The sequence below is a fragment of the Chamaea fasciata genome, unplaced genomic scaffold (genome assembly GCF_029207755.1).
Source record: "Chamaea fasciata isolate MVZ Bird 193981 ecotype frontalis unplaced genomic scaffold, bChaFas1.0.hap1 SCAF_1, whole genome shotgun sequence".
Classification (NCBI taxonomy): Eukaryota; Metazoa; Chordata; class Aves; order Passeriformes; family Sylviidae; genus Chamaea; species Chamaea fasciata.
This window is the reverse complement of record NW_027094086.1, coordinates 123,876,347-123,931,943: the sequence shown is the minus strand read 5'-3', so window position 1 is coordinate 123,931,943 and position 55,597 is coordinate 123,876,347. Positions and strand designations below refer to the sequence as shown.

At 39.2% G+C, this 55,597-nt stretch overlaps 1 protein-coding gene across 1 annotated transcript; it reads right to left on the bottom strand.

Moving 5' to 3' along the window:
* Positions 1-24,348: 24,348 nt before the first annotated feature.
* AGR3 (anterior gradient 3, protein disulphide isomerase family member) lies at positions 24,349-33,130 on the bottom strand. The gene is made up of 8 exons (XM_066183283.1): positions 33,099-33,130; positions 31,267-31,396; positions 28,975-29,038; positions 27,649-27,701; positions 26,923-26,999; positions 26,600-26,663; positions 25,536-25,619; positions 24,349-24,771 (listed from the first exon to the last, which is right to left on the bottom strand). The coding sequence occupies exons 2-8, from the start codon at positions 31,370-31,372 to the stop codon at positions 24,722-24,724; spliced, it is 498 nt and encodes a 165-aa protein (XP_066039380.1). The 5' UTR covers positions 31,373-31,396; positions 33,099-33,130; the 3' UTR covers positions 24,349-24,721.
* Positions 33,131-55,597: the final 22,467 nt, after the last annotated feature.

Below are 55,597 nucleotides of genomic sequence, written 5' to 3'. Positions count from 1 at the left end.
AAAGTTAAATTGATGACTCAGAACTGTGGATGTTAATTAGATGAATAACTATGCACATTATACAGATATTTGTGCACACATTCACATATAACAGCACATAGAATTGTAATCAGACCTAAAAAAAGTTGTAAAGGTCTCCAGAAAAATATATTTGGAAGCTATAATAAAAAACCTGTGTTAATAAGCAGAGATCTAAGCCAACATTTAATTAAAATTCCTTGATTAATTGGTGGTGTGGACATTTATTTTTAACTACAACATGAATTCCAATCATCTTAGGTTTCAAATAGACATATAATACACAGCAATACCCAGGAAAATGAGACCTGGATGGTCGTTTCCACTGCTGCACTGACTGCACATAGCTCTTCCACAGAGGTCAATGCAATATATGTTGAAACTATGGTATGTTCTCCTTGCTGCATGCCTCATATATTTCAGTGAGATTAAAATCACGAGTTCATGGGCAGTGAATGCTTAAAATTACTCAGCTGGGTAGATGAAATCCATCAGATATGGATTTTCCTGTTTGAAATTCACAGTGCTGCCTGATGGCTGTTTAAAGCACCCATTTGTTACAAATATACTTAAGAGAATTAAGACCTTTGGATCTTAGTGCGGATTTGGTTTGTTTTTTGTTTTTTTTTTTCATGAATAATAATTAGGAAAACAAAGTGCAGTAACAAGATGGTGAACTCAAGCAAAAAAATTTAGTGAGTTCTACCATGCTTTGCTTAGCTGCTTGATGTATTAGGAGAGTGAAACCAAAGCTCTCAGGCATGTTGGTTGTTTTAACTGCCTTTTCTGTATGTTTCATGAAATAAGTATGTTTGCCTGAGAGAATTTGCATATAAATTTCTTCTTCTCCTCCAGCACTTATCCCTGAAGATTTAGAGATGTAATTTGTTTGCTCCTATGTTGTCTGTCTAGACTACATCCACTCAGATTTTCTTCCAAAACATACACAAGTCTCCAAGGTCCATATTTGGACATGGGACCACTCACTTTGGACAATTTAGGTTACATTCTAAATCCATTCAGTGCAGATGTGGAAGTTAACCTTGTGTACCAATGTTGGTCTCAACTTGGACAATTCATAATTGTAATTTAACACGCTTTTGCTGACTCTCTTCTAAGGTCACACTTAAGAGCATTTGGCAGTATTAAAGCCCATAAAAGAAGTTCTAATTGCTCTCTGGTGCTGTGCAGAGATAAGCAGGTGGGTTCTCACCCTCACACCTTATAAAAAAAATTGGGTTTTGTCTAAAAATGCGACATCCCCAAAGCTAAACCCCTCCGTGCTCCTGGCGCCAGCCATAGATGTCTCTCCATTTCATCTGCACCTTTGCTTTCTCCTGTTTTCAGGGGATGCATTTATCTTAGCCTGTGTCCACGTAGTCTTGTTCTACTCTGACACAACTGTTTCCTAGAAGAGTCTCAGTAATTCAAATACAGCTACTCACAGGGGCTTCCCTGTCAGCTCAAACCCAGGGACCTCGATGCAGATAGTCAGATTTATCTCCAAACCAGTTTGGGCCTTGTGAATGAAGAGAGGGGGGAGCTCAATCTTTCCCACAGCTCCCTTCTAGGGCCCTGAGACTGAGCAGTACACAGCAGCTAAGTTTTCTTCTGGCCTTTAATAATGGGCTACTTTCTCTGCCTCAGTGTCTAAACCCTGCAGAAACTGCCCCAGAGAACTTCAAACCAAATGGGACTATTCCAGAACGTTTTTCCTCTTTTTCTATAAAGATCTGGTAGAGCCTATTACTGTTAATATTTAACATCTTTACAAAACTAGCCATTGGATTTTTAATATAATTTTGGTTTCCCTGCTCTGAGGTGCCTTTGTTCATTATGTTATACAGAAATTTGCACAGCTTCAGGTGGCTGATGTTACACCTGTTCTGAAGACATTCTCTGACCTGCTTTGTTTTTTCTTGTATTTTATAATACATAAGTTTTAGAATTCAGGCATTTCTCCTAATTTCATAATAAACACATTTCCAAGTCTTATGATCTACTGCTTAGAATTAATATCAGAAATTTACATGGGAGGAATGAGAAGTAATGAAGGAGATGTGTAGTCAGTCCCACACTAGCAGTGCTCTGAGTCAAAGCCAGAAACAGACAGATCTGGAAATTATCAATCTTCCAGTGCTCTTAAAGTAGTAGCATATTGTAAGACATTGTGGTTCAAAGCAAACAAAATTTATTTGAAAACTGGTCAAATTTCTGTTCTCAGTGCTTTAACTCCATACAGGTTTTTAATCACCTGAAAGGTCTTCGGATGAAATACAACTAAAATTTTCCAGAAAACCTTATACCCCAGCATTTAGGAGCTGAGACACTGTCTTACACCTATGACAGATGCAGGCTCCATTTTGTTTCCTTCTTGCCCTGAAATAGTTCAAATCTTTCTCATGAATATGACAGGTAGGTGCTACCTGAGTTGGGATATGCCACGATGATCCACATCCCCGGTCACACATGCCAGGACTGTTTATTTGTGCAATAGGCATTGATGCTGGAGCAGGCACTGAATCCTGGTGATCTGTTAGGTAAGAAAGTGCTTTTTCTCACATTGGCTTGGGAAATATTTGCTAACACTTGGAAATGGAAAGCATTACTAAAGGAGAAACTGGTGTCTTATAAGTGGGCCTGACATTCTCTTGGGAGTTGGAAGGCCATGGTTCAACCATCCCCTGACTACTTTCTATTCATTACAAAGCCACATTTCAATATATGGCTGGAAAGACGTAAGTTCAGCAGATTTCTATTGCTGAACATTTAAAGTGGGTAACTGAAGCTCAGGTAGATTTTTTCTAGGAATCTGATGATTTGTCCTGAAAGATGATGGTTTTCCAAAATATGTTAGTCCAACATCTACCTCTTTTCAGTTGAATAAATTACTCAAATAACTTGCAGTACCTGCAGTTTATTGGTAATATTTTTCAAATCAGCTAGCAGAAGAGATGCTAAGGATTTAAAATATGATAATCTGACTCTTTAATTGCTCTTTTGTTTTGCAAGCAGTAATCTGTGAGGATTTTGACATCTCTGGAGGCTTTTTTTTCCATTCACATGTGGATGTTTATGTTTATATACAGATCACCACCACTTGATACAGGCTGTCATGAAAAGCATGGAGCATCCCTTACATAGTTTTAGATGAAGATGTGGGTTTGTCATGTAACCAGTTCTTATCCCATATTTTGTTTTGAATCTTGATGTGATGAGATGTCTGGAAGGCATTGCTGAATGACATGTTTTAAAATTACTAAGTCATTTGAAGACGCACATTAAATGTACTTGCTCTTGTATTGTTTAATGCCCTTTTCCCAACAATAAGGAAACTGTCATGGTCTATTACACCAAGGAATTTCAAGGTTTTCAGCATATGTGGAACTTCATTTCTCAGTTGTGTTTGGTAAAAGAAAGCCTGCTCCTGGTAGCATTTAGATTTAACTTTGAAATTTTTTTTTCCATCCCAAAGGGAGGCAGCCAATGAGTGAAGAGGAGTTCTGTGATGAGAGGGACTGGGAAGCTAGGGCTGTACCACAGCCTGTGAAGAAGGCTGTTTATCTGGTCTTCTTAACTGGGCAAGTCAGTTACAATCAGCAGTGCTTCATGTCTGAAATTCTTGTACTGAAGTAATGCATTTTAATAAATTAAAATAGCTTGCTCTGTCTAAAGCCAGAAAATTTGCTGATGACATAATTGAAGCAAATGACTCCTTCCCTGTCTGAGTAACTGATATCCAATTTTCAGTATAACTAGAAATCTGTAAGCCATCAGTTCCTTATTTTGTTATACAGTAATATTTGAGAACTATGGGGAAAACATTTATGTTTTGAACAGCTTGTTTTTGTACTTAGTGTCACATGGGCATTTTTAAACTAGCTCGTTTCTGTTAATTAAGCCCCCTTCTGCTTCTAGGCCTCCCTTGGTCCTTGGATGCTAAACTCTATTACAGGCAAGTAGCTGAGCCACCATGTTCATAATTCAGCCAGTCTCCCAGAGCTGCCACCTTGCTGTGATCTCTCTGTAGGCCTCCTTTCTATTCATTGTTCTTATTTCAAATTTATGCCTGTTTATCTGTAACCCAGATCCTCATAGTTTTCCTAATGCTTTGCCTCAAAGATCAGAAACCTTTGGCTTCTAGTGAGTATGAGTGACGTGGTGTCCCAGATCTGACTCCAGAATTCATGGTCCTTAAGTAATAATGGATGGAACTCTCTTTACTCTCTTTATTCTTCCTAACTTACCAAAAAGTTTGCAAAGATAAAGAAGGATTCCATCCTGTTCTTTTAAATTCTTTTTCAATGTGCAGTAAACACATCTCAGTGAAATTCTAGATGAAACCAATGACACAACTGCTTGCTTAGCCCCACTGTTACTTGTGTACTAATGTCTTTTTTTTAACATTACTTTTGCTTTGGGGCCAATATCCTGATCAGCAAGACTTCTGCAATGAAGTGTATGCATTTGTTCTGCAAAGTTTCTCTCTTTCCTGGTAGTGCTGGTTTTTGTCTCCAAGCTGTGCAGGCTCTCATGGGGTTGACACTCTCTGGCCTGCAGATGTTCTCCACAGAACTCCCCATCTTCTCCCAAGTTCTAGACATTGTCTTGGCTTGTGTATTCATCACACAACGTGCAGTTTTAGTCAGCCACACAGACTGCATAGATTTAGTAGCCTCCAGTGCTGAGTCCTTTCTGCAGCAGCTCTCACAGCTGCCATAGATGTTCCCCCACATCCTCACTGTGCCCATGCCATGGAACCGTTTCCATTTCTCTGCCTCAATCGGAACTGGGTGGGAGTCTTTGCTTGGGCAGTTCTGGTTGCCTTGTCAAGGTTAAATCTAGGATTTAGGTGTCTCATTTCTGAGCTGGATTTTCCAGATCCTGAAAATCATACTTTTATCTGGGTCTCAGCCACAAAGTTGTAAAACTAACTCACCAAATGTAGACCAAGTATAAAACCCTCTATGTTTTCACTTCTTATTTTGCTTTTTTTTCCCCCCTTACTTTTTCTTTTTTTGTGGGAGGAGTGTAGGGATGGTTTTTTCATCTTTGTGAGGAGAATAGTTTACCACTGGCACAAGTTACCCAGAGAAGTGATGGGAAAACTCTTCTGTCAGGTTTCAAAGAGTTGTTTGACAAAGTTCTTGCTTGATTATTAATGCCACTATTCAGTGATCATGCACGGGGATGGGGTTGGAAAGAGTACTTTTATCCTGCCTGACCTTCAACTGTTAGTAACATGAACTTTGAAATAACATAGCACCCAGTTCCAGCTGCTTCATGCTGTGAGGTGCTTCCTAATGCAGAATGTTGAATGTACTTCTGAAAGCTTCTCACTACAATCCTTGTCTTCAAATATTGACATAATTTAATTTCTTTTGTTATACAGTATTCTAATGACGTGTTGAGACCACTGCATTACCAGCAGGACAAATAAAGTGAGGTCACATCCACAGTGCTAGGTGACTGTTCAGCTGCAGAAGAGATGGCTCAGGGGGTCTCATCAGCATGTATCAATACCTGATTGTGGGGGCCTCCTTGTCCAGAGGAAGGTCACAGAGATGATTGGAAGGCTGGACCATGTCTTCAAGAGACTGATTTGGGATTTTAGCCTGGAGAAAGCTCTCGGGAGGCCTTACAGCATCTTCCAGTACCTAAAGGGGGGCTACAAAAAAGCTGGAGAGGGTCTTCTTTCAAAATTGTGTAGGAATAGGAAAAGGGGTAATGGCTGTAAGCTGAATGGGAGTAGATTCAGATTAGATATTAGAAAGAAATTCTTTAAAAGGGTGGTAAAGCTATGGGACATGCTGTCCAGAGACAAGCTGTAGATGTCTCATCCCTGGAAGTGTTCAAGGCCAGGTTGAATAGGGCTTCAAGCAGCCTGGTCTAGTCGAAGGTGCCCCTGCCCATATCAGGAGGGTTGGAACTAGAAGGTTTTTAAAGTCCCTTCCAACTCAAACCATTTTATGATTCTTTAAGAAGGGAAAGCCAGACTCTTCTCTGACATCAAGTGACAGGATGAGAGTCAATTGAAATTCAGAAAATTATGTGTAAATATAAAGTAGATTTTTTTTTCCCCTTTTGTAATGTAGAGATGATTGAAGACTGTAACAGGCTGTCCAGAAAAGTTGTGGAATCCCCATCCTTGGACATATTCAAAACTCAGCTGGGTATAGCCCTGAGCAGCCTGCTGTAGGTGACTCTGCTTTGAGCCGGGGACTTGGACAAGACAGTCTCCAGATATGCCTGCCAAATTCAAGAGTTCTCTTATTTGGTGAATCTACATTTACAGCATGTATAAAAGAAAGATTAAATAGTAAAAAGGTGAACTTACAACTGAACCCACACATATCCTACTCTCAGCTACGCCTGATCTGTTGCTCAGTATAAGCTAAATTAATGGAAAAATGCCATACTATGGTCACAGGTTAGAATATTATTGCTGGAATAGTAATGAATGGTTATTAACTTTTGCCCATGAGGTGCTCATGTTTCACCATGGTGTGGATCATACACTGTACAAATACAGTTGTAATGTCCCTATCAGAGTAGCTACATGGCTGTTCAAGACAATGGGAGTGACTTTAGGCAACGTGTACTTAAATTTTTGTTTAAACATCATGGCCTGGAAATGGTAAGCACACCCCCACAGGTGGTGACACTAAACAAGCAGTATCAGTCACAGGGAGCTGATAGAGGATGGGTGTTCCCAACTCCTGGTACAGTTCCATCTGATGACTTGATGATAACGTGGCTCTATCTTTGCATTCAAATGCAAAACGCTCATTTAAAATTGCTCTTTTAAATTTTTTTTTTTTTTGGAGGCGGCATAAGGAATGCTATCCCAAATCTTGTGAAATAGTGGTCAAAAGGCTGATGTGTTTCAGCTGTGCTTAGCGCAGAGGCGCAGGAGCAGAGCAGCCGTATCTCATTTGCCCTCCCTCTCCACAAGGTCATTCCAGCAGCTGACAATGACTGAAAGAGAAGCAAGCTTAAGCAGCGTGGTCTTTTTGCATCCAGCTGTTCCCTGTATCTACCCGTATCACTTGGAGATTCCCTGGAAGGCAGGGAATTCCCACATAGTCAAGTCAAAAGTAGTCTAATCTCTGGCTGCCAAAAAAATTGTGTGAAAAAAGATGGAGATGTGAGCATGATCTGAAAGCAGATCACTTAAAAGTAGACCCCTTCATGAGGAGTCATACATAAGTAAAAATGCACATATTAGTGTTCCTGTATCAATTATCTGTTAGGAGCCATTTCTGCTTTTAGCATGTCTGAATGAGAAGAAAAAAATAAGGTGTAATTTCTTGTTTTAGGTTGAGAGACCTGTAGGTATCCTACTGTAGCTAGCTGGGTTTTCAGAGTTGAATGCATTGAGTCATTACAAACACTGGCAGGTTGGGATTTCAGTTCCTGCCCTCCTGTTTCGTATCATGCAGCTGCTGGAGCTGCAGAGCAAACAGGCAGCTGGTGGAGAGCTGCCTGCAACAGCAGCCTCCTACATTCTGCACGTGTTGCTGGGCAGAAGTAACTGAGGACCAGCTGGTAGCACCCTCCTCCTTTCTGGGATGAGTGGGGGGAATATAAATCAGCAGCACAGGAAGAATGGAGGAAATGCTTGTCTTTGTCTGGCTATTGTGGGGCTCTGCTGTTTGCTGCTTTGGTGGGTTGGTTAGCAGGGCTGAATCCAAGCTGCTAGTTCAGGACACAGTGCTGATCCCTCCAGTGAGCCGAAATCTTAAATGTCAAATATCTTGTTAAAAAGCAAACTGAAGGTAATGAATGTCAGTCACGTAGATGATGTCAGTTATTTGCAAAGAAGCAATTATTCAATGCCACAATCATGTGGCTGCAACTTGCCTAAAAGACCACAGACATGGGGGTCAGTAATCATTGCTATCACTTTCATTACAGGTTTCTATGGCAGGCACTACTTTCACCTGCTGCATATGATGATTAAATAATAAACTGTAAACAGCTTATAAACTCCACTATCTGTTCTAGCTCCCTGTACTTTCTAACTGAAAATCTGAAAAAGCTAAAAATTATTTGCAGTTTTGGTTGACCTTCATGTGGACACTTGGGTATTGCAAATGTCACACTGTGTGTGTGCAGAGCTAGCTGAGACCTTTGGTATGATCTCCTATAAAATCTTTCTTTTTTCCTCCTCTTTCAGAAGAAAAGGAATCCATCAGACAGTGTGTTCAACTAAGGATGCCTTCATAGCTTTGAGAGGTGTTTCTTATACTTGTATTTCTTCTTTCTATTGACCAATAAGATTGTCACACCTGTATTTCCTTGCCAGCTTCCTGGTTGATGTGTGCAAGAGATCAGCATCTAGCTTGCTTGACTTTGTTTCTCATGTAGCTGTTATGCAGAGCCAATCCTACTTTTTGCTCTTAACTGTCCTGGCTCAGCCCAAAAAATAAATAACATTCTTATATCTGGTAGATTAAAGTAGAGTCATCATAAAAGCCAAAGAATTACTGTAAGAAGCAGCAAGCTGCATCTTGAACTTTGAGACCATCCTTTTGGTGTTTGACACTGCTATGTCAATGAAACTTGAGCATGAATGCACCATAATAATAAGAATCTTCCAACTGTCTCCTCGAGTCAGTCAGATCGGATTTGAAATAAAACCACCCCGTTTTCTTCTGTTAAATACAGAAAAATGTAGGAATATAAACCTCGTGATACGAGCAGCTCTACCTTTTAACTATTTCAGTTGCAGGCTGTAACAGTTTCTGGGAGATGCCTTAATATTATGAGGCACTCCAGCAAAGTTAGTGGGGTCATTTGTTTTTGAATGTGCATTTGTCTAGCAGAGCCTGGATCTACAGCACTCATGGGCTTTTTAGTTCCTTTGGATTTGGGAAATGAGGAAAAAAAGTTTAATTCAACAAATCTTTTTCAGATAACTGATACATGCCTTGGAAGACTAAAGATGCACAAAGGGGCACATGGTGTGATTCTTGGGAGTGTCCTGTTCTGGGACAGGAGCTGAACTTTGATGACCTTTGTGGGTCCCTTCCAACTCAGCATATTCTATATTTCTATGGTCAGATTAGAAGAATAAAGATGATAATTTAAAAGAAGAAGTGTTAAATTCACAAAGGTCTGGGAAAAATGAAACTGGTGCTTTGTGCTTACAGGTAATTTAAATTGAAAAGCAAAATTGTTCCAGGGATATTATTCTTACTGCACAATCATAAGATTTTCTTCCTGTCACTAATGTTGCTCATGTAAAGAGAAATTACTCTTTTTGCTCTGCAGCACTTGATTCTATTAGCAAGGTGAATCTATTAGCAAAGACCCATCCAGGAAAGTCTCAAGAGTTTTGCCTTCATGAGAGTGTACCATGTTGCCATGTTTCTTTCCTGTTTCCTGTTTGGTGAGCAAACAAACCTTCTGTGAATTCATTCAGTGATCTGGTTCATACTCAGCAGAGAGCTTCCAAATTCTATATGCATCTGTCTTACTGCTTTGTCTAAACATTTTAAAGTCAAGCTCTATTCTTGGCCACTTGTCAAAAGGTCATTTTAAAATTTTTGTACAGGAATGCTAATGTTCAAGTCAGCCCTTAAGTGAATCTCAAACTGAACACTCTTTGCTTTTTCTGACTGCATCAGCTGGTATGATAAATTCAGCTCTCCTTGCAAACTGCTTTTTATAGAAATCTTGCTAGATAAAATGCTTTGATTCAAGTGGAAGATACATTGTGCTGGAGCTGAGTTCTGCAAAGCCTTCTAACCAGTTCCAGAACAGTGCTGCTCTCCAGTTTGCTTGGTTTCACTGAAATCTGCCTTGTGTATGAGTCTCGCCCAGGTTGACTCGCAGAGCTGGTGAGCAGGAATCTCTAATTGCAGTAGCCCTGGGTGTTGGTTCTCTGCTCTGTGGCACCATAGCAATTTGGGAGTGGCTTTGTTCAATTCATAATGAAAATATCCTACTTGCTGCCTTTAGTTTGACTAGGGAAGTAGAAAGTGGAGAGGGGGAGAGAGAGAGAAAGCCTACCTCTGGCATATAACAATAATGATGTTTAAATATTACAGCAGATAAATAACAAAGAGTTTATTTTATCCATGAAGGAAGATAGCCTTTTACCTTCTCTTTGTGTGTTCTGTGTGAGATGGTATTGCATTCTGAATGTGTTGGGGAGACATCCTAATGCAGGAATGCAGCTCTCAGTCAGCAAATCTGAGATGGATGAAAGTTAACGCTGGGTTTACTCTGCTGGTTGAACAGTAGCTTGCAGCTAAATTGTACCAAAAACATTGCTGCAATTCTTCTAACAGGAAATGAATTGGATATAAAACTAAATGCTCCACCCTACAATTCTGGGAGTTTTGTTATATTATTATATAATTTTAAGGTTGTGTTATTCACCAGTTCATGCTAAGTCATGAATTTAGCAAAGATATTAATGAAAGACCCACCAACATCTCTTTGCCCATTTGCTACAGGTGTCAGGGTTGATATTTTGGAAAATAAAAGCGTATTTGGAGGCTGGAGCAATAACACTTGTTCTTGTTCCAGTGAAGCCATCCCTACCCTTGGGCCTATTCATAGGTTCTGCACCACACACCTTCAAAATAACAGTGGAGCCAGATTCAGGCCACTCTTTTCATTCATTCATTTTACATTTTTTTTTCTCAGGCTTCTGCAGAAGGATGAAAACTATGATTTAGGTAAGCCTTTTAGAAGGTGTGGCTGGGGATCCAGAGAGTTATTTGTTGTCAATCAAACATTTTAAACAAAAAAAGGTAATATTTTTTTAAAAAAGTGCTTGATCAAAGACTTGCTGTGTCAAACTGTCATTTTGCAAAAAAAAAAAAAAAATCTGTTTGGATATGAAAAGTAAGATTTTTTGCAAAATTTCTCATTGAAGTAAAAATTTGTTTAGAAAAAGTAATGATTTTGGCTTCACTTCCCCAAATGAGACTGTCACAGAGAATTGCTTGAGCTCTTTCTACTTCTGAGAAACAGCTGAGATCTGCAGTGTGAATCATTGTCTAAGTGGAAGCATGAGTCAGTTGCAAAGTCTATATTTTGGAAAGGACTTAAGGAGTTGATCAGTCTGGTGGGAGATTGGTAAGATGAAATTGGTCAAATCATAATTAGATAGTGGTGTAAGATATAGCATGACATGTGAAATTTGTAATTTTCCATAGAGTCTCCCACTCCTGGTAGAAAATCAGATAGTGGAATTTTGCCTTATAGATTAAATTGGAGAAGTTCAGTGCTCATTGAAGCATAGAGAGGCTTTAATAATTGTTAGAGCAAGAGATTCAAATTTTTGAAATTGCTATTCATTAAACCTGCAACTTCAGGACAAAATGCCACTGAAATCTGGGCAATATTGGACTCAACACGTGGATCTACAACCCGGATTTGCATTTTGTGCCTGCCGTTGCTAAATTAACTTGTGACTTTCTACTAAGTCACCCTCATGTTCTTGTTGATTAGAAACACTTTGTTAAACATGGTTTAGGTGTTTAGCAGTGCACAATAACTACAGCTTTTACCATTTTGAAGGAGTTTGTTTTGGACATGAACCTGGGTCATACCAGAGTTCTTGTGGGGCATCTTAATATGACATCTGCACTTTGAATCCAGTTTTGACTTGGGGCTCTACCATTTATGCCTCCAAAGATGAAATTAAATAAGCAACTGTAAAGGTCTAAAATTAGTTACATAGATCAATGCACTTATGAAACTGTGGGAATGAAACTGTGTTGGCAAACTGTTACTATTACAATAGCAAAAAGAGAAATTATATAAATGGAGATGTGAGGGCACAGGGTGCTCGTGAGGTTGACAGAGCCCCCTATGCCAGAGCTACTGGAGCAGTGTTGTTGTAAGAACACACAGCAGTGGAGGAATTGGCAGGTCACAGCATAGCCACACAAATGTTTGGAAAAGCTTCTCCTTTCGAATGGTAAATCTTAGCTTATCTGATATAATACTGTGCAAAAATTGGCCTAAGCATTGCTGGGGTTATCTAGGACACAGGAGTGATCATACTGTCATTTTGATAGATGAAATGCACTGGGCTCACCACTATGGGTAATCAGTTAACTGCTTAGCCAAGTGCCTTCATTCCTAAACTCCTTTTCAGTCACTGAAGAACTTCCCCTTTCTTCTTGGGTGAGGTTTGCCATAGTGCTGAGTAGCCCTTTCTTTTCCAGGTCTATATGAAGAGTTTCACTTCTGCCAGACATGGTTTTAAGGTTAAGCTGTCTGAGGTACAGCTTGTGTGTCATGTGTTAGTGCTCAGTTGTGTCCTGGTTCCTGTCCGGTCCCTGGGGATTGGCTTTGAACAGAAGCAGCAGCTTAGAGTGAGATCTCATCCCTCTCCCTGAACGACTTGGGGGCATGATGATGTATGTGTTTGTGATTATAACTCTTGGCTTGAAAACAATGTGGCAGGGCAACTTTTTGTTACTGACTCAAGTTTTTAAATTCATCCCTAATTTTTCCCAATTATAGTGATGTCAATATTTAGTAATCTTTGAAATACTGTTCCAGTGGCACAGAATATGGAAATATAGCTCAATATAATGCAGGGGTGTAGCAGGTGTGTGTTCAGGCATCCTGAACAGGATGTGCTGGCGGAAGTGTCCTGGAACTACCTTCCTCTTAATTCCTGCATTTAGCTCACTTGCAAAGCTAATTGGATATAGTTTCTTCATGTAAGCAGTAGCTTGGCTTGTACTTCTACTTTGTTTAATGACTAATCTCTTCCAATCTATATATGTTTAATCAGGAGATGACCTAGGTCAGATAATAAGTCTGCTGCAAATGTTCTATTTGCAGCATGTTCTGCTAAGCAATAGCAAATCTGTTGAGTATTCTTGTAATGCAAATCCCTTTCAAATCACTTTTACTGATGGAGAGAAAATGTGTCAGCTTCTGAGTGGCTGCCTGCCTATTCCTGACTGACTTGATGTTTTCAAGAAGAGTTTCAGGGAATAAATATACCCATGCTATATTTATCCATGATGGTTTCAATTTGTCAAGCTGCTGCTAATTTAAGTTGCAAAGAACTTCCTTTAGTATTAAGCAATTATTTCTAGGTTGATTAGTCTTAAATAATTTGTTCTAAATCTCAGACCTGTCCCACATCTTGTGTACTTTTATTCCTGTTGTTTACTGTTTCTATAAATGCAAATCTCTATATATCATTAAAATCCGATCCATAGATTTCAAATTGCCATGTCTGTCTGTCAGATCTACATTTTAAAAACATCTGTCTATCTATCTAATCTATCTATCTATCTATCTATCTATCTATCTATCTATCTATCTATCTCTATACACATGCAGAGTCCAGAAAGGACAAAGGGTCTTGCCAGAGCAGTGATGCAGAAGGCCTCTTTTTCAGTTAATATTTGGGAACAGTAAATAAGCTTCTTTCATGGTGGTCATTTTAAATATTTGATATCTATTAAGACCACTGCTTCCCTAAACTGCAAAGCCTCATGGACTCTTCTGTTTCTCTTGTGAGGAGTGACACCAAGACTGTCCATCAGAGGATCTTTCTATTGTGGTCATCAGGCAACCCTACTCCTCTCTGTGTGAATTTATTCCCAACCAGTAAGCCATGCCTGGCACTGTGAACTGCCAAGTTGGATGAATCTGGCCCTTGACAAAGGACATGCTGTCTAATTACAGGGCCTAGCGTGATGTCAATGATGTGGTTGGTGCTGGCTGAGATCACTGCTGCTCTGGTGAAGGGGAGGGCAGGAGGTCAGCCCTGCCAGCCCAGCCTGAGGAATGCCTCCGTGCTGGCTCTAATTGTGCTCCTGTGGTGAGGAGCTCAGAAATGAGAGACTAAACAACTGCACTAATCTGCTGTGCTGGGAGGACTATTGGGAGGTTTTTCACATGGTAGACTGTTCAAAAACGCCCCTAAATATACCCACGCTGGGGAATGGCTGTCATCCTGACCCAGGCTATTTGTTTTCTTCTTGCCTGATTATTGAAGATTAATATTCTGCCTTCTTGCCCCCTGTAATATCCTGGTCTTGAGGGAGCATAGGAGACAGCTTATCCTATCAAATAAAGTGATAGGGAATGATTCTTGAATGCTTGATCATTCTTGTCATAGTGTTTGACAACTCTTTTTGTGTTGTAAATGTGCAGTAAGACCTTTGATCCCTGAGCTGGTCACATTAAGTTCACTGCTCAGGCTGAGGCCCTGCTGTGTGTTCAGTGAAGGTTTTGTATCTGTGGAAAAGTATTAAGGGACACAGAGTGCTTTGTGCAAACCAACCTGGGAGGATTGATGTGCTCTGGAAAATAAGCTTAAGCTGTGTCTCTGCAGAGGGAGTGGCATTGCTGTGCAGGCCAGCAGCTGCTGCAGCTGAACGCAGCTTTGCCTTGCCCTGTTTGCATAGCTGGGTGGGTGCTGGAGACAAGGGGAAAGTGGATAGGAGCTTGGACTGGTTTGCCTGCCATGCACAGGGTCCTCAATGAAACACAGGAGTCATCATGTGGTGAAAAGAGAAGAAAGCTGCCCTGTGCTTTCGGTGCCAAAAAGGGAGGCTGTGATGGTCACTGACAGCTCTTCCTGCCTGAATGCACTTTTGTGCTGGAGGAGGAAATGAAAAGTCAGGGTGGTGATACATGCACTTATGGTGTGAGCTTCCTGTGGCGTAGGAAAGGATACTGTTGTTTCCCACCAAACCTCCCACAAACCCTGTAGGAACAACTGCAACCACTTCTGATGTGACTAACCCTGAGTGGCTGCTTAGCAGAGTCCACATTGTGAAGGGCTTGGCTCACTTCTGTTCTCCGAGGTGTTTCAGAAAGAGGGATCTCTGAATGAAGATTAGTAGAATCAGTGATATAATAAATCGATGACAAAGAAATGTTGAGCAACAATCAAAATTCTGTGCAGGAGCTGGAAGTTTGCTGTCACGGATACATGCCCATTGCTGGGTTATTTTAATTGTGCAATCAAATTTATATTTCAGAAACGCACAAAGTGCTGTTTTGGTGAAAAAAACCCCAACCCTATAATACCTATAGTTTTACCTAAAAATAAGTATTTTAATTATAGCAGTTTTTTCTCTGATTGTGAAAATTCCTTTGATTTATGAGTATTACTTAGATTATGTGCTTTGATGATAAAATATTTTTGTAATTGCTTATGAGAGAAATTCACTGGAGAAGTATTTCCTAATTTATACTCCTTTCTGTGGAACCTATGTTCTTGACTTCTTTGATTCATTTACCAACTCAATTAATCCAGGTGGCCTTCCTTTGGTCATACCCACAATTCCAACCCTTCTTCATTCCAGGAAGGAACAAGACTTAGGCACAAACTGCCTACACATGGAGGCTGCATGGCCTGGAGATATATGAGAGAGAGAGCAATGTGTAATCCCTGTAAATGAGGAGGCCAGATTCCAGAGCTCCTTCCCTAGGAAATCCATGCTGGGAAATGGCAGTTTAAAGTAGCTTAGACATGCCTCTCTTTGACTTTTTTTTCTTCTCAGGTATAGAGTACATGGAGAAAAGAACCTCTAAAGACACATTTTGCACTGTTGTTCTTTGCAGCCTGTGTCACTCCATCTTCTGTTGAGTAGGACAAGACTATATGTTACACTATTCGTCTTAAATACCTGTCAGTGATGACCCTCCCTTCCCCAGACAGCTAATGACAGCTGACTCATGCTTTTTTCCTAGAGAATGACAGCCTCAAGGCTTTAGTTTTTGGCTTAATTCTGGCTCGAGTTCAGGAAAATATCATTTAAGATATACAGAGGAATTTTTCAGTGAACAGCTTATCCTTTCTTTCTCTACTGTCTTCCAAATTTAGTCTTACTTTTGACATTACTTTCTTTCATGTTTTTGCTCTTAAATCAAGGGAGGATAAACATTTTGTGCAGACAATGACCAGGAGAATTGAGATGCATGTAGACATTTTAAAAACAAATTAAAGAAGTGTATCACTGTTATGTTCCTTAGTATGCAATGTTTCGCAATAAATTAACTCATGGTTTAGTAGCATGGGTTGCTAAATTATCATCCCCACCTATAGTCCCTTCTGCTGACTTATTCAAATAATTAGTTGAAATGTAAAGATGAATTTTAGGTCCATATGGTATAAGTGGTTTTGTCAACCTGAAAAGGAAATAACAGAGCTATGGAGAGAGAATATATTTTTCAAGTTTAATGTGTAGAATGGCTACACTTATGTAAGTTACTTATATAAGTTATCACTTACTTCATCAATTTGCACCTATAATTAACAAAGAAATCTGTGTTTCATTCAGGATCTACTCTTGCCTAGCATTGTCACTTCAACTGTGTAAAAGCTGTCCTTTCTCTATTAAAAACGGCCATTTCTGTCTGCTGTTCAACTCTGATTTCACTAAGTCTAGCTTAAATAGGAGATAAGTTTGAAAATTTTCTGTAATGATCACACAGTAAATGCCTTGGTAACTTTGAGGATAATTAGAGATGTTTTTTGTTGCCTGAAGAACTGCATAGTGAAGTGATTAGAACCAACATATGCCAGGAGGAGGCAGCCTTTCTATATCAAGCCTTTTATAATGAGATTATAACCACTCACAATTTAACTGCAGAAACACACTGACAATATGTCTGGTGTTTCATAAAGTAAGTTTATATCCTTCTTATAGATAATAAAACCAGCCATTAAAAATACTAACACACAGTCCAGGAGAGACAACATGTTCCAAATATGTGCTAGCATTGCATGAAAGCACTTGATGTGTAGGTAAATCACAGGCAGTGATAGGTCCTCATGTGCTTGTGCACACTTCCCTTCAGGTATCAGTAGGGAATTCAGGCATCTGTTCAAACTAAAGCACTTCATGCTAACAGTTAATCTAATTTTGGAGTAATACTCCTAAAATAAGAGAAAAGAACTTGTAAGGAAACTTCAGGACTCGAAAACGAGCTGCTCACTGAAGGCCAAGGCTCTGCTCTGAGGCAATTGTCGCTCTCCAAATAGAAATTAGATTCATATTTGGTAGATACAAGGCCAACCCTTTATTTCTCCTGCCGCCTGCCTTAGGCTGTAGTGGATACTCTGCCCTTGATACATAAGCTTCTCCACTTAATTTGTACAAGGCAGCTAGCATTTAGTTACTAGTTAAACTCCAGATAAACTCACAACAGTCAAGGGATTATGATTAGTGTTTAATCATGCACCAAAATGAACCAAGGAGGACAATGATGGCAGCTACCATAGCTTTCCTTCATCAAGGCAGAGCCAGTATTGTTGAGTAAGAGTAGTGCATTTTACTTGTGCAGTAATCACTCACCTCAAGCACCATGTGAGGAGCATAATGGCCATAAAGGGGAAATGTGCTCATGTCAGCAATATGTGCTGCTGTTGGGACTGAGTTCTGTCCTCACTCCATTGAATCAGTGAATTGTTTGGGTTGGGAGGGACCTTAAAGGTAATCTATTTCCAAACCCCCTTCCATGGTCAGGGACACCTTCCACTGGATCAAGTTGCTCAGAGCCCCATCCAAGCTGGCCTTGAACACTCCCATTAGAGTCCTAGTAAGCCCAGAAACTGCAGGCAGACCTCTAATTACTCCCACTTTTCCCCATGCCATGTATGTGTCTGTGGACAGGCAGTATAGAGAGGCACCCAGTTGTGTTGGTTACCCACAAAGGGGATGGGAGGCATAATTCTGCCACCTGTTGTTCCCCCACTCTTGTATCAGCATGCAAAGCAATCTACAATTTCATAGGTGAGATACATCTAGAAGTACATTTTTTATTCCCAATTTAGCAAGCATAACCAATACCTTCACAAATTGTGCATGCAAGTATACAAGATTTTTATTTTTCTCTGTACTGTTTTAAATTATTATAATTACCTTTATGGGAGATTTTGCTTGTTTTTCAACTCTGCTGTTTCAAAATGTGGCTGTGAGCCTGACATCTTTTTGGCAACTTGCCCCTGTGTAGTTTGAATATTTCCATGATTTATCAGCATACTGCCACAAACATATTGAGCCTGCATGGCTGAAATATACGTATAGTGTAATGCCAAAGTACTTACTGGCATTGACAATGCTTGTTATTGTCAGATGTGGAACCACAGTTTCTTCTTTAAATGAATTTCAGCTTTACCTGGAGAAATGGTACCTACCAAAAAACCTCTAGCACTGTAGATAGAACTGTGGAATTATGTTTACCAAAAGTATTTCGGGAATTCACTCTTTCTCAAAGACATTGTTACTTCTAGGTTTATGGCTCAGTAGACCGTATTATGAAACTCTATAGCAGGAAGACTTTTCTTTAGCTTTCTTGGTGAGTCATCCTCTCAAAGGACACGTATCCTTTGATTTTTTTTCAGTGCAGGAAGGAAAGATTTTATGGTTTATGTGTCGGTTACAAAATTGTGGATGCTCTCTTTTATTTGTCTTAGCACAATGCCTTTTCTCTCTTAATTTCAGGAATCCAAATGACTGATAGAACAGATTCCACAGTCAGAAAGAGGCAGTGCTAATTAGTTGGTGCTTTTTTTCCATTAATATTAGCTGGATTGAGGCACCCTCAGTTACTTGACCTGCCACGTGCTTTTTGTGTGATCTTAACCTGCTTGTGTTTTAGTTTCTTCTGTATAAAAATATGGAAAGCTAAACGTCCTTAGCTCTTGCAACTCACTTCAGGATAAATAACCAAAGGAGCTGTCAGTCTCTTTAATGCTGATCCATATGATACGACACCTTCAGGCAGCACACCTGCCTGTGGATACAGCTTTGCCTAGTGCTTAAGGTGTTTGGTGCTTTGTGCTCCAGAGATACACTATAGCTGTACCCGGGGCTGTACACGCTCAGCTCACCATCTGTGCAGTCAACACATTTGGTTAGGAAAGGCAGCCTGAAGGTATCCCCAGTGGTCACACTTGATGGTTTTAATAAAGTGGCTACCACATAAACACTTCAGGTAGGTTCACGTTTGCACTGTTGCCTTCTAGAAATAGCATATGAGGTACTGCTTATTCTTTTAAATTTCTCTATGAGATATCCACAAAACTGTTTCTTGGCTTTTATAAACAACAACCAAATGCACACTAAAGGTTTGTTTCTCTTTAATGGAGTTGTTCTACATCTCATATCTTTAGTCCAAGAATGCAGGACAGCCTGTAATACATTTTTTACTAGACTATGACTCCCTCTGCATTAATTTGTTTGGTAGGTAAATAAGAAAGGGCGTTTTTCCAAGGAAGGAAGGATTTAATCACCAGGTCCAGGGTAACTGCTGCTCTGAATCTTTGAATTCCCTTTTGGGAATTCATTATGGGGTCTAGGATTTTTTTTTTTTTCTTTTTTTCCCCAAGATCAACAGTATACAAATTACTGAGAACTGTTGAGGCTACGAGGGTTGAGGCTGTGAGGGAATATTTTTTCAATTAGGGCAAGAATGCTCCTCAATGGGAATGTATTTATGAAAATGTTTGAAACATAATAATTTGATATATAGGTTGTGGAGCTGTCTTCCAAGTGCAGCAGTGGAGGTCTGGAAGATGTGTGCTCTTCTTCTGCTCTTATGCTCTGATAAAAATGCTCAAGAGCTGTGTAAAATCACAGCCCCAACTACTTGTAGGCTTGAAGCAAAAAATACCTTAGAAGAGCAAGGCTGCTTTTCTCTCCATCCTATGCAATATTCCCCACCGTAGGGTGTAGCTTCTTCTCCAGGCAGTCACTGTTCTCTTCCCTGCATGTGAACACAAGCAATGAGGCCGGTGGTTTTTATCCATCCGAGAACTTGTCTCTCTGCAGCAGGCTGAGTGCTAAATAGCAGGGCGGGTTCTTGTGTGCCAGCCTTTTACAAACAATCGCCTGGGGACATGTAGCCAGGGTGTGCTAAGGAGTAACAAGCGATACCTCAGAAAGGTAACAGAAGACACAGTAGATCTTTTTTGAAGCTGTTTTAGGCTCTTTCCTAAAACAGTAACACAGTCTAAGCACTAACACACTCCATGTGGAGTGTTTTCTTTTGCATCTTATAAACTTGAAATGTTATTGTGTATGGTACATTTTTCTCACAGATCAGATTTAGATGTGTGAAAAGGGTGACTTGATGAATGTCTGCTGGTGCTGGCATTATAGGAAATTTTCAAAATACAGATCTTGATATGGCAGTGTGAACTAAAAGAGGATTCTGTCTATTTGGTTTTTTTCTAGTTACACAAAAATAGGGGAAGCAGCAGTTTTTCTGTGACTTCTCTGGTTATAAAGGGATCTGATACCTCATAAGAGAAAAGAGCCTGCTGATATACATGTAGTTTTAGTGACTAGGGGTGTCAGTTACTTTACAATACATGGTAGCAACCAAAGATGGAAGTGATGAATTACATGAGCATCTTAGCAGCAAGAAAAAGGAATTAATAGATAGACTGCAAACTCTGTAGATTTTCTGGTGGAAAAGTAAATATTCCTCCCCTTCTATTTGGTGTTTTTGGACTTTTTAATTGCCATGGAGACTATTTATTTCCTTCTGACTTGTCCTGTAGATGTCTACATCCATTTGAAAAAAGGAACAAACAAAAGGAAGCAGATCAGCGACTTGGCTGATCCTGTGGAGGACACCTCAGCATTTGGAAATTTCTCTGTGTCAGCCTTTGGCAAGAACATGTGTAGTCCATGAAACAAGCTTAATTATATCAGTCTCATTCTGCAAGATCAAGTTACTTTTGCATTTTAAGTGCTGAGCTGTCCCACAGTCTCTCACCTCCACAGTACACAAAGGTATGGCGCCTTTTCTTTTGTTCTGGTGAGGCGCAAATATTTGCACATGGGAAAATGTTTTAGTTCCACAGTCCAGTCGATCAGCCATCTGCCTGGAAAAGGGAACGCCTTTCTGCGCTGAGACGGATACACAGGGGAGGATCCTGTTCTGTCAGTTCTCAGATTCCTGAGCTTCACCTCACTGACGTTAAGTCCACGTTTGTTTGTCTACTCTTAGTCTGATTACACCAGATAAGTCCAGACAGTAAAGCAGAGATGGATATGTGAACAGGTGGCAGTAATTTTGCTTCCCAGAATACGTTGTGTTCAAAACTCAGAGAAACCTTTTTGTATAAAACATGGATTTCCAATGGTGATGCCACATTATGCCCATGCGAATATCAATGTCTAAACGCAGAGCATACAGGTTATGAATTCTGTAAAAGCACATGGGCTACACAGATAGGTTTTTCTCATCTATTGGTCCTTATACTGTGACTGAATTTATTCTGTGTAAAACAGCTTCTGTTCTCACATTCACATTTTCAGTCTTTTATTCTCTTCCTTCAGCTCTAACCTGGTTGATTTAGTTCCAGGTAGCCAAGGGACAAAAAGAATAGTTTTCAACTCTTTCCTTAGAAAGTGGAAAATAGAGAGTATAAATAAAAATCTGCTGACTAATATTGTGAATAATTTGTGTGGTGTGCAAACAGAAAAGCCAGGGAATAAAAGAGGGAGCAGATTATCATGCCATTCATTTCAGAGGAAAAGAGGGGAAAGAGTCATGTTATATGTGTTACTGAACAGGTTACAGACTATCTTGTCTCAGAGCAATGAGACTTTAATCTGAAATCTGAGTTTCTGTTCCATTAGCAGAAATATTGTGTGGCAAAAGAGTCTTCAAAGAAAAGACAGAAATGTAGTAGCAGCTCTAAAATTAGGGATGAGCATTGAATTAAGTTGTGAATAAAAAATATATATCCATACAGGGTGTCTTTTACCTGAATATCTAGCTCCACCAAAAGGACTTGTTCTGAGTCTTTGAGAATCTCAAATAGTTAGTCTGATTTCTGAAGGCTGTGGCTGGGAACAGACTTCAGCATGATACTTACGGGGATTTGAGAAAGGAAAGAAGAGGGTGAAATCCCCCTATTTTGGAAAGAGATTTCATCTGACACAGATTAACTCATGTACTTGTGACATCTCTAGAAAGTGCCTGCTCTCTGCTTGAATGAGTGGTTTGTTAAAACTGTTATAAACTTCTACAGCAGCAAATACTGCTCAAGGTTACAGATACAATAATTATCAATAATACCTTTGGAAATGAATCTGGATTTTATTCAAATGTTAAAATAACTTTCACTGCAATGTAAATGTAAACGCTGGCTTTCATCTGACAATTAAGTCAGTGATCATTGCATTGTTCTGCAAATCTGGTTTTTTATTTTGCTTAATTCACATAGTTTGTTTACCTTTGCTGGCTCAATATCAAATGCCTAAAATAAGCAGAAAAACAGTAGCCTTCCAGGACTAAGGTTTGAATTACTAGTTTCTTCCACAATTTCAATAAGTGGTAATTCTACCCTTTATTTCCTTTTACAGCAGTGATATGAGAAAGATTATGAAGTTAAGCTTTCCTGAGATCAAGCAAGATCTGGAATGCGGTCCTGTATCACAAATGTTTTGGGATTCCAACTTTGTGCATTCTTGACAGCCACCCCTTTGCTTATGAATGTATTCACTAAAGGAATAAAGAACTTTAAACTGGATTTGAAGAGGGAAGAAGATAAAACCAGGCTCCCTTGGAGTTAAGTCTGGTAGAGGCACTCAGAGGGACAGTGTACTAGTGAGGTCCTTTGGTCTGCCCTCTCAGTGGAGGTAGGGGTTTGAGCCATGTGGCAGCAAAGACACAAAGGTTTTTGGTGTTAGAAACCACAAAGTGCCTGGGAACGGTCATGCAGAAGTTAGGGCTTCTCCCCTCAAAAAGGTGTCAGGATCAATTGCCCAGCTGAAGTGCATCTACACAATGCAAACAGTGTGGGCAACAAACAGAAAGAATTGGAAGCCACTGTGAAGCAGGAAAACTGGTGTATGTTGCCAACATGGAAACATGGTGGGATGACTGGCACAACTGGAGTGCTGCACTGGGTGGCTATAAAATCTTTGAAAGGGACGGGCAAGGAAGGGGAGGCAGAGGGGTGGCCCCGTGTGTTAGGGAGTTCTGATTGCCTAGAGCTTGAGGACGGTGATGACAGGGTTGAGTGTTTATGGGTAAGATTTGGGGGAAGGCCAATAAGGCAGGTGCGTGTCCAGAGAAGGGCAATAAAGCTGGTGAAGGATCTGGAGTAGAAAGCTTCAGAAGGAGTGGCTAGGGGTACTGGGGTTTAACCTGGAGAAAAGGAAGATGAATGGCTGCCCTGGGTCATCTCTGGCAGCTAGTTTGCATTCCTTTCTCCAGAATATCTCTGGCATGCTCAAAAGAGAGTATGATCAGAGACAGGGAAATCTTGCCAAATCTGGAACAAAGACGTAAATGAGTAGAGCTCAGCACAAATCAAAGGAATGAGGTTTGCAGTTTAATTTTACTTCTAGCATTTTTCCCATAGATTAAAAGCATCATACTGATTGACAATACATTTCTAATAACTGGAATCAATTTTTTTTTCTCTTAATGTACAGGTAATTTGTCTCCACTCAGTTGGAATATATACTTATATTCGAATTTTAAATAATTACGAGGACATGGATATGTGCAGTATAACTCACTCATGAATTAGCAAAGCTTTCCTGCAGAGATCCTTCTCTCATCTATTATATGTACACAGGCAGCATCACAGCAAATGGAGGTGGCACAAACAAATGACACGGGTGCTTTACATGAAACATAACATATATGCTCCTACTGCAGGTGAATTGCTGAGTGTTTTGCTCTAACAAAAATCCACATTGCTGGGATAATAAACCATTTCAACTGACTTCAACTTTTTTACTCAAAACAGCTGTCCACCCTTGCATACAGTAATCCTGTGAAAATTTTGCCGAGATTTTTATGTCCAGATTCCCTCAATAAGCTGACACCTTCATGGGGGAATGCTGCAGAAAAGGAGGGAATTGCCTGGGATGAGTTTCCCGTGACTGAAATGCCATTTAAATGCAAAGAGCTAGGATACATCTCATTTTTCCCATGCCAGAATTTACAAACATCACTTAGCCTCAGGATTGGAGTTCTGGGTCTATCTCCTTCCATCTCTTGCTTTACTGTATCTTTATTGTATCAAAACGTAGCAGCCCCATGATTATTATCACCTCACAGAGGCTGCGTGCTCAGTCTCTTCTGTTTTCAGCTACCGCAACAAAATTTAAAGGATTATACAGAGGAAAGCTAAGCCCAGAACTCTGCTGGTTTTTATTTGTTTGTTTGTTTGGTTGGTTTGTATTGTTTGTTGTGGGTTTTTCTTCTATTTAAGCCAAAATTTATAGCATGAGCTTTCCAGTCTGATTTGACAGCAAAGTTTCCTTTCCTTTAATGAGAAATGACTGTATAAAGCAAGGGTACGCTAACAATTAATAAGCTTCTTGCAATAGAAGTTAAAATGGGGAGGTGAGATACAGATATTAACTCATGTAATAAATTGCAAATAGACATCAAAAAGATTGTTTGTAACTCCTCTGCAGAAGTCATAGCTGACCTAAAAGAGTCATAATTGGATTGCTAAAATACAGCTCAAATTTGCTGCACTTAAGTCCATCATTTTCAGTTATTTAGATAATTAATTTCAAAGTGTTTAATATATTTCTCTTCATGTTTTCCAAATGGGTGCTTTAGTCTTCTATGTTTGTTCTGCAAGTTGTACATATACATTTCTTATGAAATCTGATACACCAAATCTGCTTGGTAAAAGTTCAATTTGCAAGTAGCGATGGAGAGGTGCAGCTTCATCTCATAGAGGTTATGGTCATTTCACTGTTAGTGGCTACAGTTCTGTCTGAATAAGGCGTAGTGCTTTCTTCATGTTTTCTATTACTGAAAGAAAAATAAGAACTGTGAAAATGTATTAGAAGTACATTTGTACAATTAAAAAAAAAGCCACCTAGTTTGACTTAGTAAATTATTCACACTGAAATTGATTTATGGTCTCACATTTTATTTTAGAGATTTCTATTTTGAAAGTTATGTCATTGATAATAAAACAGAAAGTAAAAAAAAATAAAATCATTAATCAAAATGTTTGACTTAAGGGATTTGACAAGAATCCTTTCAACTCCCTCGTTTCTCAACAGCAAGCCTGGTAATCAGGTGTGATGTGTGTATTTGTGGTGAGATACTGCATTGGTGTCAAATAGATGCCATAGAGTAAGAACTGGCTCAACCTGAAAAATCACATTCCTTTCTGAAATATCGCTGTTAGGGGTATGGACACAACCATCTGCATTTCTTTACTGATTCCCTCCTGCCGCTGGCTGTTTACATTGTACAGTTGGATACTTTTGAGCATAGTGACTTTCACCATTCTCCATAAAACCGCTCAGATCTTGATCCTGAAAGTTCTCACCCATGATCTTCCAATTTTTCTTACTTGAGTAGTCCCAATAAATTCAACGGGACAATGTGTGTGATTGTTTTGCTGGAACAGGTTAGACCATTATAATTTATTGCAAATGCTCTCACACGGTATTTATTCTTTACTTTGAGATCCTAATGGATTCTCAAGCACAGGTGATCAGGATGGGGGTCATTTGGCTGCTTACAATGTGAAATGCAAAGTAACACAGCAAAGGGTCACTTACGGAACATCATGTCCTGTGGTTCGTAAGTGTAAAGACGGTTGGAGTATCTTCCTGTGATATCAGCTCTTACTGTGAGGGATGGGTCTGAAAAGGTATTTGGGTTAAACACCATTCCCACAACAGCTGAAGGTGATGGTGTGGCATTACTTTGGCAGCCCTGATTCTGATTTCATCAATGCAGCAATTATGAGGCCGTTACGCTCTGTTCCAAACAACTGCTCTTTACTTGGAGAAATCCTGAACAAAAGCTAATGCTCATTTTTATATTACACAGCTATTTTTAAGCACTAGGTTACACATGCATTTCACTCATATTGGAAGAAAAAATATCCTGTTTTACAGGTTCTGAGTTTACATCAGAAGAGGTTAATCTGACCTGATGCACACATAGTGGGGGCCATGCCTATCTATGGCAATAAATAGCATGACTTACCTAGAGCCTTCAGGATGAAAACCTTCTGGTTCCTAATGTTCCCAGAGTGGGAACAAGTTGTTGTGAACCTCTCTTCTCTCAGTTACCCTTTTAAGTTTTTTATTAATTTACTGATTGCTGTAACTACACTGCTCTCTGTCTGAGTGTGGGCTGAACTTCGAATGCCATCACAGAGCTAATCACGCCAGGCTCCCTGCACAGTGAGTGAGAAGGAACAGGCACTATAGGGCAAGATTAATTTGGTCCATTCCACAAGTCAGCTTTATAATGGGATAAATCCTTAGACGCCACTGATTGTTGATTTCTTCTGTGGTAATGTCCACTTTGTAGCCATCTACTTTCAGTCAGATATCTGACTTTTTCAGTAAACTTTGTCTTATAACAGCACTAGCAAGAAGCATGGAGAGCAAAACCCCAGATATTAACAGACTTTCAAACATCTTGCTCTCAAGCCCAAATTAGTACCCTCCAGGACATATCTGTAATCTGAGGAAGTTTACAAGAGTCAAAATATGCAACAGAGGCAGAGAGATTTTCTTTTGGCAAAATGAATAATTTTGATGTCCCCACAGGATGACAGTGGCATAATTCAGATATAACAACTTTGATGATACATAAATATTTTACATACCTACAAACATGATTCGAGGCACGTATTGTCCATCAGGTGACAGGTTTTTATCTGTGGTTTCATGCTGGTATAAAGATTAAGGCTAGTTGTAAAAATGTTTCTGTGAATTTTGCTGAAATAGTACCACCTGTGAATAACCTTGTAACAGAAGACAAAACCAAATAGATACTACTCGTGTGGGAATACACATGCACAAATGCCTCTACGTAAATAACTAAAATGTCAGATATATTATCTAAAATGACATGAAAAAAACAAGACAAAGAAAGAGAAAACACAGACCATGGAACGATAGCAGTCAAATTGCCCCAAACCCTTCATACCATGAGATTCAGCATAATGAAGTTATTTTGGGCCATTTCCTGTATTTCTTCATTTTCTGCGAAAGCTTTCTTCAGTGCTAGAAAAGACAGGATCACTTTGAATTCCATCTCAAACGCTGCCATTCCGTCTGTGCTTGGGCACCACATTGGCCAGAGACTGGGCCACATTGTTCCTGTCGCTGCTGATTCACATTCCTGAGGAGACCCTTAAGGGCTCCATCACTGCTTTTGGGGGCTTTGTGGCCTATGGCAGTACAACCTCTGGCTATGAAAATGGAAGCTCTCCTCTGTTATTTATGAAGCCTGTTATCTCAATGGATACCATGTCTTGGCTTGACAAAAGTGCATTATCCTCAGAAAATTCTTGTTAGATCAATTTCAGCAGCCCTGTCCTTGCCTCCTTCTTTAGTTACCATTTTGGGAGAGCTAAACAATATTAAATTTGTTCAATGAGTCAGTAGCCAATCTGTTCCTCTTAATTTGAACTGAGTGCTGTGTTCGGGATAGCAGTACAGCAGCAGTGAGAATTTTTCATGTTCTTTATTGCATAGTTTCATAGTGGAGTTTTTTGCAAATAATGGTAACAAATTTTTCACTTTTCAGATACATTTTCATTTATATGACTCTCTGAATAATTTTCAGTAAGTGCAATGTAAATATATAGATAGGTTCAATTTCTAATAAAAATATTCACAACATTTTAACACACAAAAAAATCAAAATTACCTTGGCAGTATTGACAGTCTTCCAAATGATGAATTACCATCAGTGGTTTGTTACTTTATTAAAAATAATAAAATATGTAGTTAGGTCATTTGACATGTATTCAGATGGGTGATTTTACTAGCAGACTGAAAAAGGCAAATTGCATTTAATCTTATGTTAACTCACAGTAAAAACATATAGACATTCTATAAAATATTACAGACATTTCTGGGCAAGGGAAAAGAGGATAAACACTTCATAAAAGAAGGAAATAAAGAAACAGAGTTTCTACATCTAAATAGGCTGTCCATAGTAAGAGATTCTAGAAGAAAGAAACAACAGATCCACCATAATTTCATTCCCAGGTAGTAAATAATCAGACTGAACAGGTATTTAGTGTTGCTTTTGTGTGATTTTCTCCAGGACTAAGAAAATAAAAATTATACATGTGAATTGCAATAAAATATATTTTATAAAACTGGGTTTATCATCAAATACTTCCCATGAAAATTTCTTATGTTTTAAGCTTTCTTGAATAAGTATATGGTATATTACTTATCTTCTGTAAATAGTTTGATAAAGTGTTAAAATTTTATATTTTGGATGTCAAAACATAAAAAAATTCTTTGCATTTTCTCTCATATTTTTTTAAACTATATTTACTGTTCAGCAGGTTGATTACTAATGCTTGGTCTGCTTTCAATGTCAGGAGTTAATTTCTAACCATTTTCACACAGGGTACATGGAATTAATTGTCTTTTGTTTTACAAATAATTTGCCTTTAGTTTAGCAATAGCTCATGCTACACTATTGTGATCTACAATGAACTGTAAAACATGTTTAAATAAGTATTGTTAGCAAATCTCAAAAATATTTGCAGCTGAGTCTCAGAGGAGACTGAACTTGGAACTTCCATTTCTGTCAAGATAGTGAGAAAATTTATCACAAGCATATTCCAACTAATGAAGTGTTGGGGAAATTATCAAAGGCAGTAGATCACCATGCAAGAGTAAATGTAACAGATTTCAGGGGAGTAATCAGAAGTACATGATATTAAAACACAATAGATGTAGTTTAAAAAATTATGGTATCTATTTATGATTGATAATTTAAATGACAGCCTCTCTTTTGTGGCAAAGAGATGACAGCATTTTATTATTGGCCCCTGATGTTAGTTCAGAGTCATAAGTGTCCTACAAGTCCTTTTGTTAATAGACAGAGTCTGTTTTATTTAACTGGGTGGTCTGCAGATCAGCTCTCATTGTGTTTCTTTGTTCTGTCTCATAGTGTGTGTTCCAGCAAGACGAAGTAACAACTTTGTCTTCATACTACTTTTTAATGTCTTACCTTTTCTTTGCCTGATAAAGCCCTTCTTCATAAGTTTGTACCCACGTAATTTCATCTCCCCATCCTAGAAATAAAACAAAAGGACTAGCTGCTGGCCAGGCAAGTAACTCACAACAAATTCGTTTTTATCTCTTTTTTCTTTTGTGTTTATGTGTATCAACTTTTGTATGCAAGTAAGATTTGGGGTTGCTAGTCGAAGGTTCTCTAACACTGTGGATATGATAATTTCACATCTCCCAGTAGATACAGTAAAAGTTTAAAAAACCTCAACCAAACAACCCAACCCTCCCCCAAATCTCAGCTGGTTGTGTAACCAGTCCAAGTCCTTTGACTGTCTGGTTAATTATCTTTCTAAATGCTCAGAGGTCCCTAAATCAGCATCCAAGTCTTTTCTATCTCCATATTGTCTGCTCAGTATTTCATGTAGACCCTGGGACTTAGGGAGAAGCTGGCATATAACGAGAGATAAGTAAAATATGACAGCTCAGTTAAGATCAGCTTTGGTATAAATGTCATTAGAACAGTCTTGGTATATTCAATTAACTCCAAAGTAAGTTCAGATGTTGCAAGCCCTTCATTTAATTAAGTAACTCAATAAAGGAAGGGCTGTTAAATAAAAATCTCCACTGAAACAAAATACTAACAAACATCAGCTCCATAACTCATCCATAGCTGGGGTTATGCAGATCTCAAAAATCAAATTATCCACCTGGTTTTACACCTTCAGGTCCCAAGGATGCCAGCCCTTGCATAGTAGATCCCTGCATCCTGGGCAGTGTGGCTCCATTCATGACAACTCCTATGGGAATTGTAGAACAATTTCTGGACTTGAATGAGGTTAAAGCTCTGTTTCTTCTGTGTTGTCTGGATAGTGCTTGTACCAGCCCAGAATTGCTGTTGGATTTCTCACAGGACAATTGCCTGTGATGCTTCTAGGTCACGTCTTCTTTCAGTACAGAGGTCTGTATGGCTGGTGGTGGGACTCTGACATGCTGACCAGTGCCTTCCCAACCCTGGCTGCTGACAGCTCCTGATGCAGGTAACTGCACACAGGAGTCACCAAGGGGCATTTGTCAGCACATTTAAGCATTTCCCTTTGGTGTGTGAAATTTACAGGTAAGGTGCTCAAGGCATCCTTAGAGGCCTGAAATCAGAATTAGAAAAATCACCTTTGTTTTCTGTGAGTGCTTTGTAGTTTGCTTGGGTAGTTTTTTTTTATTATTTTTTTTTTAATTTTTCTAAAACTAATGCAAAAGACTTTGTTGTCTTTTTTGTCCATTTAGGCTTACTGGCAGAAAATAAATCCTGATCTAGGCAAACTAGGCAATGCATCCCAGATTGATTATAACCTTTCCACAGGGATACCGCTTACAGAAAGTGTTTTGAAATTTCACTTAGGCTAGTCCAGGTGGTGCATGATTCTGTCAAGTGGTCTCTGAGCAATTAGGCTCACACGCAACCTCTGAGAGATATGCAACTTTGCCAGGACAGGGAAAACTCAGAGGTGAGCTGTGGAATCTGCAAGTTTTGCACTGCCTGCAGAAGAGGTTAGGAAGTGAGATGGAGATTTTTCATTTTGTTGAATAGTCCCAAAAGGAAAAGAAAGATAGGGAAGGGAAAAAGAGCTAGCTAAGCTTTTCTTCTGCTTGTAATTCTAAGGATTGATCAGATATAAATAAATTAAAACAGGGTCTTTATTTAACATCCAGGTTGCACCACAGGGAAGTGAATTACACACAGTAATTCATGCTTTGCAGTGGATATCTGATGAAAAGCAGAAAACAAAGTCATGCAGAAAGTCCCACCAGTGCTTCAAACTGTTCTGTGTACAAAAATGAGTCTGTAGAAAATTTGTTCCATAGCAACTGATGTTATGATAGGTTACAATAAAAAAATATATTTCAAATGGTCTATGAAAGAATATTTTTTCACTGGTAGTCCTATATGTATGTCTTGATTTGAGAGACTCAGTTTTGGTTATTTGCTTCTGTTAGTTCACTATGAGTTATATAAATTATGCAGGTCATATGAGGCCTTCAGTCATATCCTTAAGAATAAATTGTTGGAGTCAAATGATGTGAAATAAGAACATATATTAATTAGAGCATCACTTAACACTAAAGAAAACACATCTCAGTAAGTATGTATGTGCACTCTATGTATGTTTTATAAATAAATATGTGTGTGTGTACATATAAATACCTATTCTATACATGTGCATTCAAAATAAAAATATTTGCTGGTCTATATGGTGAGGTAAGGAGATAATTATATTCAGTGAACTTACAATACCTCTTGACAGTGTCTGAGGCGCTCGTTTTTCCTTTTTAATTGCCATTGCAAGGTTGGAAGTGACTGCAATAAGCAGGAGGGACAAGGCCAATGTAGAATGTAGCATTATTTCCCTTCCAATGCAAGGAAACTGGAAAACAAAGAAACAACTTTAGTCACAAGGATTTGTCACCTGGTGCAGTGTAGATCAATATGTTAGTGGCATCCTAAAAATCTGTACTTCAGAGGGACTTTTGGTTATTTCTAGAAATACTTGCCTTTGTGAGGAAAATGCAAAATGGAGGTGCTTAATTTTACTGTGCAACGCTATTTTCAACAGTAAAAATTAGGCTGCAGGGTACTGTTCTCATGTGATTCTCATGAACTAGTACAATGTTGTAATACTGGATCTCAACAATTTCAAGACACTGCTCCAGGTTTTTTGATTTCAGTGAAATGTGACAGCATGGGATCTTTATTTCTTTTTCTCTTGGAGCTTTTTTGTCAAAAGATGTCTCACAATATCCTTCTTCATTAAGCAGGAAGATTGATAAGTATTTGTCCCAAGTATAATACTCTTCAAATTGTCAAATTCATCCAAAGTGTTGAAATTTTGCAGTAATTTTTTACATCTCCACTTAAAAATTTCCCCATTCTTCATTGCATCTTTTACATTGAATTTCAGCTCAGCTCCTTCTGAATAAAACAATTTATCTGTGTTTCCGTCTGGTTCAGTATTCTCTTCCTGACCAAGATCATTATAAGAAATTCAGTAACTTCTAACTTTGATAAAAGTCAGAGAACAAAAGCAAGAGTTGAGAAAAAGCATTACAAAGCCAAATAGATTCTGGCTTTTTAATTGATAAGTCTACTTCCTGCCAGTATAATCACTTTCAGGCATTAAAGATCTGATATTCAGCTGGATATTAGATGGTTTCAACTGAGTTAAAAAATGTAATGTAGGCCAGGATACCACCCAGTCATCTCACTGGAGATTCCGCTTTTCAGAGGTTGAGCTTTAGGAGCTACCAGGATGCCCCACCGAGAAATTACTTCAACTTAAATAAAAAATTCCCAAACCAAATGAACAACAATAACACTGACTTTCCACCCCCATCCCACCAAAACAAAAATCCCCCAAGACATTTGTGCCTGTACTGATAAAGAAAATCTCTAACTTGCATTTAAAATTGACATAAGTATGGAATTACAACCCTGAGCACTGGCAAAAGAAAATGCTTCATATGTTTTAGGACCAAGAGGCATGAAAAATACTGTTTTAATGAATCTCTTCACATCACAGAATCATTGTTAGCAGTTAAATTTCTTGTAAACAAATTAAAACCCCATTTCTAATAACTGGCAATCTCAGAGAAATTCGTTCTATTCAAGTGGCTGTAGAAAAAGTTGTACATTAAAATAAGCAAAAGCTAGGGAAAAGAAAATTAATTGTCATTTTGTAGTAAGAAGTAGTCTTTTATGATGTATTCATTAAAAAATCAAAGTGTTAATCTCTTTAAATCGCAGGTATAATCATCTGAAGCTAAATAATTGATTATTATCATCCTATTGAAAATCAAGAGGGCTTTGGAACTGCAGCTGGAGGCAGTTTAAATTTAATATTCTGTACTTTTGATGTTTCATGATCCAATGTTATTTAATTGATTCAGAGAAAAAAAAGAAAGCCAACACCAAATAGATTGCCTTCAATTCCCTGCCAGAACAAACATTTGCTAGCTAATCTCTATGCATCTATCATTTGTCTTTTTGCATAACTAGGCTTGTAAGACATTTGTGTACCAAACCTCGTTGCTTTACTAAAGGAGAGTTAAGAATGAGAAATACTTGCTCACCAGCAGCGACAAATTCTCCTGATTGAAGGTCCTTTTCCTGGAATTTGTTGGCTAAAAATCAGTGATTTAAGCACAGAACAACTGAGCTGCCCAGGTCTCTGTGTAGCAACAACAGCACATTCACCTGGGTGAAAATGAGAGGAAGCTTTGAGCTGAAAACCAAAATAATATGTTTCCACCCACCCCCTTCCTTTTCTGCCATGCCTCCAACTTTCTCTCTTGCAGGTTCCCATGCTTAGGCACCGAATCCTTGCATTTCTCTTCATCTTGCCTTGTATCAGGTGTCTTGTATGAGGATTGGAAATAAACAGTGGCTTGTCTGTGTCTGCTACTTCCCCCGTCAAACAGTTTGAGTCTGGCTTATGTCCAGTGAAAAAAGAAACCACCGATGAAAGTTGGAACTGGAGGTGCTTTTGTTCCCAGAGAATGGCAGAGTTCACTGGTGCTTGAAGATAGGAATAAACCTAATAGGAAGACACAAGGGTTACTTTGTGTAGAGCAGTGTAATTAACAAATAAAACAAACCTTTTTTTTTTTTTTTTTTTTTTTTTGAGAGGGAAATAAAATTATTTATTTAAAAACTATGGTTTAAACTTGATTATTGCTCCTGGAAGTTGTAGTTTAAAAAGATCTGTTTTTTTGGACATGATGCTTGATATAATTTTGCTGAACTTGATGAACACAAGCAAAGTCCTTTGTTCATTGCCCTTACAAAAAGAAGGAATGGACTGGATCACCTTTTCCCTCTTCCTTGAAGAGCTTTTGAAGGGGAATCAGAAGTATTCCTCTTTTACTTCTTCTTCTCCCATGTATTTGTTTATATGGACTGCACGGTTACATTTCTTAGAAATATTGAATTTTTCCAAAATTATGGAAGTAATTTTGAGATACTGTGTTCTTAAGCTGTGAGGTATTGTGTTTTCCATGGCACAGGTTTATTATTGTCAGGCCTAAGGGGGTAGATATTCAATCAAGTGGACTGAAATTAGTGCTGTGTTACCTCTGAGTTCCCTTTAGCAGGATCAGGTTCAGCAATTTGTCTCTATTTTTGAAGGTCAGAATTTCAACCTTTATCAATTTTTGACAGAGAGATTGGCAGCCCTGGTCAAAAAGACGTTGTTAAGGTTTAATGCTGAAAGAAAATGGCTGTAATAATTTATAAAACCAAGCTGGATGCCTTCAATATTCCTATTCAGTCACTGCTTGGGAAGTAGATCTTACCATCTGCCCTGTCCTTGATTTCTTCTCCGTGTGTTCAGCATCCACACTTGAACAGAATGTGAAGCCAGAACTCTATCCCAGGCACTTGTGCTGTCTGGCAGTCAAACCACTGACCTGTGCAGCAGCAGTCACCAGCCAAATATTCAATCTGTGCAATGTAGAGCACATGCTTCTTCACTCACTCACTGAACTATTGTGCTCCCACTCGTTGAATTTGGCCAACTTAGTCTCCAGAGTAATGGTGGTGGAAAGCCTTTCCATTTTTCTCCTCCACTCTAAAGATTAGTTTTGGAGATACAGCTATGTATCACTGTGTATAACAACGATGTATAACTGTGTATACACAGTTATAACTTAGTCAAAATTAGGGAATGTAAAAACTGTCTAAAAGCAGGGTAGAATAAGGCAGCAATAAAGTATGTGAAAAAGACAGACTTCTAGAGAGAGAAAGATGTTGCAGAATAACTGGCACTTGGAATCCCAAACTGCTGCTCTTGTGTGAGTCATGCAGCAGCAGATGTAGGTAAGTACTCATATGTGTAGCCTATTTATGAAAACTGAAACTGACTTTTAAATTTTACTTTACAGACTGCTTGCACAAATGAGGTTGCTGATGAAGTTCTTACTCTATTCAGCTCTGCCTTAGCTCCTGTGTGAGCAAGGGATGAGACCACAGCTCCTGTGACAGCTGCAATTCAGCGTCATTCCTGCAACCTCTATTGGCAATTCTGCCAAAGACTTTTACACGTGATCAATGTGTCCCTGCAAATCAATACAAAATTAATTAGGAGATCACAAAGAGAGGTCATAGTGTGGCCTGGAGGGGGGAGCTGGACCACCACAAATGCCCAAACAAATTTTACACTAAACAATATGAGAAAACTTTGCAGAACACATTTTTTCATGGTTGGGAGGTACTTCTGGCTCTGAACACAAGTATTTGGTGTAGGCTGAGTCTGGACCTCAGTGCACATTCAAGCAGCACATGGTACCAGAGCAGAGAACCACTCTTGGGGCTTAGAGTACTGAGCATTAGCTTTCACTGCCAAACAGTAAAAGGAATAAGTGGAAAAACCCTGCAAATGTCCATTGGGCTTAGATCTTGACTGACAGCCAAAAATGAATTTCTGGTTCATTTAAATGAAGTAATTTAAAGAAATCTAGATATGACATGGTGGTTTGTTTCTCTGTGTGTGTCTTTCAAAACAGCCATAATTGTGGAAATAGTTCTTCTGGTATTACAAGCTGATTCACAGCAGATGTACTTTCCCCCCACCCCCGTCCCTAAAAGCAGAGCACCAGGTACTGCTCAAGTCAACAAACTATTCCAGTGTTATCTGCATGCCAGTTGTTTGCTTTCGCTTGACCATTGCACCTTTTTAGCTTTGTATTCCTGTGAAGACATTGTTATGGAGCATAACCATAATAATATAACTGGAAAAGCATTTACTGAATTAGTTTTTACAGCGGTTTGTACTGGCTGCAAACAGTGTTCTCTGCTTCCCCAGCCAATGTCCGTGTTTTCACTTCTAAGCCTTAAACTTATTCCAGTACTGTCACCTCCAACCCCTCCAACGTTTTCTCTGCATTTTTGGGAACTGGCCCCTCCTTCCTTAAATAGCCCTGTGGTGCAGCCCCTGGAAAACTTGGCTCCAGGCTTCATTGACACCTCGCTCTCAGCTGCTCTGCAGTTCTGTGAATCACTACTGTCTATTGGCTCCCACTTCTCAAGATTATTTTCCTGCCCTCTAGGCTTCTCGGCTTACCCAGAACTTTTTATAGATACAAAGCTTTGAAGACTGTAAGGGGAAAAAAGTAATTTATTATTTTTCATTAATTTTGCTGAGATTTACGGAATAAATGTGTTTTGGTAAATAATAGGAAACCAGCGCTAGATGTTGCTGGCGCCTTCCTTCGGTCCAAAAGTACAAACTGTTCTGGACTGTTTATTTAATGCTGTGAGAGCCCTGTCAGGCAGGTCTTGCCCTTCTACCAGCAGATCTTTCTCTTACAATGTGGTTCTAGCTATGCCAGGGGAAGCCTGGGGAAGCCACTCCGGTCTCCCGAGCTGCTGGTGCACCCCAGGGCACTCACTGCCAGCCCAGGAGAGGGGTACAGCACCCTCCATGCCCGTGGGTCTTTCCCCAAGGCTTTGCTGGACCTGGGTTGGCATGAGGACCTGCAGAAGGCCCCTCTCCTTCTTCGTTCCAGCTCTGTCTTGCTGTGTTCCGGGCAGCTTTGGGCTGCTGTGCCTGACCATCACGGGTATGGCAGGGACCAGGAGGGGCAGCCCTGCGGGCACAGGCAGCCCCTCTCTGTGTTGGGGCACAAACATCGACAGCTCTGCACTGGCTCCTCTCACACCGTGAATTAACAACCACAGACACTTCAGGGAACCACATGGGACAAGCAGTGACTGAGCTTTCTGGTCAAGGACATGTTTTCTCTATTTTCAACATTGCTCCTTCAGCTGTGAACGAACACCGTGCTCAAAGTGTATGGCACCTTACAGAGCTGAAAACCTATACAAAAATTGTGTTTTAGACCACCTGAGTAGATGATGATTTCTTTAGAAATAATAAGTTATGAATCGTTATTGAAATAGTGATTTGAGAAAATATCTGGAATTTATTTTGTATGTTAAAGTTACAATTTAATTTTTTTTTTTTAATACTCTCAGTATCTTGTGTAGGTGTATTTCCAAAAGCTGTTAAAATGGCTTCTTAACTCTTTGAGGAACCCAAAGCAATTTGCACTCTGACTTGATTTTATTTGAGTGTCTGGATGATGTGATGTGGTGCTTGGATTCAGTAAATGACATACTGAAGGAAATGATATGTAAGCACAACTGTAGTTGAAGGACTTGGGTGGGTATTTTTTAGTGCAAATATGAACTTTTAATATTTATAGCTATGTAACTCATTTAAGTTTATCCTTGTGGTCCACACGACAAGAATTTGATCATTACCAATGCCTCTAGTTGGCAGTGTTGCATTACTAATAGCGAAAGGACAAATCTTTGTTTCAACTTTGCTGTACTCCAGTGATAAGTTCAGAATACAGATAAGTTAAACATAAAAATGGGTGTACATAAAAATTCACAAAGTTTGAAAAAACAAAAATAAATTTTGAAAAAGTCAGAATGCTTTTTTTTTTTTTTTTTCTTAATATATGTATTCATTAAGTAATTTGAGAGGTGACAGGGGTAGAAACCCAGACCAGATTTTAAGGAAGAGAGCCAGGAAATTCAGCATGTGTTTTGGAAGAGATTGAGAGCTCAGAAATATTCAATGAAACTTTCTGACTGCCACAAGAAATGAAAAGCGGCTGCATTTCCCTGCAGTCAGCGTGTCCCAATAAAGACTTCACAAGCAAGAATGCTCTCCAGAAACACATTGGACTACTTTGCTGCAGCTGTGAGAGTGAGTCAACCAGGCCTCTGTCGAAAGAAATCCTGTTGCTGCAATGTTTTTGCAATGTTTTCCTGCAGTGACATCACTAGATCTGCTTTAAAATGTAATGCTGTTTAAAAGGCAAAAGTCTTTGTGTGCTGCAAAATGAGTGTTTACCAGGTTTTTTCAGCTTTCTGTGCAGGTATTCCTTTCACTACACTAAGGGGTTTATTCCAGGGCTTGCTTCCTTGAAGGACTGACGCAAGAGGGCATGAGAGCAGCTCAGTATCTCTCAGCTTTTGTCTCCCTTTATACTCTCTGTTCTTTGGCCAAACCTTGATCCTGCAAGTTTCTGAGTCCTTGGTCCTATTCCAGCACAGCACTCGATACATATTTAACTTTAGGCACATTAGCAACTCCATTGATGTCCATAGGGCCACTCATATGCCTTAAGTTAGGCATGTTCTTGAGTGTCTCTGCTGGATCAGAGAATAGGGGACTGAGGTCTCTGGCACGTGTCCAGGCAGACTTCTCCTGCAGGAGCCAGACAAGCCTCTCTTCTGATGTGGACCTGTCACAGTGCAGTAATGTTTATCTCCAGCAGCTGCTTGGTACAAAGGGGCTCTAGTAGATCATTCCTCACTGACTGAGCAGACTATGTTGCTTTAGCCACAGAAAGGCTTCAGCTTTGGCCATCTCAATGCAGAACTGCTCATCTGAGCAGCTCGTAGAGCACTAACCCCTTTGGCGGTGCACAGTCATTGCCCTAAAGCTGAGATCATTCACTGCAGTCTGTACAGATATTTTTTTATATTCAGTATTATATATGTATTTATATATTTATTTATCTATTTAGCGTATTCAGAAAACTTGAATAATAATATTTATAAAACACAAAGTGAACAAAACTTTTATGGCTTGCTGTGGCCTTCTGTTTCTAAAATTCATGCCTGAGAAGCAGGATGTAGTTAGCACTACCTAACTGAAAACAATTTCACTTTGAGTGGCAAAGGTGGAGATGGCAAACATGTATAAATACATGTGGGTATCTTGTGCTGACAGGTATCCCAGGCCTTGCTTTTGTTTTTCTCCATGGGCTTTAAAAACTAGTAATTATCACAGTATGGCTTCCACTGAGTAACAGTTTGCTTTTACTGTGGAATATATTTTTAGCCTGGCCAAGCATAACCTTTTGCTATTTTGTTGTTACATTTATAGCTCACATAATTGATGCAGAAAAAAATTTAGCCTCAGAATATCTTCTAGCTACAGTATTTTCTTGTTGTTGCTTTTTGAAAGCCAAGGATTAATAGAAGACAGACAGAAACATAGGACTGAGTCATCGAGTGCTGCCCTTCACTCCTGGAGGCAGCCACATCATAATATCCTGCTTATATATGCATTAAAATGACTTAGGAATTTTGCCATTCCTCTTTCTCAAGCCTGCCTTTGAAACTCAGTCCTTTGGAGAAACTCTGATTTAATTAGCCTGAACTTACACTTGGCAACTTCTGATCAAGGGCTCTTTTGCCAGCATTGCCCCAAATGCTGCTTCTCTCTTTCTGTGTCTCTCGCACTCTCAAGTACATCTGTAGGGAAAACATATCTCAGCTTGATCTTTTTTCTGTTGGATGGAACAAAGAAAGGATTTTGAGTTTCTTCATTTACCATGTCTAGTTGCCCTTTTTCTGCCTCTCTTCCAGCAGGAGTTCAAAATTCCTGTATAGAGGTGTACCATTATGTTACAGATATGGTCCTATTTGGGCCTGTGCAACTACTGTCTCTCTGAAAACATGCTGTCCTTCTTCACCTCGAGTCACATTTGCCTCTTTTACAGATTTTTAAAATATATTAGTTACTAATGATCAATCTTAATGTGATCTATCCTATGACCGATGATGATTACACTCACATCTTTTTTCTTCCAGATTTTTTTCCAATTGCTAAGGCTCAAACTTTGAGCAGAAATATCTGCCACTAGCCTCTGTGAAAATAATATTCTATATGAATGCCTTTTCTATCTTATACAATCTTTATAAGATGTGGATGAGCTGGCCTTGGGGCCAGTGGGGAAAACTGGAACATCTTGCATTTTCCTCTGTAGGAGTATTCACTCAGGCTATGCCTAGCCTAAAGCAGTTGGTCTCCCTAAAGCCACTACTTTAGGGAATGGAGAGGAACAGAGATGACTGCAAACATATGGATTAAGTCTACTCTAAGTCACCATCTGGAGAAGCCAGATGGGATCCGGATGGGAGGTACCAGATGAAGACACCCTAGGAGATTGGCTCCCATCAGCTGATGTTAGACTCTTTAGATATCTTTCCAGGCACATCTTTGGAAGATCTCGTTATATCTGCATTCTTCTTTAGCACGTACATCAAAATAGATAATGTTAGATCTCAAAAAAAGCCCCGAACCCAAAACCTACTTAACAGATTTTAAGCCCAAAGATCTAGATATCTGAGACACAAAATTCTGTGTTACCAATACTGAAGCTAACCTTAGTGAACCTATTTCATGCCCTAGCTATCACCATACACTTGTTTAACTGATATTCTCCTGACAATTATTTCCAAGGCCTGCACAATAACTTCCAGCCGTGGTACATTCCCACATATGTTTTTTTTTTTTTTTTTTTTTTTTTCCCCCAGAATAAAGGATAACCTTTTTCTTGAATTAGTCAGGTGTCTCAGTAGACAGGTGTAACCTGACAGTTCTTTGTTATTTATGATGGTGATGCTGCACAAAGGATGATGTTAGAGATTCCACTGACTTCATCTTTTTCCTTGATTGAATGAAAAATGTTATTGTTGCACATACATGTAAAATATTGTAACTGGTATTTGGCTGAAAGATTTTGGTGTGATGTGCCAGGAAGCGTGGTTTGTGGTGTGGTGTGGGTTGCAACGACCCTGGGTTTCTGCTCAGCTTCTACCACATTGTATTTCCATGATGAAAAGGAAATTTGTGAACTTTTGGAAACTTGTTAATAATGTCTGTTTGTCATAAGAGCACAAACTAGAATAAAGGCTGTGCAAGATCTGCATGCAGTGTTACTGCAGAGGTTACGGGCAGAGCCCATCATCAGTGGGACTGGACCGTGTGAGGGAATGCTGGTGGCTTACAAATACTCTCCCCTTCTCTTGCATGTACATTTAATTCTAGCTTAGCTTGCCAGCAGCCATAAATTCCATGAGACTGCTATACGGATGCCACAGCACAAGTGACCATGCTTTTTTATTCCGGGTGGGTTGAAAACCCCTGTTCCAATATGAGCACGATGCAAATGTCACGGGGGTTTTCCCTCAGGCAAATGCACTGTGATAAGGTGTCTAAAATAAGTTTGTAGAGATCTCAAGATTTTGTATTTCCACTGATAATGAAGCACTTTGGTGGAGGTTGACCAGCTGAGATATGGAAGTGTGCACCACGGACATCTGTAATAAAGCTGTGAAGGGAAATCTATCCCATATGTTTCTGTTGTGGATGACAGAGGGAGAGCAGGGTGGAGGAACCTCTGAAGCAAGCGACTACCAGGATGAACCCATCCTCAAGCACAGAAATCTGACCCTGGGCTCTTACTGAAGGGAGGTCTCTTAGATTGACAATATCCACCAAATTAAAAAAGGAAGCAAAGGCAACAGTCGTGACAGCAACAGCAAAAATCAGATAGTGCCTGTACTATACCGAACACATTTCACAAGGACCACATTAGCTACAGTTCTGAGATTGTGTTTGAGTAACAGGATGATGCTCTAAAACCTAGCAATTTCTTTCCTGCTTATCTTCCTCTCATCTTTATAAAACTCTCTTCCTTGGCTGTCAGGTCATGGTATTTTGACTTTTTCCAAAGCAGGCTTTTTAAAATGGAGAAATCAATGTTTTCTTCAATTATTTAAAGAGAAATGTGTTTCCTGTTTCCTAACTTACTCCAAATTTGTTAGTGGTGTTTAAACACAGAAACATCCAATTTGGAAATGGCCTTGGGAGATCTTTAGTCCAATCTTCTGTTCAGGGCAGATTTAACACTGAATTTAGACCACATTGTTCACAACTTTGTCCAGTTGGGTCTTGAAAACCTTCCAGGGAAAGGTTTCCATTACTTCTCTCAGTAACCTAATTAAATATTTAATTATCTTCAGAGATTCTTTTTCTTTTGTCCTTGAATCCAGATAGGACCTTCCCTGTTCCAGTTTACATTTTCTTCCCCCAATTAAAATCTTGCCTCCTTCTTCCAAACCCTCAACAATTTCTATTTTCTATTAGGTTCTTCCTAACACATCTCTTCCCCAGGGCAAATCAAGCCCAAATCCTCTTGGTTTTCCTTATGGGTCAGTTGCTCCAGCTCCTGACTCTTGGCAGAATCTTTCTACATACCCTTGACAAGGTTTATCTTCATCTTTCACACAGTTGATGGTAAAAAACTGGATACAGGTTTACATATGCTGTCTAATAAACGCCATGCAAAAGGGAATAACCAGTAGCAGGATTCCTATTAATTCAGTCCAGGATGCTGTTGGAGTTTTTTTCCTGCCAGGGCACACTACTTGTTCATGGAGAGGATATTGCCAAGCAAGACCCCAGTCTCTTTCATCAGAGCTGCTATTAAAGCTGCTCAGCCTCCAGACTGCCCCACTGCAGTGTTTTAGCTCATCCCAGGTTCAGCAGTTTGCATTTTTTTGTTTTTGAATTTCATTAAACTCCAGAAATTTAAGTACATTAAATTAGACTCAGAACAAAGCATATCTAGTTTCTCACCCCACTCAAACAACCAGCAGAAATGCTCAGAGTGGAAAAGCAGAAATGGTTAGAATAGGACAACCACAGAATTAAACTATGCAATTAAAACCAGGCAGGGACCTAGAGGCAATCTCTCAGTTTGATTTAGCAGTTCACAATTAAAGATTTAAAGCTCAAGTCAGCAATATTACGTCCACAAACATTCTCTTTTCACAAACATGCCCTAAAAGCATGAAAAGTTCTTGGGTATGAGAAGAACAAAACTGTTTTTCTCATTTGTCCATGGCATAATCTGTAAGCAACTCTTAAAATTACCTGTGATATTCTCATCTCTCACATATGGAAAATGAGTTTGTGAATAAATAAATAATATCTCACTGTATATATAGATATATATGTCAGAATTTATTCCAGAGGTGAATCTCAAAAGCATTTTTAACATGACAAAGAAAAGAAAAACCTGAAAAAAATCACCTCAGCAGGCATAATTGAAGCTAGCAAACTAACTGTACTGAGAGAAGTGCCATTGCAAATGTGTAAATGTAGGTATTATAAAGAAAGAAAAGAAATTCTATGTAGCAGTAGTCATCTCAGACTACTCCAATTGGCCTGTTTTTTGCAGCTGTACTGGTCTCCCATGGCATTTTTTCATCCTATCCACTACTGTTTGATTCTAGATTTTACTTTTTATGAAAATACTGCACATAATGTCTTTGGTGAGTTTAGTGTCTGAATTTTATTTATTTATCTGTGAAATAGGGACAGTAATGTAACTTGATCTATTTCTTAATCATTACACACAGCAAATAATGAGTATTTTCAAAACCACTGAGAAATTACATAAAGGAAAAACAAGCAGGGGAACACTTGGACAAAGCCATTGCATGAGGTAAAGAGTAGAAGAAATAGTGGAAAGTCTTGAAGAGAACAAAAATATCAAATACCCCAGCCAAATTTCAGACTACATGGTGCTTCACTGCCAGGGTGCCAATACTCTGCTGATAAACTGATTGTCATGGAGACTCCTAAATAATTCAGAAAACAAACTCACAGTACATAAATACAGTGTTGAAATAACACAACTGCCCTGTGAAGAGCAGCTGAGGTAGCTAGAGCTGCTTAGCCTGGAGGAAAGGAGGCTCAGGGGGACCTTATTGCTCTCTACGACTGCCTGAAAGCAGGTTGGATTCAGGTGGGGGTCTCCTCCCAGACAACCAGTGACAGGACAAGAGGATACAGCCTTGAGCTGCACCAGGGGCAGCTCAGGCTAGATATTAGAAAAAAAATTCTTCACAGAAAGAGTGGTTCAGCATTGGAATGGGCATCCCAGGGATGTGGTTGAGTCACTGTCCCTGAAGGTGTTTAAAAAAAGACTTCACGAGGCACTCAGTGCCATGGTTTAACTGGGAAGGTGATGTTAGGTCACAGGTTGGACTCGAAGATCAAAAAGTTCTTTTCCAACCTAGTTTATACCATGATTCTGTAATTTCTCTATTCTGGACACGTGGATAATAATATTTTCTCCCCAAGTGCAGTAATTAATAAAAAAATGATGGTTTAGGTTAACCTGACTCAAGATTAATTCAAGCCATCTCTCCAGGCCCATCCAAAATGCACACAAGAGAAGTCTGGAATGCTAAAAGGTTCCAAGTGCTCTTTATGCTTTCCCAGCTGTCACATTATCTTATACACAACACACCCAATTCTGAAATGCCTGCAATACCACAACACCAAAACACAGCGCCGGGTTCCTGTTCCCCAGTCTCTACCCATGTCCTCTTTCTTTCGGTATGAGTTTCATCCTGCACCAGAGAGGCCTCCTGTGCTGCGGAGGAGGCTGTGAGGTGGCGATTGATGAAGTACATGGAGTACTGGCATGTTCACCATCACATGACACTGTAGGAATAACCCAGACCAGGAGAAGCTGGTGGGTTGAGGGGAGCACCGCTGGTGCAGTCAATTGCACAACAGGCGAAGATCAGGCTCTGTGTTTCCCTTGTCTCTGGGCAGGACTAGAAGAGAGAATACAATCCAAAAGGATCACTAAATAAATCAATATCTTTTATAGCTGTGAAAGTAGACATGTGAACCTCTTCTGTGATAATTATCACTGAAGAGAAGTATCTACCTCCTCTGCTTATTATTCTTCTATAATTTGCATCAGTGAAGAAATGATTGAGAATCTCACTTTCAAAAATATTTTTTTTCCTGCATCTTCTCTTGAACATCTTAAAAATAAGTGAACATCTTGAAAATGCTTCATTTTTTCTACTTTAAAAGTGAAGATCTAAGGTAGGTTACTTATGATCAACTTTTGTGAATTAAAAAAAAGCAAACCAAAAAAGCTATGTTGATTTCTTGTAATCCCTTATTTCATCCACTTGCCTAATTTATTTCATGGAATTTTATCATATTTACCGTTTGCATCACATGCTTCTTATCCCTGACATCTGAAAATATTTCTTGAATCTCTGTCCTTGTGACTTTGATATTTTGCTTTCCAAGGAACTGATTAAATCTTTCAATATTCATGTCACATTTTACCAACTAATCAATGTTTTATAGTTTCTGTGGCTATATATTCTGTTGTGTAATATTGGCTTAAATGATTTCCCCCATGTTTGCCTGAGCTATCCTTTCTGTGACTCTGTGGTGATACTTTTTGATTAATCTCATGATAAATCTCAAGAACTGTATTTTCCACTTCTTTTGAACTATCACTTTCATAAATTGTTTTGGAAATACCCATTTATATGTTATGGTGTGACAGTATTTTTGGTGTGTTCATGCCCCTGGGAAATGCATTGCAATACATCCATAATATGTGTGTCACGATGATAGCGTCTATCAGTTCTAGTTATAATTTTGTTTCAAACACAGTGTTATGACCATCAGAGCTTTCACTGAACAGTTCTGACACAGAGACGTAAATTCCATGGGAGTTTTTATGGCACGTTATGTAGTTCAGTTTCAGGGAAACTCCTGGGAAGTTGGAAAAACCAGCAGTAATATTTTCACTATTACTGTTTATTATAACAGATGAAATGTAATAGTCGATTTCCATATGAAATGTTTAATTAATTTAATTTGTCCCTCATCATGTGAAAACTTCATCCTGAATTATTGCTTTGTATTTTTGTGAGCAACAGCTGTGATTACAACAATTGTTTACATACAAGCTGTATAAAAAGATGTGCTTCTAGTATACAGTGCAGATAAGGAACAGTAGTGGATGACAAGAGGAAAAATGTTTCGAATTAACAAGATGGAGACTGACTGGACAAGTATTTTTCAGAAATCTCTGGAAAAGACTGCTGCCCAGGAGTTCCCTGTGCAGTCAGTTTTGCCTCACCCCAGAGAGAAGTACACTTCCTACTACAAAAAGTTAACTTGTTTGAAGTTTTTTATAGCTAGCTTTGCTTCACTCTTCTTTGGTTCAGAGAACAGGATGTGCAAGAGAAGTCTTACAAACCACTACCTGTATCAACCAAACTGCATTTACCACAAGGTGCCCTAATTTTTAATTTTTTTTAGCAATGAATCAAGTATAAGTATGTCTAAAAATCTCCACACAGGACTTCTTTTTCAGAACTGTGGCAGTATTGTTAGGCAAAAAAAGCAACATTTTTGATGGCTCTAGAGAAATTCTTACTACAAGAGAAGGAATATTATTTTAATTTTTAATAAAAGGATTTAAAGCTTGAGTTGATTCGTTAATGCCATTTGTTACTGTCAGTTCTCCCACATCCTTTCGCAGGTGGAGGAGATCTCTGGTACCGCTGTTGGTTCGGTCATTGTGTGAACCAATGAGGAGTTTTTAGGGAAGCTAAGGAGGTTTGTACCTGCTCCTGTGGGGCAGATTTCAGCTCTAAAGAAACACCTTACATTTAGGCAGGGTGGGAAAAAAATTTTGGAAGTAGACAATAAAGAGTTCTGCTTGTGGGGTTATTCACCTAAAGTCCACAGTAGGTCTACAGAGAAGATACTTTTGAGTAAGCAGGAGAGCCTTTGTTCATGGACTCCCTCAGTTCTGTTAGAGACTGTAGGTAAGGAAAGAAGCCTCCTTCCTTTGTAGCCACCTCACCAGCAAGCTCTGCAGCCACGCTGTGTTATCCCAGTTTTTCAGGAGGTTATTTCAATTAATAAGCTAACAGAGGTGAAGTAATATGAATCCATGTCTGCCTGGCAGATTTGGTTTATATGGTGTGCCTCAGCAAGGTTTCCCAGCTCTACCACACTGGTGTCACAGGTTTCTAATGTGGTGCATGCCTTCCAGACCGTTCTGACCCCAAGAATAAACTTTTTAGATTGAAAGGGAAGAAACTGAAAAAGTGAAAGTACATGTATGTGGCCATCTACAAGGCCTGCTGCTTACATTTTCTTTAAGTTCTTGGCTAAATCACAGAAAACAACAACCTCATCCTAAATTCTTTTTTGTCCTTGAGACTTCACTGAATTTAGAAGGTGCTGGTTTTGGCCATGAAGAAATCACATCTATTAATCCTCCCTTGCCTCTGCTGCTAACATTGGCATGGTGTAACTGCAGATCCATGGAGCTCTAGCCACAGCGATACATGAAAATGTATCAAAATGTACAAATGGAAATAAACTGTCCAGTACAAGGATATTCTTATCAAGATTTCCATCCTGTCAGCGCTAGCTTATGTATCTGAAGTAATTCTCACAATGAAATGTTCTTTTATGTAGGCAGTCTGGTTTTCCTTGCCTTCTGAGGCTTTACACACACAGAAAACTTCAATAATCATGAAGTCTGCCTCTTGACGTGTAATGTGACCCAAGCAGCTGCCCTTTAAGTACGAAGTTGTGATTGAAAAGGCATCTTCTTGAAACAAGTAATTGAAACTATATGGCCTCATTCTTGACATTTATGGTAGCATACTGGATTTTTATAGGAAACATGAAGGAATGACAGGAAACATTTTCACATGTGGTCGTGGAACTCTGAAGGCATTTAGGGGAGAACAGTTCATAGAATTCTCACATATGGAAAACAAACCTTTTTTCACATACTTCTTTGTGCACAGAAAGTACAATAATCTTGCATCTTTTTTAAGACGTGGCAGTATTCAGGAAACATAATGCTACGGTGTTGAATAAATGTAGTAATTTCCAGTATATACAGGGATGTTACCTGTACAACCCATTCATCTCAAGAACTGTGTCCTAAGGTCAGAAACTTAATTTATCTTGAAAAGTGACAGAGACATTGTGCCAGTCAGTTAGTCCATGTCAGTTTGGATGGAGAGCTATTTCCCCTCACATGAAAGAAAGGATTATTAGAGGAGTGCAAAAAAAGGAGAAAGATGGAGGGAGGGAGAGATGAAACAGATGAAGGACGCAATGCGTCCTGACAATTCATTATTAAAAAGAAGGATGCCACTGTATGATTTGTTTATGCTGTATAACAACACAGGGTAGAGTGAGTTTTGTTTTGTGACAGAGAGTTATTTGAGCTTCTGTGTACACCTTCTCTACATAATCCTATGAGCTTGTGCAGCGGGAACAGACTAATTTATGCAGGTCAATCATAGCTTCATAAGGGGGCAATGCAGCTGGCATTAAGTACTGTCACTTCTGACCTTCCAAACTGATTGCCAGTGGCAGTTCTAACCTGGTTTACTGTGGTCCAGGTGTGAAGCTTTAACTCCTATCTTACATCTCGCAGTAAATACTCAGCTAAGTAGATGCATAAAGGCAACTCAAAAGAGAAACATTTTGATTGTGATTAAAATGTTGAGGATCTGTCCTGCTTTCTGTGGGTATAATGTCTTCAGATGCTGCAGATCACCAGAGCTTCCCAACTCTCACCTCTGTTCATGAACCCTGTCATTAAACAGATTTCAGCAAATGTTTGGCCAATATGCATCAGTAGTTAGCAAAACAAATAGGATGTTTGAATGTAATAAATTACAGCTATGAAATAACAGAGAAAGTGTTATGGACTCAAATAACATGAATTCATGTGCTGACATGCAATAAATCTCAAGGCTTGAAGACTTTGCTAATTAAAGCACATTTGGAGGGGAGGAAAAAAAAAGAAAGACACTATTAATCCAGATTTTAGTAATGCTAAACACAAGGCTAATGGCTGTTCTGTAGGGGATGGCCAGATTGTGTGAAATACACATGACACTTCATAAGAGTTGAAAGGAAAGAAGCGAGAACTAATGCCATAAATGTTTTTTTTTGAGATGGATCCTTAGTGCTTTAGCTTACATCTTATTAACCTTTTGTGACTGGCAGAGACTGAGAAGAGATTTGTGTATGAAACATCTTGAGTAAAAGAACTCATGTTTTAGCTTTGAGACAGCCATGCAGTGTAACTGGTAGCCAGTACCAACAGAAAAATGTTCAGTTGTGGTGGGTTGACCATGGCCAAGAGCCAGACACCCTCCCACTCACTGCTGCTCACTCGCTCCTTCTCCTCAACAGTGCAGGGGGAGAAAATAGAATTAAAAAAACTTGTTAGTTGAGATAAAGATGGGTATATCACTTCCAGCTAACATCCCAGGCAAAATAGACCTTACTTGGAAAAAATAAATTTATTTCCAATGAGAATATATTTATATAATGAAAAGCAAAAACAAAAATTAAAGCAGTATTTTTTCCCCCTACTTGTCAATTTTTTCCCAGACTTACTTCACTCCCTCATTTGTACCTCCTAAACCCCCTCTCAACCTCAGGCATTGCAGGGAGGATGGGCGATGGGGCTTTGTGGACAGTTCTGAAGAGTTCCTCTCTGCTGCTCCCTCTTCTGCTGCTTCTTACTCCTTAGAATTTTCCCATTGCTCCAGCACTGGTCCTTTCTGTGGGCTGCAGTCCTTCAGATAAATCAGCTTTTGTGTGGCCTGCTCACAGACTGCTTTTCCTTCAGAAATTACCCTCTCACTTTGGAATTGGGTGCTCCATGGTCTGCAGTGTGAAGACCAAATAAAACAATCCAACTGGTAATCCTCTCCTTCTAAATAGGAGCATGTCTAAATGCACATAGATAATTGTCACCACTGTACCTGTCTGAACAAATTCAGGAAAACAGGAGTTTAACATTTGCTGCAGGTGTGTTTCACTTGTTGAAGATGGGTCAGTTTTGTGTATTTGGTACCTTCCATTGAAGAAGAAAATTACAGAGAAACTCAGCAAGGTGTTCCTCCAGTATTTCAATGTTTTCACAAAATTAAATGCACAGACAAGGGAAGAATGATGAAGAGGAATTCTTCAGGCTGTTGTGGGTGACTATATATGGTCCTTGTATATAAGTTGTCAACTAAGGAATTGCTGATGGTTTCTCCTTCTGCTCAAATGAAGAATTTATTTCAGATCTAGCAATCCTGCCAACGTATTTTAAATCTCTCTGAGTTTTTTTAGACTCCATGTAGTATGATTTCTGCACTTCTGTAATCAACTCATGTGCAACATCAAAAAAAGCAATGGAGAGAGGAGTTAGTTGCTGGGACAACAAAAAAAAGTAAGAGAACTGGCTAAGTTTGCTTGCTGTGGGATCATTTATCCCCTGCATCTGGTAGGCATCCATGTTTCCAGGTGGGCCTCTCTGATCTGATCACTGTATTACATTCCTGAACCCACCTCTACTTCATGTCATTTCTTGTATTTCTTTTCCAGTAAAAAGTAACAAAGTGAAATCAAAAAGTTTGGGAGATGGGTAGGATGAAATATATTTATTTCTGGCCTGCTCCACCAAAAGAGAAAAGCAAAAAAATGAAAACAAGGGGTGCCAATACAATTTCACTTTTGAAAAAAGCAACTTTTCATTAAAAAGCAATTTTTTTATTTAAAAAGTGGTTTCACCGAAAAAAGAAAAAAAAAAAAGCATTTGTAATTGCACTTTTGTTGACTCAGACCTGCTGAAGCCAACTGGGAGCTTTCCCACTGATTTCACTGATTTGGATGGGGTCTCTTATGAACTAATGATGTGTTGTTGAATTGGTGTTTGTTAAAGAAGAGCCAGAACTTTCAGAAACTTTTCCTCAGACTCGTTATCCTCCACTCAGTTTTTTTTTTTTTCCCCACATTTCTTTCATGAATGTATGTATGACATTAAAAGAGAAAAGTGAGAGATGAGTTTACATTTCTCTTTTCCAGAACTTGCATGGAAACTTCATTGGTCGTCTGTTGTTTTAATGTATAGCAGGCTCATGTTGCTTTCAAGATGGAAGCAGCGATTTTCATTATTCCATAGGAAGCGTATTCACGGCAAGATCCTTTGAACATTTTCCATTCCAGACTAATGGGGGATAGGAAAAAGCTATGGGATACCACTAGAAAATCAGATTTCATAGCATTTTAAAAAGAAGTCAGTCTTCTTTTTAATCAGTTTCCTGGGATGCTGCTGAGGACCCCTCCTGACATTTTGTCATCTTGTCAAAAATAAATTTTCTTTTGCCTTTGCTCTGATGGGGGTGGGGCCATTTTTACAGATGGCTTGGTAATGTGAGTAAGAGCCAAGAATAAGGGATAATTATTCATAAATGACATTTCCCATTTCTGTGGGTTTTCTTGAACAGGACAGACATTCTAATGTTCAGTTCTAATGACAGGGAAGAATTTATGGTCTCTCTGTCTTATCTCCTGGGAGTGTAAATGCTTTACTTTCAACTCTTCAAGATGTTTCAGTTTTCTTAAAAAAAGTCCCTAATGCATCTTACTTCAATTTTGGCATTTAACTCCAGTCAGTGTTCAGAATCCTGAATACATAAAGACAAAATGTCAGATAACTGGAGAGCTGTTTAGCTTTCTAACATGCCTTTTATAAGAATCTCCAGGAGCACATAATTTCAAGGATATAATTTCTTAAGGTTAAGTTGTCTTGGGTATGAAGCATTAGGTCACGCTGCCTGTTTATTTTCGAACCCAGGAGGTGTGTGACAGGAAGTGTTCCCTTCTGGGACTCTGAGAAGCAGATACATGGTTAGGGCGAGACAGACAGATGAGTCATATGTGGGAAACCATCGTGATACTGAAGAATTTGGCTGCAGCCACTTTCAATGTTACCTCATTTTGAGGAGACTTTCCTCTACCCACACTGTGCTGTTCATTTGACTCTTCCTCAGACAGATAAACCCAGGAGTCTGTTGAACTAGAGCAGAGAATATTTCACGTTTCTGGGTACATGCAGCTCTCAGGACTGAGTACAGCTGTTTTCTCCTGTTTTCTCAAGAGGTGTAGATTTAACAGCCAAATTAGACCATAGGGAATGAGATGAATGAAGGTTTAACCTCGTGACTTTGTTTTGTAGCTCATTGACTGGATACACGTGGGGAAGCCAACAGAGATTTTCATTATTCTCCAAGAATCTATTCACAACGTCTTCAGAAAAGACTTTGCGAAGCCTGGAAACTCCTTGCAGGCTGAGCACCTTCTCTATAAACTGTCATTCACGTCTCATCTATTGCTCCCACCAAAAGCCTGTCTTTTGTCTTATGGCATAATACCCACTAATGGGTTGAGAATGGTCTAAGTCTCAATGATGATAAATAAGGGACAGGAACCAGGGAGCTGTATAAACTTGTTACTGAAAAGTGAATTTAATAGAAGAGCAATGTCCGCCTCTCTCTTTCCTTTAAAGGAAATGGTGTATCCGGCATTTAAAGACCCCATGACAGCTACACAGAAGGCCTTTTTGTACTTTCTTGTGCACAAGGAACTTGGAGATCTCGTGCGAAAATCTTATCTCACCTGCCAGACTCAGAACAATCTTAAGAGTTTCCAGTAACTAGCTTGAAATTTATAGACAGCATTGGTAAAATCCACTGATGAGCTGTGGGAAAATGTGGGCAGTCTGGTGTGCCTTCAAACAATTTCAAAGAAAAACACAGGGTACTGTCACTGTTAATTCTGAAAGGAAACTCAGGCAGAACAAGAGAAATACCCATTTCTCCATTCCAAGACATGACATATAACTTTCTTTTCTGTCCTCTTTTCCTTCCTTTATTATTATTATTTAATGGAATCCTAACTTTCTCATATAAAAAAATACAACTCCGCTACACAGTTGGCTGTGTCCACTACACTGTGATATTCTTTTAATTGCTGAAAATCCAAGGCACCCAGAATGTCCTGTTCTCCTAACTGAAAATATTTTTCCTACACAAAGTATCTGTAGAGTTCAACTTCTGTAATATAATCACCCTGCTTAATGAAAAATGCATACATGGTGCTCTACCAGATATGCCATCTTTTATTTGGTAAAAAAAATCTTAGAACTATTTTCAAGGAAAAGAATATGCCTGAAAAAAATAAAAGAGCCAGAGAGTCATGAGCTTCATTATCTCTGTGGGAACGGGGATTTTCATCACTCTTTCAAAGCCAGCTTCTTACAGAATGTGATATCACCACCTGCTAAGCACATGGAGGTTGCATAAAGGAAGAGATCATTCAATGTTTAGTGAATTAGCTGCTCATGAGAGGAGGCACAACAAAGATGTACTTGCTCAAGAAATATGTGTAGTAAAGACAACCACAACGGAAGCAAAGGTACCTACTCCTCTGGTGCCCAAAATACTCTTTACTGCTAAGGCAGAGACCAGCTCTGCTTCGATGCTCACTACAACTCTGCCCCCCCAGCTCTCTCTGTCAACCAAACACCCAATTATTGAATTCCCTGGATTCATGAAAATGCAGGCATAAGAGGCGGGATTTCCCCATAGCTACCTTGCTCACAAATCACCTTATTACCAACAAATACCATTCAGTGTTGACATGAGACAAAATACTATCAGTAACCTAGGGCTGGCTAGCATTCTGCAGTGTTTCCTGATCAGTTCCTTTGAAACACCAACAGGCAGAAATGGACTATTTTTACACTGATCCTGAAATAAAGTTGTTTCAAATGCAGGCACGAATAAAGATTTTTCAGATTTATTGGTGAGGTACAGTGATTGCCTTTTTGCTGGGTTATCAGAGAAGGCCCTATTGTACAGGTTTGAAGTACAAGATATTTTTTTAACAACTGCATTTTGTTGTAAAAATATTTACTGGTTGTTCCTAAGAAAATATCTCTGCCCTAAGTGATTGTGTTCTTGCTATAATATGGCTATAGAAAGCTGTGCATTAAGCTCAGTACTGTGACTGCAGTAGACAGCAAAGCTAGATCATAGTTTTGTTGCCGGCAGTCCCTGAGACAGCTCCCATGTCTAGTAGCTTTCTTCAAGTGCCTTGCAACTTTTCCAGCTATATCTGCCCTGATTTCAGCTAGGACTGAGTTAATTTTCTTCTTAGTAGGTAGCACAGTGCTATGTTTTTGGTTTGGTATGAGAAAAATGTTTATAACATGGTATTGTTGTAGCTGTTGCTAAATAGTTCTTACCCTCAGCCAAGAACAAGTTTCCCATGGTCTGCCAGTGAGCAGGTGTACAAGAAGTTGGGAAAAAGCATAACCAGGACTGCTGGCTTGTACTAACCAAATGGATATTCATGCCATGGAATGTCATGCCCAGTATGTAAAGGGGGAGAAGGTGGCTGGCGTGAGCCAGACGCTGCTCAGGGACAAGCTGTGCATTGGTCAGTGGGTGGTGAGAAATTGTCTTGTGCAGAACTTGTCTTTCTTGGGTTTTATTTCTCTCCCTCTCTTGTATAATCATTATCATTATCATTATCATTATCATTATCATTATCATTATCATTACCATTATCATTACTATTATTATCATTATTATTTTTAATGTTGTTTTTATTATTGTACTATCTTTGTTTCAATAATTAAACCGGATTTATATCAATCCCCGAGTTCTTACTTCTGGTTTTTTTGATTCTCCTGCCCATCCTACCGAGTGGGAGGAGGTGAGTGGCTGAATGGAACAACTCAGTTACTGGCTGAGGTTAACCCACAGCACATGCTGTCTCCTGCGCAGCGCGAGAAGCTGTGCAATGAGAAAATGGAGCAGCCGGCAGAGGGCAATGAAGGTCAGTTTTTAGAGAAGTTACATAAAACAATCTCAAAGTGGTCGAAAATGTAGGGCAAAAAGGTCAAACGAGCATGTTGTGAACTGCTGCTATACATCCATTTCTACTAATTACTATGAGACCCAAGTGAACCCTTGTGATCATGTGATCTATAAACCTCCTTTTTAATGGCCACATTAAACAATGCAGCTCCTTATTTATGACAATGGAGTTAATAGTCATTTCAGCTGGGGGAAAAAACCCAGTAAAATTATACTCGTCTAAAATAGGACAAACAGCTTAAACCAATAGCCAGCAAACCCACAGCTCCTCGTATAAATTCTGTTTTATTGGTCTGTTCTGGACAGCAGTTGTTTTGTTGAAGCTGATAGCAGGTCGTTTTCCCCAAGACAATTAGGTGCTTGGATGAGAAAGAGAGAGGTCCAGAGAAGTCAGCTGTTGCTCAGATCAGACAAAAAAAAATATGCTTCTCTCAGTCAGACTCAAAGCTCTTTATCACAGTTCTTAATCCCATATGCTAGGAATAATGTGAATTTACAGTAAAGAACAACCTTTTTTTGACTTGGATGACATCTGCTAGGGATGTAACTTTTATCTGGGCTGTTGGGTGAGCCAAGAGAAAGCAAGCTGTAAGTGCTATGGGCAGCATCTTTTTGAGCCTAATTGTGGCTCTAGGTGCCAAAATTTTTTAAACTGATCTCTTGACATTGCTATGCTAACCAAAGAACAGCTTAATAGCAGGAAATGCCTGGAGTGTTAGGGGGAAATCGTATTTATTTATTCTGTGGAAGATCCTAAAGGAGCTCCTCAGGAGTGGGACCCTGTTGCAGCTCTGCTGTGCTGCAGAGGAAAGCGCTTGTGTGCTGTAGGCCTGGGTTTCACTGCTCTATGTGTCACACTAGCTTGGCTCTTCTGGTCGTGGCACTTGGCTTTTCTGTGCTGAGCTTCCCACCTCAGAAAAGGATTGGTACTTCCTGCAATGTAAAGTTCTGTGACTGAAATGACTATGGAAAATCTAGGTTGTATTTTGATATAGGATAGAAGAGAGAAAGCAATACTGCTTTTATAAATTTTATGAGTATTTATGAATGCTCTGAATCCAAGAGGAAGGTCCTGGGCTGTTTTAGTGAAATGAATTATCTTTGTCTCCCAAAGTTTCAGCAGAAACTGGGAGCTATTTACTGTCCTGGTGAAATTTCTGTC

Coding starts and splice junctions, on each gene's coding strand:
- AGR3 (XM_066183283.1), bottom strand. CDS start 31,372: ATGCTACATTCTACATTGGCCTTGTCCCTCCTGCTTATTGCAGTCACT. Junction 26,664..26,922: donor TCATTATGCTGAATCTCATG/GTATGAAGGGTT, acceptor TCTTTATACCAG/CATGAAACCACAGATAAAAA. Junction 24,772..25,535: donor ACCACAGGACATGATGTTCC/GTAAGTGACCCT, acceptor TTTTTCTTTCAG/TAATAGAAAACATGAAGAAA.